Source organism: Bactrocera neohumeralis, chromosome 6 (assembly GCF_024586455.1).
Source record: "Bactrocera neohumeralis isolate Rockhampton chromosome 6, APGP_CSIRO_Bneo_wtdbg2-racon-allhic-juicebox.fasta_v2, whole genome shotgun sequence".
NCBI lineage: Eukaryota > Metazoa > Arthropoda > Insecta > Diptera > Tephritidae > Bactrocera > Bactrocera neohumeralis.
Genome location: NC_065923.1, coordinates 54,213,302 through 54,272,945, shown reverse-complemented (window position 1 = coordinate 54,272,945; position 59,644 = coordinate 54,213,302). Strand labels below are relative to the sequence as shown.

Here is a 59,644-nt window from a genome sequence, read left to right as displayed (position 1 = left end):
ATATTCGCCTTGGCCAACGCGCAAAGGACCATAAATCTTTCACAAACTTTTCTCTCGAAAACTCGCAACGTCGACTCATCCGTTGTTGACATCGTCCCAGCCTCTGCACCATATAGCAGGACGGGAATTATGAGTGACTTATAGAGTTTGGTTTTTGTTTGTCGAGAGAGGACTTTGCTTCTCAATTGCCTACTCAGTCCGAAGTAGCACCTGTTGGCAAGAGTTATTCTGCGTTGGATTTCTAGGCTGACATTGTTGGTGGTGTTACGCTGGTTCCAAGATAGACGCAATTATCTTCAACTTCAAAGTTATGACTGTCAGCAGTGACGTGAGTGCCAAGTCGCGAGTGCGACGACTGTTTGTTTGATGACAGGAGATATTTCGTCTTGCCCTCGTTCACTGCCAGACCCATTTCTTTTGCTTCCTTGTCCAGCCTGGAGACAATCAAGCCAGCCTGGAGATATCAATATCATCGGCATACGCCAGGAGTTGTACACTCTTATAGAAGATGGGACCTTCTCTATTTAGTTCTGCAGCTCGAACTATTTTCTCCTGAAGCAGGTTGAAGAAAGTCGCCTTGTCTGAAACCTCGTTTGGTATCGAACGGCTCGGAGAGGTCCTTCCCGATTCTGACGGAGCTTTTGGTGTTGTTCAACGTCAGTTTACACAGCCGTATTAGTTTTGCGGGAATACCAAATTCAGACATCGCGGCATAAAGGCAACTCTTTTTCGTGCTATCGAAAGCAGCTTTGAAGTCGACGAAGAGCTGGTGTGTGTCGATTCTCCTTCCACGGGTCTTTTCCAAGATTTGGCGCATGGTGAATATCTGGTCGGTTGTTGATTTGCCAGGTCTAAAGCCACACTCATAAGGTCCAATCAGTTTGTTGACGGTGGGCTTTAATCTTTCACACAATACGCTCGATTGAACCTTATATGCGATGTTGAGGAGGCTAATCCCACGGTAGTTGGCGCAGATTGTGGAGTCTCCTTTTTTATGGATTGGGCATAGCACTCTTAAATTCCAATCGTTGGGCATGCTTTCGTCCGACCATATTTTACAAAGAAGCTGATGCATGCTCCTTATTTCTTCGCCGCCGTGTTTGAATAGCTCGGCCGGCAATCCATCGGCCCCTGCCGCTTTGTTGTTCTTCAGACGGGTAATTGCTATTCGAACTTCTTCATGATCGGGTAATGGAACGTCTGCTCTATCGTCATCGATTGGGGAATCGAGTTCGCCTTCTTCTGGTGTTGTGCGTTCACTGCCATTCAGCAGGCTGGAGAAGTGTTCCCTCCATAATCTAAGTATGCTCTGGGCATCGGTGACTAGATCACCTTTGGGGGTTCTACAAGAGTATGCACCGGTCTTGAAACCTTCTGTAAGCCGCCGCATTTTTTCGTAGAATTTTCGAGCATTACCCCTGTCGGCCAGCTTATCAAGCTCTTCATACTCACGCATTTCGGCCTCTTTCTTCTTCTGTCTGCAAATGCGTCTCGTTTCCCTCTTCAACTCTCGGTATCTATCCCATCCCGCTCGTGTTGTGGTCGATCGTAACGTTGCGAGGTAGACAGTCTGTTTTCTCTCCGCTGCGACACGGCACTCCTCTTCGTACCAGCTGTTCTTTTGCACTTTCCGAAAACCATTGGTTTCGGTTGCAGCTGTACGTAAGGAGTTTGAAATGCCGTCCCACAGTTCCCTTATACCGAGTTGTTGACGAGCGCTCTCAGAGAGCAGGAGTGCAAGTCGAGTAGAAAATCGTTCGGCTGTCTGTTGTGATTGCAGCTTCTCGACGTCGTACCTTCCTTGTGTTTGTTGACGTGCCTTTTTTGCTGCACAGAGGCGGGTGCGAATCTTAGCTGCAACAAGATAGTGGTCTGAGTCGATGTTAGGACCTCGGAGCGCACGCACATCTAAAACGCTGGAGACGTGTCTTCCGTCTATCACAACATGATCGATCTGGTTGGTAGTTTTTGGATCCGGAGACAGCCAGGTGGCTTGATGAATTTTTCTAAGCTGGAATCTACAGATAACCATATTTCGGGCACCTGCGAAGTCGATCCTCGCTTTGATGCGGATTGTGGCTAGACGTTCATTCACCGCAGTGAATGATAGTACTCGGCGACGGAGTCTCTCTCCCACCACGAATCTCATACCAAACTTGCGCTCCTTTATATGGCCACTGTAGTAAAAGCCACAAGGACCTACTCGTCTCAGGCCTTGTCCGGTCCATCGCATTTCTTGGACGGCGGTGATGTCAGCATTTATTTTTACGAGGACATCAACCATCTGGGCAGCGGCACCTTCCCAATCAAGGGACCGGACATTCCAGGTGCATGCCCTCAATTCGTAGTCCTTATTTCGTTTGCCATGGTCGTCATCAAAAGGGGGGTCTCTCATCCGAGGCTGTTGTTGCTTTTTCATTGGAGGTTTTTTTACGTGGCGGGCCCCAATCCCAGCGCACAACCCTATGCTTGAGTTTGCCTAGTTTTAAAATAGATTCAAGATTTTATAACTTATTGTGATTGGCTTTTAAAACAAAAAGCAGATCTAATAAATAAAGAAATATTGAGAAAAAACAAGAAAAAACGTTAACTTCGGCTGCACCGAAGCTAATATACCCTTCGCAGGTGCATTTCTTTTAGTAACTACGTGTTCAGTTTGTATGGAAGCTATAGTAATAATCCGATCTGCACAATTTCTTCGAATATTACATTGTTGCCTTAGAAAATAATCTATACCAAATTTCGTGAAGATACATTGTCAAATGCGAAAGTTTTCCATACAAGCCCTTGATTCGGATCGTTCGGTTTGTATGACAGCTATATGTTATAGCTTCTTGAAGAGAAAATGACGTACAGAAATTGACTCAGCTCAACATACTGATCATTTACTTATATACATAAGTATGTCGAAGCGGTAGTACTTGTATTTTGTGTGTCAGTGTACATGCGTATGTCGGAATGCTAATATTTTGTGGGCAACTGTATGTGCCACAGCGTCGTTTGAAGTAGGCGACGCATTGGCGGCATATATTACGGTACTATAGAATGTGAATGCGCAAATAAGCATAGTAACAGGACTAGCGAAACTGTTACTGAGTGAGGTCTGATCGTATTCTGCGAACAGAGTGAAGAGAGGCAGGAACCGTTAGCTACTTTTAGAGCAATGAAGTGGTGCGTATATATAATTAGGCGCTATGTCCTCGCAGAAACAGTTCAAGAAGGGATCTTGATAGGAGCAGAACTTGCTGTGCTAGTGTATTGAAAATAAAAAGTGAAGTTATAGTGCTGTAGTAAAGTGCTAAGTGTAAAGTGGTACAACGACATGGAATCATCAACAAGCAAATCCTCTACAGAATCATCAATAAACGAAATCCCCGACACATATGTATGTATATACTTTATAGGGTCTCCGACGCTTCCTTCTGGGTGTTACAAACTTCGTGACAAATAATTACTCTCTATTACTTATAATACGCTTTCTCATATTCAATTAAAAATTGCAGAAAATTTAACAGTGTTGGTGAACAGCTGGAAATGCTTCGATGTGTTTGCGCAATCTGTTACCTCCGTCTTGCAGTGATCTTTCTACGGCGGCTATTTGGTTGAAGCGGAGTGGTTGATGGGGATGTTTATGTGTTGGAGATGGGATCGGAAGAGGTACAACGCTAATGGAAGGTGTTGATGGAGAATGGAGAAAGGAGTCTGACACGGTGAAGGAGGTTATTGTAGAGGTAGAAGATGGTAAAGAAAATGCTCGTGGGAAGTAACTTGCTTTTTGGGCTATTCACAATGATGAAACTGGCCTAAAATATGGAAAGCAAAACTTGGTAACGTTGAATACAGGGGATACAAACTTGCTTCAATTTAATTCTATATCTTTGTTGTTGTTTCGACAAGAGAGCAGAAGCTATTGTCAAATGATCCTTCGATGTTTAAGAAAACGCTATATTGATGTCAGGTGTAATTTTCCACTAGCTCCTTCTTTCGGCAATTTCTTTTTCTCTTGGCTGAACGGTCCCCTTCGATACTGTGTTTGCTCCTCCGCTTTGAACCTGCAACAGGCCCAATTCACATCATTGCCCCTTTAACGCCTGGATAGTGTGAAACGCAGACGAAAAAGCGGGGCCGCCCTTAGGAGCATCAAGACGTCATTCCTTGATCAACGACATCGAACAAAATGCCGCCCGGACTACGGACACAACAAACTTCAGACACATACTGATCGCCATTCACGGTGTAGCCATCAACACCTTCACCGACTCCCTATCAGTGAATGGCGTATTTGGAGTCAAACCACCACCCAAAGCACACGAAGAGTTACAGTTGTGCTGAGAATCTAGAGTGACCCTTGTGCAACTTCGCTCTGTACAACCTGAAACAGGTTGAACTACTTACTACTTATCCAGAATTGACCCAGACATACCAAATATATGTGCCGAGTGCAATGAGCCCCCGAATGATTCTATCCTCTTTGCATGCCCAATGAATCCCACTCATTTGACACTCCTCTCGCTATTCCAGGACCTCGTTGAAATAGCACTCTGCCTGGACCTACCGTTAGATGATTTCAATAAAACAATACTTGAATCTTACCACCCAAGCGGTGATCAGTTAACCGCTATAACAACAACATTTAAAAAAAACAATATTTTCCTTGACTTCTACCAATTCACTTTATTTGTTTTGTATTTTATGCCATCCAAGTTAATCGTGATCATGTAGTATTTATAAATCAATTGGATCGAGTTTTATTTTACGGAATACACATATTTTTTTAAATTCAGATTCAAAGTTTATAATAGTCTTATTGAAATCATATTGAACGAGTTCTAATTAATATATTTGAACAATTTTTACATAATTTAATAATTCTGATGTATACATGATTTTGGTAACATTATTTTTCTTAGTTTTTTTTTTTTTTGAAAGGCCCTTTGAAGAAATCTAACTCGCCCGTCTTCTATGGGCATAATTCATCTATAGTTTTTATATAATGTGAATATTTTTTTAACAGTGGTCAATTTAATAAATGTAACACATTTATTGTTCACATTTTAATACATGTCAATTTTCCCGTTTGTGTGGTGGCACATACATTTGCCTCTCACCTCGAAAACGTTGAGTGCCCGCTCCACCGCGTTGATACGCACCCTGTTGGACTTGTTGAGATAAATGAATTGGAGCTATTGCATTGGATTTTCCTGGAAGTGATTGCTGATAAGGCAAAGAACTGTTATAATTATTCACAGGACAATGATTGCCATCGGTTATTGGCAGACAATCAGACTTTAAAACTTCTTCGTGGTTTCCATATCCAAGGTAAAATACTACACATGTTTTCTCGGACACCGCGGTTACTTCTGCTTCGTAATACTGCAAAATATAAATTTAATAATATTAAAATAAATAAATATTTTGATATATGTGAATTAATATCCATATAGAGTGATTCGTTTTTATAAATATTAACGAAAAATGTATGCATAAAGATTCATATTTTCTAAATAGTTATCGACGCTTTTATTAATATTGTTGTAGATGTATGTAATAATGAGCCCTATTATGGTTATTATGGATGCATTTTGGTTGAACTATTGGAAATTAAAACAAATTTTAATCAAATCTTCAAAAAAAAAATCAGTGGGAGTGTTGTCAAACCTCAACTATTTTATTATGATTTTCAACTCTGTGGTCTACGGTAATGAATTGAAGAGGATACTGATATGCCATTAAATTAAATAGCTGCATATAAACCTCACTATGTGGATGCTATTAATACTTCAAGATACAGTAGTGGTGATAAGACACCATCCTGCAGAACACTAATGCTCAGATCTTTTTAATTTAGAGCTTTCACCTTGTCACAATACTGATGACTGCTGGCCGCTTGAATAATACGGGGTGTGTTCAAAAAGTATCGCGAATTTTGTGTTTTTTCAAAAATTATTTATTTATTCATGAATATCTATTTTGTCCCCTTTAAAGTAATCCCCATGAGATATTATACACTTGTGCCAACGGTTTTTCCAATCTTCGAAGCACTTCAAAAAATCATTTTTTTTATCTTCTTCAGCTCCTCCTTCGATGCCGTCTTTATCTCGTCAAGAGAAGCGTAACGTCGTCCTTTCATGGGCCTCTTCAGTTTAGGGAACAAGAAAAAGTCACAGGGGGCCAGATCTGGGGAATACGGTAGCTGCGGCATCATTAGTGTGTTGTTGTTGTTTGGCCAAAAAGTCGCGCACAAGCAACGATGTGTGAGCAGGGGCGTTATCGTGGAGCAAAAGCCAATTTTTGTTCTTCCACAAATCCGGGCGTTTCTGGCGGATTGCTTCGCACAAATTGCGCATAACTTGCAGGTAATATTCCTTATTGACCGTTCTTCCCTGTGGCAAGAACTCATGATGCACCACGCCCTTGCAATCGAAGAAAACTGTCAGCAAACTGTCGCCATACTTTTTGAACACACCTCGTATGTAGGCTACATCCTTCGCTTTGGAGATAGCATAGATTTAGAAATGTCGTCTAGAGGCGTTGTGTGCTTTTGACACGTCTAACGCTACTACTTGGATCGACATCTCCCATGGTGATTTTTAATTTAGGTCACGAACTATTTTGGTGTTTATGACTGTACACTTTCCTAAAGTAAAGATTTAACGGTTAAGTCATACACCAGTAAGTCCATTTATGGAAATTTACCAGTGGTGGAATCTCCGAACTGAGACCTCTGATGCTAGGATTACTGGTAACTGCGCACGGATAGGGCGCCAAAGAAGTTTACTGTAATTGTTTTAATTTCGACCCAGATAGATTTTTAACATTGACTCGGACCACTGTCTTGTTACAGCCGAGATACGCTCCTTACGCACAGCTGCAACCGAAACCATTGGTTTTTGGAAAAGCCAAAAAAAAAAACAGCTGCTACGATGAGGAGTGATGTGTAGCAGTGGAGAGAAAACAGACTGCCTTCCTTGCTATGCTAAAATCGACCACAACATGTGTGGGATGGAATAGATACCGAGAGTTGAAAAGGGAAGCGAGACGGATTTGCAAACAAAAACAGAGAGGTCGAAATGCGAGAATCGCAGAGCTTGATATGCTGGCCGACAGGAGTATTGCTCGAAAATTCTACGAAAAGATGCTGCGACTAAAATAAGGTTTCAAGACCGAAGCATACTCTTGTAGAACACTCAGAGGTGCTCTAGTGACTGATGCCAGAGCATACTAAATTATGGAGGGAACACTTCTCCAGCCTGCTGAATGGCAGTGAAAGCAGAACACGAGGAGATGGTGAACCCGATACCCCAATCGATGACGAATTGAAGAAGTTCGAATAGCAATTACCCGTCTGAAGAACAACAAAGCGGCGGGGGCCAATGGATTGCCGGTCAGCTTCTATGTACAATATGGTCGACAGGCAAAAGCATGCTCTACGGTTGGAATTTAAATGCGCTCTGCCCAATCCACAAAAAGGGTGACCCCACAATCTGCGCAAACTACCGAATATGAAGTTCTATCCAGCGAACAGTGTGAAAGGTTAAAGCCCACCATCAACAAACTAATTGGACCTTCGATCAACAAACTGGATTCGACGCAGTACCTGCCGGGGGAAGCAAAGGAAGAGGAAGACCTTCACTTCGTTGGAAGGACCTGGCGTCGCTTGGAATCTCCAACTAGCACTACATTGCGAAAAGGAGAAACGAAGAAGAATTCACAGTACAATAGCCTTACTTGAATAATACCAAAAGAAACCGGATGATTCGGGTGAAATAAAGAATTGAGTGCTAATTGATTATAGAAAACTCAACGAAATAACCATACCTAACCATCCTAGGATGGAGTCATGTGAGGAAAGTTCTCTGATCGCCATTCGATTCTTTTACATATGACTTCCGGTATTTGACCAAGTATCCTCTGGGTAGCCTAAGAACATCCGTTCGAAGGCGAGCTAAAGTGAGAAAGCGAAACATCCCCTACATAGTGTTGTGCGCTGGGTTTGGGACCCGCCACATAAAAAAACAATATACCAATCAAAAACTACCAACAGCCTCGGATGAGAAACCCCCCTTTTGATGCTACTTCGGACTGAGTAGGCAATTGAGAAGCAAAGTCCTCTCTCGACAAACAAAAACCAAACTCTATAAGTCACTCATAATTCCCGTCCGCTATATGGTGCAGAGGCTTGGACGATGTCAACAACTGATGAGTCGACGTTGCGAGTTTTCGAGAGAAAAGTTCTGCGAAAGATTTACGGTCCTTTGCGCGTTGGCCACGGCGAATATCGCATTCGATGGAACGATGAACTGTATGAGATATATGATGACATTGACATAGTTCAGCGAATTAAAAGACAGCGGCTACGCTGGCTTGGTCATGGTGTCCGAGTGGATGAAAACACTCCAGCTCTGAAAGCATTCGACGCTGTACCCGCCGGGGGAAGCAGAGGAAGAGGAAGACCTCCATTCCGTTGGAAGGACCAGGTGGAGAAGGACCTGGCTACGCTTGGAATATCCAATTGGCGCCACGTGGCGAAAAGAAGAAACGACTGGCGCGCTGTTGTTAACTCGGCTATAATCGCGTAAGCGGTGCCTACGCCAATTAAGAAGAAGGAGAACATATCACTTACCAAGCATGGGCGAAATAATTGTTAAAAAGGATGCCGGTATTTTACAACAAAGGCTTTCAACAAATGGACGCACAGTCGATACCCAAAACTGCATTCTATACCGAAAACGGTCATTACGAATACATTTGTACATTGTGACCAAAAAGTACTCGAAATTGTAAATAAAATGCAAAAGATTTAATGATATAATACACTTATCCCAACGATTTTTCCACTACTCGAAACACTTTTCACGGGTTCCACAGAGCGGCAATTTCAGTTTGAGTACAAGAAAAAATTACACGGAGCCAAATCTGGTGCATACGGTAGTTGATCGATGGAATTCATTGCGTTTTTCGCTTTAAATTCGGTCACAATCGTGGTTAGATGCGATGGTGCACTATTATTCATAAATCCATGAATTGTTCTTCCAAATTTCCGGCCGTTTTTGGCGGATGTTCTCACGCAAACGCGGGACTCTTTCGAGTACTCTTTAATGACCGTGTGTCGCTCCGGAAGAAATTCGTGACCACATATACATATTTCGAAAAAATTACAATGAGCATCAACTTAATTATGAGCGGCTTTGGCGTGGTTTGTTTTTGTTTTCAGTTCGTTTTTCTCTCCATTCTGATGATTGTTAACTTGTTTGCATGTAAAACTATAAATCCATGACTCATCGGAAGACCTGTTACGGTACTCTTTCTGAAAAAAAACTCAGCCTTATCGGAACGAGTCGAGCAAGAACGCGTTTTATACCCAAAATATACACCAAAATCATTCGAACGGACTCGCGAGAGATGTCGAGCTCTCTTGCCACCTCTCCAACACTTCTTTGACCATTTTCAAGTACCTTATCCTTCACACTTTTAATAGTTTCATCAGTTGAAGAGGCCGAAGGTCGTCCAGAACGAGGCGATCTCTCGACCGTTTTTGAAAGCTTGGTACTACTCGTAGGCTTGTGTTTTTGATAAAAATCACAACGCATTACTGAGGTGTACCGACTGCTGTAAACAAACTGGTTGACAGATCGCGCTCATATTTGGCACAGTAATTAAGGACAGTTTTACCAACTTAGCAAAATACATTTTTTTGAAATATCATTTACCCGGGCAATTTAATTTCAATTTCCGGGTGCTTTTTTCAAAATGTATGTCATTTGGTCTTAGAAACGCACCTTCCACATTCCAACGATGCATGAGTAATATTGTTTGATCATTGCTCCATAAACATTGTTTTGCTTAAGGTGTTTTCCACATCTCACGCTGAACACTTAAATTCATTACAACTTCTTTTTAAAAAATTGTCTGAAGCAAATTTAAAATGACAATTAGACAAATGAGAATCCCTGAAAAAGGAAGCTAACTTTCATAGTCATATTGTAACTCCCGATAGAATCAAACCAAATCCTCTCATAGTAAAAGATATTAGAGCATTTCTTTGGATTAAACGTTATCGTATTTTATTCGAAATTACGCTAAAATAGCAAAACCAATGACAAATTGCTTAAGGAAATGGGCTAAAATAGAAGTAAAAAACATGATTATGTAGAGGCTTACGAGAAGCTTAAAGACTTGATAAGTGAACCAATTTTGCAACTTCATAATTTCTTAAAAAAATTTGTTCTGATTACAGACGCTAGTAATTTTTCTCCCGGGGCCGTACTTTCTCAAAATGGTCGTCTTATCCTTTGTCATAGTTGGCTACTAAAACGTTCCGCCATTACTTACCTTACTTAACGACAATTTGTTTATAACAAATAAACGCTACTAAAATCGATTATAAATTTACTTAATGAGTCAATGAATTTGTAAAATTATAGTACGTTTTCTAATTATAATACAAAAATATTTTTCTTGGCTTATTTTCTGTTATCACAACATTTTTGAGTACCATCAATCAATGCGAATATTATTTAAAGTGTGTATTTTACTTTTGTATTGTATGATTATTAGTAAAAGCACGCTCAGTTTGCCTTAAACTAAAAAAAAAAAATAAAAATTGATCGATCCGGTACTGACTGTTACTATAGGAGCTATAAGGTATAATCGTACGATGTGCCCAATTATTTAATAATATATTTATCATATTTTATAGATTTTCGGTGAAAATTTTGAAACGATATCACATCTTAAGGTATTTAAGGTCCGAGGCTCCCATAAAGGCGCAACCGCTGTGCAATGGTTCGGAGGAAAATATTATTTACAAATGTTTGTCAATGGAAAATATAATGAATTTTCGATTTGGTTTCGATTTGATATCCCTTTTTTGAAATTTGAACTTATGTTGAAGCTTACAAATATAGTATGTATGTATATTTTTTTATTTATGAAGTGCTTTGCTTTTAACATAATTGGGATATAATCTATCCCATATTTTAAGTTGAATCAAACTAGATGCAGTGTGCTAAATTTTACTAAAATAAATTAGTTGAAAAATTAAAAAAAAACACGCTTTTAAAGCACTTCAAAAAATAATTCTTAATATACTACAAACTGATAATAATAATATTGACTGAAAATACATGTATTATTGCATGATTTAATCTTCCATGAATTTTCTGTCTACATTTTGATAATTATGTGTTATTTACATTAATCAATTATATAAGGTTGTGTCGATACGAAGCTCTTCGTCTCACGAAAGAAGTGTTTATATCCATAATCACTTTTGTTTTTTATTTTTCGTTTGATGGTTTTGTGTTATATACAATCTATTCGAATTCAGTTATAGTTATCATACTAAAACGCATTCTGATTGCTTGAAATTTTAGAAAAATTTATTTATTTTAAATTTATCATAAAAACAAAACAATACAAAAGAAGACATCATTTTGACTTCATGGGTACAATTACTTTTGACAAGTTGTTGTTTTTGGGTTATATACAAAACCATATATAATTGAATCATGTATTATTGAGAGAAAAGTGTGATATGATCGATATACTACGAACAATATGGTACAAACACCCCACGCTTTTCACAAAACAATACAAGTATTTTTCAGTCAATATTACTGTTGTTACCAAATTACAGTTCGGTATCTTAATTTAGTGCTTACAACCATACATACATGCGAATCTAATAAAATGCAACATGTGGCCAGAGTACAGTTATAAAACTTACCCGTCCATCATCCCAGTATTTGGCAAAACAGAGATCTCCAATTTTCCACACACACACACACACACACACACACACACACACACACACACACACACACACACACACACACACACACACACACACACACACACACACACACACACACACACACACACACACACACCACACACACACACACACCACACACACACACACACACACACACACACACACACACACACACACACACACACACACACACACACACACACACACACACCCCCCCCCCCCCCCCCCCCCCACACACACACACACACACACACACACACACACACACACACACACACACACACACACACACACACACACACACACACACACACACACACACACACACACACACACACACACACACACACACACACACACACACACACACACACACACACACACACACACACACACACACACACACACACACACACACACACACACACACACACACACACACACACACACACACACACACACACACACACACACACACACACACACACACACACACACACACACACACACACACACCACACACACACACACACACACACACACACACACACACACACACACACACACACACACACACACACACACACACACACACACACACACACACACACACACACACACACACACACACACACACACACACACACACACACACACACACACACACACACACACACACACACACACACACACACACACACACACACACACACACACACACACACACACACACACACACACACACACACACACACACACACACACACACACATGCCAGCCATCACCTTGTACCATTCCAAAATGACTTGGAATTGGTGCTGCAGTTGATTCTGTCGGTGGGGTGGGTAGCGAATAGTCACTTGTAGGAGAAACATACGAATTCATTTGAAACGGTGCTTGTAAACGGGACGACGAAGGTTGCTGTTGCAGTTGAGCATATAAAGCTGACTTTGATGAAACTAGGCCTTGGCTCTTTAACAAGGTCATAGCAAATTCATTAGTTTTTTTGTTTTGAAAACCAATAATTTTACTTGTGTCGTAAGAATAACCGTCATTAGCTTGCGCAGAGCTTTCTATTTGATTAGTTTGCTGACTCGGTCCGATATTTAGGGGAGTGTTCGGTGATATTTGCAAGTTAGAGCAAGCTTCCCCAGTTGTGCTACCGGGACTACGACCGAGATCAGAGATTTTCAATTTGGAGGTGTCTTCAATTAATTTATTTATTTGGCTGGTATTACTGCTGTTCGAATTTACTCTGGCAGTACTTTTAGTTGCACTACTATTTTTACTATCAGTATTATTATTTTGATGTTGATTGCTATTTTCACGTTTATTGGCAAATCGGCTTCTGTTTTCATTGTTTCCGCCAATATATTCTGCTCCTCCATGATTTCTCTGCTGTTGTTGTTTTTCGTTTCCTCGCTTGTTTGCATAATTACTAATTTCAGTTTCTGGTAAATCTCCATTTGAAGTATTAGAATTTTTTCCTCGTTCATACGATACCCGGTTATTACGACCTTGGTTTGTATTTATATTTGAGAGGCAACCAGAAGAACGAATATTCTCGTTATTACGATCATTTCCAGATTCTTTAAAAGGATTAAAAGTCGGGGTATTCTTCAATCTTTCATTAAAACTACGTCCTCCCCTAGTATTGATATTACCGCGATCAGTTCTCTGACGTACATTTACTTGTCCAGTCGAGCGGTTAGCGGCAAAACTGCTAGACATCGTATTTTCAAACCTTGCATGCAATGTGTTAGAATTAGTCTGAACATTGCTTTCAGTTATTTTCTTTTCAGTACCACTAGGTTTGGGTGCTTCTTTCTTATTTTTTTCAAATTTATTTGACTTTGTTGGCTCGTCAGGGATATTTGTAGTAAATGTTGAATTGGCTGGATTGCTATTCGATCCAGTATCTACTGGTAATTTATCAGTCAAAAAATCAAAGAGGGATACATTTCCGGCTGGTTTCGCTACGTTAGCATCCTCTTTTGCTAATGGCCCTCCTCGTTTTCCAGGTCCCATTTCTCGTGTTGGGACTCCTCGATTATTCTTCGATGATATAAATGTACCAGCTTGCGAATTTCTGAAATTTCCACTTTCATTCCCATTTTCTTCCGCTCTTTTGACTTCTCCTCGACGTTTTAAGTTATAAAGGGCACGTTCCAAATTATTATTAGTGGTACGCAAAACCTGTTTCGCATCTTCTTCACTAAAACCTTTTTCAAGTATTTTTTTAACATTATGATCCAGCATTTGTTGTCCGCCCCCGCCAAAGATCTAGAAAATGTATTAAAAAATTTAGTACGAACATACCGTATACATATGCATTTGCTTAGAAAATATTATTTTAAATTAATTTTTCGAGTTTTTTTTTAAGAATGTAATATATACCTTTTTCGATCCCGTTTTACTTGCTTCTGCTATTGCTTCGTTACGCATGGCATTAAACTCCTCGTTCTCTTTTGTTTCTTTCCCATCTGATCCTGCAGCTTGTAAACTTTTAAAGTTACGCTCATTTGATAGTGAATTTTCTAGTTTTTTTCCAAACGGTATCCATGGTGGTGGACCATTAGCTCCGCTCATTCTACGTCCGCTTTTGGCATATTTTAACATAGTACGTGCCAGTTCCCATTTTTCCACCAGTGCCTCAACACGACCACCTAAAACCTGTAGTTCTGAAGAACGTAGGATTAAAAAATTTTGCATTAAGTTAAGTCGTTCGGAACGAAAATAAATTTTTGTTCCCGGTGGTAAGTTCATATTCAATGTCGAAATATTTTCTAGTTCTAAGGCATGAATTGTGGTTTGACCATCAGTCAGTTCCAATTGTAAAAATCTTGGAGAGGTTTTGGATTCTTCGTTTGATTTTGGCGCAGATATATTTCTTGTTTTTTGCAATTGGAGAACAATTCGACCAGGAATACTGTTGTCTTTTTTTATTGGAAGAGCGCCGCCACCGATTTCTCGTAAATCCATCTGTCAGACACAAAACGTTACTCTGATCAATAACCATATCTTTCATATTTAGATAACAGCCCCTTACATTCATTATGACAGAAATTACTTTTCGAACATCATTGACTTCCGTACCATCTCCATTGGAGGCTGCAGCAATAACTTTTTTAATCCCTTCATCAGTTATGTACCTATATTTCAAACATTTACAAAATATTTTGGATTTCAACGTTTAGCATATTTACCAGCCCTGCTCCAATAACTTTTTACCCAACTCCATTTTTTAGCAATGAAAATCTGCAAATCCTTAAAAGTTGTTGAAAATACACACTAAAGAAATACAACCGAAAATGTAATGGTGTAATAATAGATTTCACACCATTTACAAGTGTTGAATAAAAGCGGCAACTCTTTATTACAGTGTCGTACTTATATATTAGTTTAGTTCTTTTGAATTGGTTCTTCAACTCAATGAACACAATCAAAATTAAACTCAATGGGCGGAATCAGAATGGCTAAGCTTAATTTGATGCTTCTGATTGGCAAAGAAGAAAAAAGCTTGCAGTTATGTGGAGAAATCCATGAATTATTTTGTTTTTACAACTAAACAATAAAATATGTGATGGAATATATTTGTTGAATAAATTTTTTTTACAACTAAGCAATAAAAATATGTGATGGCATATATTTCTTTTCATTTAAAAATTGATATGGTAACCCAGATCCTTTTTTTTTCAACTGTCAAAGTTCCAATTGTTTGTACTGAGTAATTTTTAACATAATTTAATAGATTTTTGTATTAGTTCTATCAATTAATCTATAAAATTTTAAACACAGTACTATAAAATTAGTATAAAAAAAATCAATACTTGATGTTCGTCAGCTTGTTGATTTTAAATATGGCAATATCAACGAATGAGGGAATTTGAAAGAAGTCGCCTTCCAAATGTCAATTTTTGTTTGAGCGGTCACAAATCAAACAAACCTTTTGTTATCAAGAAATGTCATGTTCAGTTAATATTTTCCACAAAATTTTATTTATAAGCAAAATGTGATTTATTGTTTACAAAACTAACGAATTGAAAACTTTGCTGATTAAACTTAACGTAAATTCATTAAAATACGGGGGAAAATAGTGTGAGAAGCGCGAAGTACCAAATAAAAGTGAAATTAAGTGAGAAAAAAGTATAGTGTAAAGATGGAACAGGTCGATTCTGCTGAACTGCATCTAGGCAGGATACGAGATGTAAAAGACCTGGGTGTTCTTAATGACGAAGCGCGCGATGTTGTGAAGGAAGAGGTGATTTTGGAAAGTTCTGGTCACCAGGTAATTATAATAAACTGGTGTTAGGGCTGGCGGCGTGGCGTTCTGAGCACAAGTTTGCGCGCAGCCCCTTCCCGCGCTCACAGCTTTTACACCCCTTTCCCTTGCGTACAACCTTCTGTCTTCAACAGCGCAATTGATGTGTACACAATTTTTTCTTTTTTTCTCGTTTGCTTCTGCATTTATAACTATACGTTTTAACAATTGGAAAAATTAAAAGCTGGATACTAAAGTGCGAATGGTGACCTCTAATGAGAATAGCGGCGGCAGTGGAGGTGTGGTCTCTGTACCGGTGTCCCTGCCAATAGGCTCTATGATCACAGGAGCATCATTTAATGTGATCACACCGGACCAATTACCGCATTTTAAGCAAATGCTTTGTGTCGATAACGGTTATATATCGAGCAGCCCTGTCGTAGGCAGTATGGGGGGAGATTTGAAGACAATTGTCATCCAGCAAACGACCGGAGGCGGTGGTGGAGTGGGAATCAATCACGACGGTTCTGGCAGTAATAACAGTCATGATAGTACAGCAACCAGTGAACACCCTGCTCAGGGTGCTGGTTCAGGCTGTGGGTCAGGGACAGGAGTGAATTGGGCTGAAACAACCCATATGGAAGTTTTTCCAATTCGTTGCAAGACAACCAGCGCTGATTTGTACCGTAGTAAGTTAGGATCTGGAGGTCGTGGACGTTGTGTCAAATATAAGGATAAATGGTATACGCCCAGCGAATTTGAAAATGTTTGTGGACGTGGGTCGAGTAAAGATTGGAAGAGATCCATTAAATATGGTGGAAAATCTCTGCAATCCTTAATAGACGATGGAATTTTGACACCACACGCTACAAACTGCAGCTGCACCGTTTGTTGCGATGATGAAGCTGGTGAGTAAACAACTATAAAATTAAATTTAAATCATTAATATAGGGCCGCTTTCTCAATGTTTGATTAGCAGCCAACTGTCAGTTAAGTTCTGGTTAATGTAAACAAGACACCTTCTTTCGGGAAAGAACTTAGCTGACAGATGGCTGCTGACCAGACATTGAGAAAACGTTCCTATACTTCTATAATGTTTTATTTACCTTATAACAAATAATTTAGCGTTTGTGTCATATCATGTTTATACAAGTTTAATTATATAACAGAAATAGAAATTTATATTATTTTCTTAAAAGCAGCAAGTTAATAAATCCAAAACATTTTATTATAATAATTGTATATATATATAACTCCAGCAAACAAAAAATAAATGTTAATTTATATTTAGTTTTAAAATATTGCAAACTTTGTTTCGAAACTAAAATAAACATATGTAAAGTGATCCATCCATATATAATTTATATATAGTATACACAGTGGTGGACTTATAATTAGAAACGATGTGTTAAAAGAAATCAAAACGCTGCATACTTTTTATAAGACTCGCACTGTAAATTATATTTACCGTTATTCATAATGTATGCGTTGGACGGCGTTACTAAATAAGCACGTGCCTATTTGCTGATTGATTATTAAAAATTAAAATTATGCCCCGGTGTGTGTTTCTTGGCTGGCTACGTAATTTGAACGCTGAAGCTTTTCTTTATATTCTAGGATTTCCTTAAAATTGAGCCGCTTGTTTCAAGACCGATGCCCACTCCCAGCTGCACCTCTGGTGAACAGACGCTGCAATTAGAATTCAGTAAACCAAATATGTCGGAGTTGCTCCGCTAAAGCTTCCGCTTATAGCCGTTACTTGACGGGTTAAGAATTGGTTATAGCCCTACGACTGTAACTGCTTACCCAGAAGCATGACTATAGTTATACCCCAATGCATTAATTATAAGAATGGGAACAAAGTAATGCACTCCAAAAATGAGGGAGAAATTGTCAATGTCGGCTATCGCACAAATGTTCGCCGTGCACACGTGAAATAAATGCTGAAGTTGGACATCAAATTAATAAAGAAATGTCAGCTCGGATGATAGGGAGGCGCTTATAAGATGTGGGTGATGCTCCCAACCCAATTGAAGACTTATGCGTAATTGTAAAACGAGATTTTAGGGTCCAAAAACCCCGGAATAGAGACAAGTTGTTTCAAATGTTTCAAAAAAGTTGGAACAGCGAATCAGAGCAAACCTGCCAATATTTAATTCAAAGTTTGCCGCGAAGGTTGGACAATGGTTAAAAATAAGGATTGTCCAACAAAACATTAAAAAATTAATCCATATTGTTCAATTTGAATTTGTGTTTTTGTGTTTAGCTCATTTCCTTAAAAATATAATTAATGTTGTTTTTTTTATGTAAAATTCAAATAAAAGGTGTTACATCGTTTATCCCAAGTAATAGTTTTAATGTGGCAATATTATTTTTTAATGAATTAAGAAAATTATATACTGCAAAGTCGTTTCTAATTAAAAGACCAACACCGCCATAGAATCAAAAATTGTTTTTACTTACAACAAAATTTTACCAATGTACAACAGGAGTAAACAATTAAAACACCTGAAAAGTAGTGATGATTTTTATTACTAAGCAATCACCAATTCTTTGTCGTTTGATTGTAATATATAAAATTATTCATTGAATATCTTTCTTTCTAAGCATACATACATAGTTCAGATATACTAATATTATATATATTTTTGTAGCATCTGGTCCTGTTCGTTTATTTACTCCTTATAAACGTCGGAAGCGAAACCAAACCGATCTTGATGTTGATGCAGTACCGAAGCGAAAGCGCAATAACAACCCGAATAACAGTAATAATAACGTCGAACCGCCACCGACTGCAACTGTGGTTGATGAAAATATCTTCTTAACTGCTGAAGATAATATCACATCAAAAGACGAACCCTGGCCTACATTAAATGACAGCCTTGATACATCGACCGAACTGGTTGATCAAACTCAAATTAATCCCTATGATCGTGAGACATACGTAGTCAATATAAATGACACTAGTTCCATTGCTTTGTTGGATAATAGTCAAGCAATGAAAAATCTGGAGAATGTCTATTGCACAATGGTGAAGGCCACAAATGATTTCAAACGTATTCTGACCGATTTAAAGAATTCATATGATCGAAAGATTGAAATTCTTCAAAAGGAGCGGGATGCAGCGGTGGCCGCCATGCGAAACCTTGAAGATCCAAATATTTCTGGTTCATTGCATGGAAATGAAATAATATCGGCAAAGAAGGTAATTGTTTTTGTACCGAGCATACTAGTAAATCAATTTAAATTTGATTTAGTAATGTACATATACGTTTAATCCAAAACACAACTAACAACAATACAAGTTAAACTAAAATATGTTGGGTTTGTTCGTTTCACTAATATATGTATTCAACTATTACGACATAAATACATACAAAGTAGATATGCATACTCTGATCCTGCCTATATATTTGCAAACAAGACGTTCTATAATCTGTTATGACATATTTCAAGAATTACAATGTTAAAATTTAAGATGCTGAGTAATATTGATATGCCTCTCAATAAAGAAAAAAAAAAAAAAAAATGGGTGAACGTTATTGCAAAGGCAAAAGAAGATTTCTACTTTGAAAAATTGCTTGTGCACCAATTATGTGAAAGTATTTTTTCTCCGTTTAGACCAATTTTGTCTTTATAAAAATCGTTATCGATCGCAAATAATTTTGAAAATTCTTTTTCACTCCATTGTCGAAGACACACTATGAATGTTTACTTTTCACAATCAATTATTGAAAGAAGAAAAAGTAGTTTTATGAATCACATTTGAAATTAATTTTTTTTTGTAATAAAAAGACGCTTTTCTCCACATCTGGCGAAAACTCAAACATATTTGTGGAATAATTTTTGATATAATTTTCAGAATTCTTGTAAAAAATGTTTTATTTTTTCCTCATTTCTTATTCAATCGACATCAGTTGAATCAGTTAAAAATTATTGTTTGCCACAAATGAAAACCTTGGTTCAATATCAAATAAACCGTTCATATCATGTTTCTGAATAATGAATTTTCGTAACTTTTTTCTTTTTATTTTAAAATTATATTTACGTTTACTATTAATTTACAATATTATATACCAAAATATGTTTTTGAATAATATACTAACTAAACGTAAATTTTATAATTTAGTGTGCTAATTGCAACAGAGAAGCTTTAGCCGAGTGCTCGCTTTGTCGAAAGACTCCATATTGCTCTGAATTCTGTCAACGAAAAGATTGGAACGCTCATCAAGTGGAATGTACAAGGAATCCTGCTCAGACAACAACTCAACAAATTATGCTGCTGGTGGATGAGCAGTCCTAAGCGAATTGTACATAATAAAGTATACATATTTTAATTCTTTATACATCTGAAAATGATAAAAGAATTTAATAACTGAAAACCGGATAATGCAAAAGCTAATTAAATACAAACAAAATAAGAAATTTATTTAAACTACAACACGAAGTAATGTGAAAGCCAACATCCAAAAAGGGGAAAATACAACAAAAACAAACAATTAAAACAAAAAAAAATTGCATAATACATATTCGTCTATGTATACATTTTCATTAGTTTTTAAGCACATAGTTAAACTTTTAACATTTTATTATTTTATGGATAAAACTGCCGTTACAACATCTAATAAAGATTTCAAAATCAAATTCGTAAACATAAGTGTAGTGAAAAAACAAAAACAAAATAATAATAATGTGTTTTGTTCATGGCACTTGAAATCTTTAAATTTGGGTGTGTAATGGTTAAAATGATTAAATTGGAAATAAATACCCTAGACGCGATTTTGTATTATAAATTTTTGGGTATAAGTACATAGATACCGGTAAGTAGTAAATAATGCTGAAAGTTTTGTATATAGCTAGCATATTGACATTTGAATTTTTACTTGCCACTTTGAAACACCCTTTATTACTTGAAAACAATTTCTAAAAGGTACGTACATTTGTATATGCTTATAAATGGTCGAAGAAGTAATTCGTATATCAACTCTTGTTTCAGGTTAAAAAGTATTGCAAGAGAAAGATGTCGAATGTGCCAACCAATTTTAACGACAATACCGTTAACAAAATAGAAAATGGGATTTTCACAATGTAAAGTTAAAATTTTACGCGAAGAATTGTCCAGATTCATGAATTTTTTCAAATTTTTGCTGTATGTATATAATTAAGAAAATACTAATTTTGAAAAAATTGTGTTCATTATTGAAATATCAAATATTTTACGATAGCATATAACAAATACATGCCACAGAAATTTTTCCTCAACATCTCATTATTTTTATTTATAACTATAAATATCGGTTATTTAAAAAATTGTATTTGTTTACAGAGATTTATCAAAAAGTTCATTGTATCAAAATCAATGTACATCTAAAAAAAAGTTATAGAGTGTTTATCAAGAAATTAACTAGACGTAATTTTGATTCGAAACTGAAAACTCGTTTTTCTCGAAATTTCTTTCAAAAATTTATGATTTCTGAAATTAAGATATACATTTGCGCAGAAAAATGTAGATTTTGAACAAATTTATGTGCTATGTGGTTAAATTTGAGAATTCTGACGTTGATTATTAGATTTATCGCACTTGTAGCTTCAACATAATTATTGTATGAAAACTAAGAATAATCCGAAAGTTGCAAAACACTCACACTTTTTTACCACCATAAACTCACTTTTCGATCTTGAATTCCGTCTGATATCAATTTTTCCATTCAGTTAAGGGGGTACTCCACTTTTTTACCACTTTTTAGGAAAATTTTTTTTATGCGACAACAAAATTCAATCATTTTAATTTTTTAATATATTTTTATTTTTATTTTGAAATGTACAAAAAAAAAAATTTCGTTATTTACATTTTTGTTATATTTTTTTTTTTAAATCAAAGTAGTCCCCACAAAAAAAATAGTTCACTGGTCATGGTGATAGCGGCTGTTCATGTTGTCTGAAATAAATAAATGGATTATTATTCAGTAGTTCTGCGGCTATCGTCCCTACCAAATATAATCAATTTCATTAAAAAAAAAAAATGAACTTCAAAAAAAAGTAACGAAAATCTTGTCTTTTTCGTTAAAAATCGTTAAAAAAAAATGAAAATATTTTCGATAATAAACAGTTCTGGAAGGGACAACTATAAATGAGTAGAAGAACATATGTAAATTTTAAAGCAATCGGTTGAATACTTTTTTTTAAGACCATGACAGTTTCAGAAAATGATGATTCGAGAAAAATGCGTTTAGAAACGTAGCAGCTGCAGACTTGTCATGGTGCCTGGTAGACAGTCGCTTACGACACGTCGTCGACTATGAGCTGTAACTTATCAAATACTATGAATTTCGGTCTGAATTTTTCACAGCATGTTTTCAATAGGTTTTACTGTCAAAACATAAAAAAATCGATTTTTCGAAGTGTTTACATGAGAATACCCCCTTAAGACAATTGATCACATACATATGTATGTATGTAGTTTTGCAAACAAATGACATATCAAAAAATATATGTGTAAATCTAACTTTTTCTGTTACTATTTCTAATAGCCCAAAAAACAACAATTTGTTCAAGTAATTCGAGCCATAATATCAAAATTAGCCGTTTCCTTTTGTATTGTTTTGCTTTTATGATTCAAAAATAAATGACAATTAATACATTTTTTAAATAACTAGAGAAACCAATTACAGATATACAAGTACTTCTCATATATTTGTTTCAAGCGCATTACTTCTTTCCAAGTAACACTTTCTTTTTTAACAAATAATTCTATAAAACAATTTATTAAACTGCAATTTTTAAATATTTCACTCTAATAGAGGTAGATAGATATATATTTATATATATTTCTTAATTCATTAATGCTTAACTTGCTCAGGATAAAACTTGTTTACGGTGTGATAATCGGCGAATTGCAGTTAATACCCTGACATTTTTATATTACATTGAGAAATGGGAGAAATCAGACTACAATCACGCTATATGAATATTTTACGTGGAATGAGATTCTTCCACTTCGAGGTTCCATACTTTTTAAAGAAAAAACGCAGACATCAAATTTAATGGGAACTGTTTATTATCATTCGAAGGAATATTCTTTGGCATTTATTTTTTGAAGACTATCTCTTTCAAATGACGGAGACGTGTCAGATGATCCATACGTTGAGTCAAATTTTCGATGACTCGTTCGAGCATTTCGACTGGTAATGGGCGAATGACATACAGATGTTTTGCTTCAAGACCTGAATCGAAGTGGGATTGTCAGCATAGACTTTAGACCTTAAATATCCCCACAGGAAAAAGTCTAACACACGATCTTGGTGGCAAATCGACCGGCCCAAAATGAGAAACTATCTGCTCGCCAAAGTGTTCTCTCAATAAATCTATTCAACGGTCGCCATTGACGGTTACGTTCTCGCTGGCATCATTTTTGAAGAAATATGGAGCGATGATTCCACCGGCGCACAAACCACACCAAACGTTGTTTTTTCTGGATGAAATGGCAGTTAAAGTTGAATGATTTATAAACATAGTTTAGGCTTAAGTCTTTCCATGATGAGATGCCAAACAATACTAAACAAAAGTAACATAACAACTTGCCATGACTGACGCCTGATCTGTCAAAAAAAGTTATTGAAATAGAGCCTCTACTTGGAGTACCCGTTAAATCAAAACTTAAAAAGTACCATAAAGGTAAGTCAACTCATCTTCAAAAATTGTGTAAATTGCACCATAATTTTCAAGCTCTCAAATACCTCTCAGGAGCTCTGATAAGCGTCAGATATAAGGTACTTCTAATCTAAAATACCGTGTTTCCATTAACGTTACATACACGTATTCATAATTGCTGGATTATGAGGGTGCATTGTCACTTCCTCCTACAGGTACGGACATTCCTTCGGTTTTCTCCAGACGTAGTTGGAAGTTCTCGTTTGGCTTCTGCTGATCCTCAGATGTTGAGGTAGCTCGAGAAAAACTCGGCGTCGAGGAAAACTGGCGCTGCCGGACTCAATGGGTTTGTGGCCACAATCCTTTTCAAATGACATTCCTGGTGTATGTTTAGCCGACAGCGGAAATCTGCGCAACATTTTCTTCTCGATTTACTACCTTACATGTGGTAGTATCTAATGTGGGTGTCAACTTGTGCGGAAATATTAAATTCTTTAAGAGTATTGTATCTCGAACTTGGATGCCAATATCTCACGCACTCCTGGCCTTATCGATCAACTGTGTCCCTTCGCTTTTTTCCGCATATTCTTATCTTTCTCTTCTGAGTCTGCCATTTCCCTTACCAAGTCCTGAGTTCAGGAAATTCTGCACTCTCTTATTACTCTGTTTAACATTTTTTTTGTCGGTGGAGCGCGTAGCATTGTATATTAAAACGAACTTCTAAATTTCATTCTTGTTGACTATGGACCTGTACATATTTTCTACTTCACGGTTAGCCTGTGGCCAGTATGGGGGCGTAGTCATTAGCCCAATGCCGTTGGTTGTTATTGCAAAAACTTTTAAACTCGACACTTATGAATTGCCTTCCATTGTCAGACATTAGTGTCTCTGGAAATCCCAATCTTGAAAATACCTCTTCCATTTCATTAATAATGGTTTTGGATGTTATCGATTTGATCACTTTGAACTCCATACATCTGGATTAGTAATCAATCAGTACCAATATATCATCCTCATTAGGTAAAGAACCTAAAATATCTATTGCTAAGAATTTCCAGTTTCCAGGGTCCATTCGGGAAAGGGTGTCTCTCCTTCGGAGCTGTTTTTGCGGGCATTGACACTATGAGGCAACCTTAACAACATCTTTGTCCACACAAGGACACCAAACTTTGGAGCGTAACCTCCGTTTCTTTGCACTTATTCCTGGATGTCCCTCATGTGCGAGGCAAAGAATTATTTTTCGCAACTTTCGTGGGATTACTAGTTTAGTTCCTCGTAATAGGATATCACCAACTATAAACAGCTCCAAACGAAATGGATAAAATAGGGGCTTCACATGTTCGCTTTCTACGGGTTCTGGCTTAGACACGTCATTGCGTCTTGTATCTCTTCGTCTAAGAGATCGGTAATCTGTGATATGGAGAGTGATTTCGGAATCAAAGTGGACACGACTCGAAAATTATGCTTCTCTCTGGTCCAGTCATATAGATCACTCAGAAACGATATGATTGTAACCTTAACAACCATGTTTCGATACTCGCCGGGGGTCGTGAGGTTGGCTTAAACATGGTTTCAAGTGGCTTGTGATCGGTTATTAATATTAAAATTTGTCCACAGCCAAGGTCGGACTTTCCTTTCGGTTTGTGAATATCTCTTTTCCACCGGTGAGAGACTCTTACTGGCAAGTGAAATGATCCGAGAAGTATTTGGCTTATCAAATTGCACTAGTACGGCACCCAGGGCCATCGGACTAGCATCTGCAATTAAACACGTTTCGTCCTGTGGGTTAAAGTATGAGAGTTTCAATACCGCGGCAATTTTCGGCTTTATTCATGGAAAGTCTCGTCTTGCTAATAGCCCCAAATAAATTTCTCCTTGCATCTCATTAGTTTCCTTAGAGGCTCGGTGCTGTCTGCCAAGTCAACTACAAACTTACCCACAATGTAGCTAAGCCAAGAAAACTACGTAATTCTTCCTTATTTTTCGACGCTTTAAATGCTGTGATCACTTTTACTTTTTCTTCATCAACTTCAATCCCCTCATATGATAGGATGTGTCCCAAAACTTTCAGCCTTTAACCTCTTGTTGTCTGACGGTACTCTCCAGTACCACTTCGAATTTTTCTGTTTTAAACAGAATCGCTGAACTTCTTGCTGCAAGCAGACCAACGGTACTTTAAATCACAAAATAAAACATATCGCCATCATCTTTAAAGGCAATCACCTCCGGCGATATCCAGGCACTTGGGCCAGTTACTGGTTCGATGATGTCCAACTTTAAAGTCTCTCCCAGTTTCTCAGTTATTTTGCCCTCCACCGCCGTCGGTACACGTCTCATGGGTTTTTGCACGAGAACTACAGATTCGTTAATAGACAGCTTGACAGAAACATTCCACCATTTGGCAAACGGTTCAGCTTCCTCAACTCTACGCATGTCCAAACCTATTTTTAGAAGGTTGAGTTGAATAGCTGTGTCCCATTCTAACAGAGATTGTTTTCTATTTCCAATTACATAAAATTTATTAATCAGTTCCGGACCGTTTTGTATTGAAATTGGAGCCTCAAAAACTAATATCTTGAGTAGTGAGTTAAACATAACAGCATTTTGCTCGCATAATCGTTTCCAATCTGATTGGCTAATCAGGTTCAATTTAGAACCCGAATCGGTGATCATAGTAATTCTGTAACCTCCTATTTTACAAGGGACCTCTCCCTCTTGTGACGACTCATTCTCCATTCTGAATAGCGCAGTTCCTTTCGAACCGTCGAGTACATTTCTAATTTCGCTACTTACATATATTCTGTACCTCTGTTATGGTCTGTATCTCTTCGCCGCCAGTGTTTCCTCAGGTTCATCTACTTTAAAATGGACTTCCGTAACCTTGTCCGACATTTCCGATAAAAATATCCAACTCTATCGTATTTCCTGCATTTCATATTTCTGCCGGGACACTTCAAACTATTTTCACGATGCCGCTTTTACCGAATCTTCCACACTCGCTGTCTATACTTCAGTGTACAATTTTGTTGATGCCGCTTGGATTACCAAGTGATCCAGTATGAAGTCAAGGTTAGTGTGTGTTTAGGCGCGTGTTCTTTTAGGAATTCAGTTAAGGCTGCTTTAACGATAACAAAGAAGAATTGGCAACATCTGCAGGACCTAAAAGCTTTGATTCCAGCAGACGGTCATTACTTTTATGATAATATATCTTATCTATTTGTCTCATTCCATTTGGAATAGACTCTTATTTTTATAGTTTTACAACCAATTTGCTACATAGTTTATAAACTTGGTAAGATATAAAAATCTAATTTGAGACATCTTGGATGAAACTTGGGGGGTTTTTAAGATAAAAAATTTTGAAAGATAGTGGGCGTAATTTGGGACCCGCCCTCTAATAAGTTTAATGTACATATCTTCTAAACCAATAAAGCTACAAAAACCAAACTCGTCCAGCTCAAATATTATAAGAACTCCAGTTTGAAAATGGATGAAATCGGAAGATAACTCCGCTCCCTCCCCATATAACGGTACTGTTAAAAACTACTAAAAGCGCGATAAATCAATAGCTAAATACGCCAGAGACATTAAATTTTACCTACGAGATGGTATGGGAGAGCTTTACGGAAGCCGGTGTAAAAATTGGGCAATGGGCGTGGCACTGCCCACATTTTGGTGAAATCTCATATCTCGGGACCCGTCTAACCGATTTCGACTTTTCGTATGTGGCATTCTTTTTATATTATTATGTCACAGAGCGAAAATGGGCGAAATCGGAGTACATTCACGTCTACTTCCCATATAACACAATTTCAAATTCCACTTGATTGTTTCACTTTTCAGTACACAAATCAAGAAGCAATTAATATAACGTGATGAAACTATGCACGAATAATGCTTTTAGTGTATGTCATTTTAGGAGCAAAAATTGTTAAAATTCAACCAAAAATGTTCAAGCCCCTAGATACCGATTAGTTCGACCCCAGTACCTATAGTTGACTTTTGATTAAAATATTGGTTAATGTGTGAGATATATAATTGAAAATCAGGGATAATCTTTCTCTTACAATGGTATGTCTGTATGTTAAAAATGGGTTGAATCGGGGAAAGCCCCCACACACCTAATATAAAGATTTTAAAACTTCCGGGAGACTTTGTACCGCATATATCGGCCAATATGTGAGTTATCTTAATGAAAATTAGAGAGCGTGTTTTACGCATAACAGTGTATCTTTGTGTCTAAAATAAATAAATTTGAGCGAAAATTTGATATATGATTGGTTTTTTAGTATGCGACTGGTTAATAATATGTGGCATTGGAAAAATAGATAAAATCGGGTTGATACGAGTACTATCCCAAATTCCATAAAATACATATAATTATTTTCGTTTTTCTAACCGTATGTGTCTGTCAGTATAGGAGTTATATATAGTATATGTATGTATATATAAAATTGATTGGATTTCGATCCTCTGGTTAACGGCTACTTTATTAGATTATTGGCGAAGGAGGCAATTGCATTTATAACAAACCAAACGTGACATCTATTATAAAAAATAGCTGTGTTGATAAAAAGGTATACATATTATAATTTGAAGTAAACAGTAATATTTTCGAAGCATTTCACAGAGCAGTGCAATATTTAAACGGAAACGATGAAGTATATGCGCACAAATTCAAACTGGTCTTTATCCAAAAATTATATATGCAATTGATTTGGGATATTGGGAATGGTAGAAATGAACTGCAATCAACTAAGCAGTGCAATGGATCATAACTGGCTCAGTAATCAGTTGATGAATTTTATACCTCGTGCATCCCAAAGGCCTTTTTCGTCTTTCCACTCTTGAGAACCGGTTCATCATGTGCAGTCCACTAGGCGAATAATAGAGCCATGTTTCTATTGTCACACTTCTTCTTATTAATTGGCGTAGACACCGCTTACGCGATTATAGCCGAGTTAACAACAGAGCGCCAGTCGTTTCTTCTTTTCGCCACGTGGCGCCAATTGGATATTCCAAGCGAAGCCAGGTCCTTCTTCTCTTGGTCCTTCCAACGGAGTGGAGGTCTTCCTCTTCCTCTGCTTCCCTCGACGGGTACTGCGTCGAATACTTTCAGAGCTGGAGTGTTTTCGTCCATCCGGACAACATGACCTAGCCAGCGTAGCCGCTGTCTTTTAATTCGCTGAACTATGTCAATGTCGTCGTATGTCTCGTGCAGCTCATCGTTCCATTGAATGCGATATTCGCCGAGGTCAATGCGCAAAGGACCATAAATCTTTCGCAGAACTTTCCTCTCGAAAACTCGTAACGTCGACTCATCGGTTGCTGTCATCGTCCAAGCCTCTGCACCATATAGCAGGACGGGAATTATGAGCGACTTATAGAGTTTAGCTTTTGTTCGTCGAGAGAGGACTTTACTTTTAATTGCCTACTCAGTCCGAAGTAGCACCTGTTGGCAAGAGCAATCCTGCGTTGGATTTCCAGGCTGACATTGTTGGTGGTGTTAATACTGGTTCCTAAATAGACGAAATTATCTACAACTTCAAAGTTATGACTGTCAACAGTGACGTGAGAGCCAAGTCGCGAGTGCGACGACTGTTTGTTTGATGACAGGAGATATTTCGTCTTGCCCTCCTTCACCGCCAGACCCATTTTCTGTGCTTCCTTGTCCTTCGTTTGCCATGGTCGTGATCAAAAGGGGGGTCTCTCATCCGAGGCTTGTTGCTTCCTTTCATTGGGGGTGTTTTTTTTTACGTGGCGGGTCCCAAACCCAGCGCACAACCCTATGTAGGGGATATTTCGCCTTTCACTTTAGCTCGCCTTCAAACGGATGTTCTTAGGCTACCCAGAGGATACTTGGTCAAAGACCGGAAGTCGTGAGCTGCTTGAGTCATATGTAAAAGAATCGTTTCTGGCCACTCCCAAGTGAATGGCGATCAGAGAACTTTCCTCACTTGCGTGAACTTCTACACATGACTCCATCCTCCTCTATTGTCACACACCGACGATTAAAGACAAACAAAACAAAGCAAGTCTCTTTTCAACGGTTGATTTCCATGTGCAGAACCCAAATTCTAAAGTACAAGCATTTTTCCCCGAAAAAGCAATGCTTTATTAACAGACGAAATGCTGTTTGACCCATTTTTTGTAAACTAACACAAATTACATCATCCAAAATGCTATATCTTATAAATGTAACTAATAGTTCTAATCTAACTAATAGAAATCATGTAGATGGTATTAGTAGTGCTATTTATGTATCAGCTACTGTAAAGCAGGGAAGGGTCCTCTAGTTATACTATATATAAAAATTAACGAAATAGCTTATGTACCCGCAGAAACGTCCCAACAACAGCACGGAAAGATGTGAAAATTTGCGCAGTTATTCGTTTTTTCCGAACGGGGGCCTTTTTTTGCAAAATCACCGTCGAGTTTGCAACTTATTTATATATATAAAAGAGAGCCGTGTAGGTTACTCAATTTTTAACTCAAGAAAGGCTGAACAGAAAAAAAATTCATACTCGTATACATATAAAAAATTATATTTCAAATCATAAGTATGCGTTCAATATTTGTTTTTTCTGCAACAAAACAAAGTAATATCACACAACTAATGCCAGGGAACAGTATTTCTTTTTACAAACGCATGTCATCTATTGGGTTAAGCCTGGTTTTACATGAGCCAGGTCTTTTCAGTGTGGGCTGCCTCTGGCTTGGGACTATCGAATGCCCAAAGGTTCGATATCTCTGCGGGCATATATGTACATATGTCTCATACTGTACAATTGGTACTATTGAGTATAAAAATACTCGACGCATGGTGACGTTTCATTTAAATCCGTTTATCTCGCCAAAAAGCCTCAACTTGACTGTCCAATAGAATCACGCTTTGCCCAGCTGAGCGGAATCATCTATACATATATGTACATAGTTACTATAAGTTGCCCAAGTTACCCATTTCATTTTCGTCAATTTCTGTGAAGTTATTCTTTATTCTGGAAAATAAAGTGCCCAATTTTGAGTATCTAAAATGGTAAGTATCGAGAAATTGAGGTCAGGTTTGTTTATTCAACAATAGTAGTAGCCAATTTCGCATTTAGAACCCGTGTTTTAACTTGCCCTCGTCCTCGGAACGCGGCGATTCCCGACGATAACGGCTGGTCCGGAAACGCCTGGAAATCAGGCACGGAAATTTTCCCGGCTCTGTCGGGAAATGGACCCGATTTTTATTCACATTTTGTAAAAAAAAAAATATTCGGCCGAATATGCTGTCATGACTCCGTGTTTCTCGCACAAACTCAACAACAGTATTTCAAAGTCAGTGAAAGTACAATTAATCGAAAACGTTGCCAGTGCCATACGAGAAGTCGACAAATTCTTCAAGAACTCATTTCCAAAACATGTGACTGTAATAGCAATGATACTTGGTGAAAAAATTGTCCAGTTGTGTGAAACAAGATGGGTAGAGAGGCACGATGCTGTCCTTCATTTTGTTGCGAAGTTACCGTTGATCATCGAAGGTCTGTCAAAAATCAGTGAGTGGAAGAACAGAGAAACAGCAGGCAAAGCAACAATTCTCATATCGGCTTTGTGCAAGTTCGAATTTATCGTCGGGCTCTTCTGTCTCAGCGACATTCTATCGCTCACCCATTCGCTCAGCGTAGTTCTTCAAAAGGAAGCAATTGATTTGGCGAAGGCATCAAAAATGATTGGGACGTTGCTTGCCACGTTGGAAAAAAAGAGGGAAAAAGTTGATGAAATATTCCGATTGATTTATTCAGAAGCCAAGAAAATGGCGGAAAAACTCGATGTTGACGAAGCGAAACCGAGAATATGTGGCCGACAAACGAAACGCGAAAATTACGACGTGAAAACTTGCGAAGATTACTACAGGGTCTCTGTCTACATACCTCTGCTGGATACCATCAAAGAAGATTTGGAAGCTCGTTTTTCACAAGAAGTTTTGGATGGTTACCAATTGAGTGTGTTGCTTCCAGAAAAAGCAAGTATTTTAAAAGAAAACGAAATCGATGATCTAATCGGATACTTGATAGAAAGATTCGGGAATTTTCTGGATGATGAAAAAAGCGTACAAAAATTTAAATTCAAAGGTGAATTAAGGTACTGGCAATGTCACTGGCAGCAGCAACAAAAAATTGAAGGCAGCGAAATTCCAACTTCTGCACTGGAAACATTAAGAAAATGTGATGTCGACATATTCCCAACAATCCACACCTATGTACCTCCGAGTATTCTGTACACTTCCGTAACAAACGCGAGCTCTGAAGGTTCTTTCTCTTATCTTCGCGGCATCAAAACATGGCTTAGGACGACCATGCTTCAAGAAAGACTAGTTGGATTAGCGTTGCTTCATATGCATCATGACATCGAAATCTCCGCAGAAGAAGTCATCGAAAGATTCGCAAAACTTGGCAGTCATCGTTTTGTGTTATGAAACACGCAATGTAAAAGGAATTTTCTGTTTGAATTTTTAATAAAATGAGCCACTTTGTAATGCATGCATATGGTTGACTTTTCGATTATAACCACTTTGTTTACCAAAAAATTGGAATTGATAATTTTTGTTGTAATTTGTACTGTATTTCTCTCGCAATAATAAGTTTGAAGCCCAAATCGAAGGATAAATTCAATTTCCCCCCAAGAATCGTCTCTGGATCCGCCACTGACAATGCGGTCATAAAAACGATTTGGATGTATGGCATTCAACTTTGGGTACGACCTGTGCAACTAATATTGATATATGCTACAAAGGTTCCAATCGAAAATGCTTAGAACAATCACGAGTTCATATACATAAAGACCTTGGTATTCCTATTATAATGAAAGAAATGTAAGACAGCAGAATTAAATAAATATCTAAACTCCGAGGTCACCCAAACACTTTGGCTAATGCTTACTAAATAGCAACGTATCACCAAAACAGCTCAATCACTCGCTTGTGCTTGTCTAGTTTTTAAATAGATTTAAGATTTTTTAACTTATTGTTAGGCTTAAAAAAAGCAGATCCAATGAATAAAATAATATTGAAAAAAAAATAACCTAAAAATTAAATTCGGGGAAGTTGGAAAAAAGTCACAGCTGTTCAAAAATGAGTGAAAATAATGAAGAAATTCGCTATATTTTGAAATTTTTGTGAAATTTACGGAGATGATGCTGCATCAGTTCATGTATCACAACAATGGTTCGCTCGCTTCCTTTCTGGAAATTTCGATTTACACTGATGGAATAATGTCTCTAGCGAAAAAATGGCAAAAAGTGGTCGACCAAAACGATACATATTTGTTTATTGATTTATTAGTATAAATACAAATAAAAATAAGTTGAAGTTTGATTAGTAATTCGAAAAGACTTTTTCGACTACCCAATATTCAGATAATTCATAGTAATTCCACACATGTACATACATATGTACAATCATTAAAATTTTAAGTACGTTTTTTGCTGCTTATGTTTTCTTCGAATTGTGTTTGAATTTGGAAAATAATCATTAGTTGGTAGTCGCTTTGATTAAGTCAAATTAAATAACGCAAAAAATTATTATATTAAAAAAGCTATTATAGTTTAAATTTGAATTTGTATACTTTTTTCATTTTGCAATCAGTTAATTGACAAACTGTATGTACAGTAATGAGTGATAAAATAAAGCCACGCATTCACTGAAGATGTTACATTATTTAAATTCTTTTGTGAACCTAAAATGTCATGAACTAATTGTAGTGTAATAATCACATCGCTTGTGAATAAATACAGTGTAATCCGGTTATAATGGACTCCACGGAACCTGTCAAATTGTCCATTATAACCGAGTGTCCATCTAATCAGAATGTAAAATTTTTAACTCAAAAAGTAAATTCAATGTGTTTTTTTATTAAAGCAATAAAGTTTATGAATAAAAATACAAAATTAAGAAAATAATAAATTTAATTAAGTCTTTTGAAAAGTCAGGGATTTTCTTTTGGGTGAATGCCTTATTGGCAAAATCTATTTGTAGTTTGATTTCGAGTTTATTGAGCAAATTGATTGCATCTGAACTATTCTCTTTTTGTCAAAAATATAGCTTCAGTTTCCTAGAATAATTCATAGCGTCTTCTATTTTTATTATAGTTTCGGGCTGGCTAAATCTTCATCACCGGAGTCTTCTTCAAGCTCATGCAGAAAGTCTTGAATTAAGTCATTGTCTGAGTGTTCTTCTGTGGCTATAATATTCTCGTCAATCCTTGAATATTCATCAAACTTGCTTAAAACCACTACGTTATTAATTTCGATAATTTTGCTTAAAGGTTCATCGTCCTACGGGTCGAAATCTAATCCATCAGGAATGTCTTTTACCAGACCAGCATGTCGGAAACAGTTTCTTATGGTTTCCTTAGAGACACTTTCCCATGCAACACTTAACATATTGACAGCATCTAAAAGATTCACAGCTTTTGTCGGGTTTGCTTCTTCAGGAAGGTCCATAATTTTCATCAGATGCTGCTTTCTATAAGATTGTTTCAAGCTATTAATGAGGCCTTGATCCATAGGCTGAAGAACCGATGTAGTATTAGGCGGAAGGAAATGTAGTTTAATGTTGTGAAGATGAACTTGAGGGTGAGCAGGGCAATTATCTACTAATAGCAAAATTTTAGTCTTGGCTTTTATAAGTTCACAATCCCATTTCTTTAAATAGTCAGTAAAGGTCTGAGAAGTCATCCAGGATTTGTTGTTAGCACAATAATCTACCGGCAACGTTTTAACGTTTTTAAAGCATCTGGGGTTGTTATATTTTCCTGAAAGCAGACATTGTTCAGAAACAGCGGATTGTATTAAATTGTATTTAAAACTCACCAATAACCAATAATTTCCGTTTTACCGTGCCCGATGCATTAGCACAAATCATGGCAGTTATTCTTTCTTTAGACATTTTTCCACCACTGCATGTTTCACCCTTCATCTTATGTGTTTTGTCAGGCAGCATCTTATAGAAAATTCCCGTTTCGTCCGCGTTAAAAATGTTGTCCATGGAATAATTGTTACTTATTGTAGGCCAGGTTTGTAATAGCCAGTCATTTGTAACACTTTGGTCCACAGAAGCCGATTCACCACAAATTTTGCCAAAGCAAATATTATGCCTCTTTTTAAATCTGTCTAGCCATCCGGAACTGCATTTAAAATTAGCACCGACAGCTTCTCCGAATTCATTGGCTTTCATCATTAGCATTGGACCACTTACTGGAAAATTATTGGCCCTTTTCTGCTGAAACCATTTAAACAGTAATTCATCAACTTGAGGATGTGTCGCAAATCTTATTTTTTTTCTCTTGTCGTTGACTTTCCTATCATTTTTAATTTTTTCCCGATTAATCCATATGTTCGAAACAGTCTGTTTTTTTTAGGTTTTTGTTCAAGCAAATGTCAGCTTGGGAAGTTCCTCCTTCAATTTCACATATTATAGTATATTTTTCATGCAATGTAAATGCTCGCTTTTTATTTTTTTCCGACATTTTTCATAAAATTAAAAACTCTCAATGAAAAGCCAACGAACGTCACTTTCAGCCCACCGCAGAAGTTGTTTGCCTTCTTTGACTTATTTCCAAGAAAAAATGAACATTTTCTGCTGCAGAGACTGATTGTGTCTCTTGATCGAATTCGGGGAAGTACAACATTTTGCTTATTGCCAACTGATTGCCAAGTTTGTTTTGAAAGCTTGGATTATAATGGACAAAATCCGATTTTATTGTCTATTATAACCGGAGTCCATTATAACCGAGTTTTTTACATATGTTTGAACTGGGACTTGACAAAGAGGTACATAATAACAGAGTTTCCATCTTAAGCGAGTCCATTATAATTGGATTACACTGTATGCAGAAATAACTGTCTGCATTCAATTGTGTGTTCGGTTTTTGCAAATCAGTGAAATTGTGCTATTGACTATGAAACGACGTGTGCGTTAAAATAGTACCAAACGATAAAAATAATCATTTTGCGAAGTGAAACAATAGAGATGCAGAACCCAAAATTAGAGCGATTTTGCAAAAGCTAATCCTGCATCAATTGAAAAAAGATTCGTTTGTGATCTCTTCTATTTTTTAAAAAACAGTATTCTTTGGATATGAATGCTTCGACCGCTCGAAAATCAGAAACAATTTGAAAGCTAAAGTTGTTCAATTTAAGGAATACAAAAAAAACCTTTAAATTTTGCCGAAATCGTGCTGATTGGTTAGCTAGTAAGTGGCGAAATAATCTTTGGTCAGATGAAACCAGATTTATTCAACTCTAAACGGGACAGTCTCTCTTTGCAAAGAGCAGCTAATACCGAATTTCTCCGAAAACACACTATAAAAACGATAAAACATGGCGGCGGGAGGATACTAGTTTGAGGGTGCTACTCGTATTATGGAACAGATCTGCTATTTCGTATCGAGAATACAATGGATGCCTTAAAATACACCTGAAATTTAAGTGAAACCACTTTACCTTACGCGGAGTTTAATGTGTCCCTTCGACGGATGTTTCGACAAGATAATGACCCAAAGCGAGCAAAGAAATGTTTTAGGCAAAATGGCATTGAAGTTTTAAGCTGGCCCCGCAATCGCCAGATTTCAATCCGCATGGGATAAAATTCCAAACGTTATATGTCAGAATTAATAGAATCTATGACCAGATGTTGCTCGGCAGTTATAAAAAACAATGGATGCTGCACTAAATACCAACGTAACATGTACTCGTATGCCAGACAAGCCCTACCCTTGGGGCTACAAATTGTTCTTAATGTGCGATAATTTAGGCTTTTACTACAATTTGAAATTTACTCGGGGACCGAAGACTATCCATTTAAAAACGAACCGAATATAGGGCGTCATGTAATGCTGTAGTTCGTTTGAGCCGGATTGTGCCACGTTTCGTCAATTATTGTATATTTTTCGACAACTACTACACCATTTGAGTTATTTGCGCACTCAAGGAATTTAAGTATTGGTGACAGTTCGACGAAACAGAATTCCTAGCTGTAAACCATATCTGCATCAGTTCCCGCAAAATGGACCAGCCGATTAATGTATCATATGTTTGATATGGTAATGATTAATTCGTGAATTCATATGCGAAGTTGCCGAAGTCTTGATGAGAAATAGAACCACGTTACAAAGAAAACGAGCCGGAAGTAACATTGAAAATAAGATTTCTGCGAAACGATCTCGGCCTAACCGTGCCTCGGTACCGCCGCGTAATACAAGATTAGATACTTTCGACAGGTACTGACCGCCATTCACAGCGGCGCCATCAACACCTTCACCGACTCCCTTCCCGTGAATGGCGTTCTTAGAGTCAAACCACCACCCATCGCAGACGAAGAGCCCCAGCTGCCGAGAGAAACGCGTGTGACCCTTGCGCAACTTCGTTCTGGATACTGTTGCAGGTTAAACTCCTACTTATCCAGAATTGACCCTAACATACCCAATGTATGTCCTGCATGCAACGAGTCTCCGCATGACACTGACCACTTCTTTGCATACCCTACAAACCCCACCCATCTAACACCTTCCTTCCTTTGGTCAGACCCCGTCGAAACAGCACGTTTCCCGGGCCTACCGTTAGATGACATCGACGACAACACAAATGACATTTACCATCCCAACGGGGATTAGATTTCTGTTAAAATAACAACAACAAGGTTAGATAATATTGGACATTTTGCTAAGTTTATAAATAATAGAAAACCAAGATGGAAACAGCATAAAATGTGGTATATCTCTTAGTTCATCGTCACAGCAAAATTGTTTTCTGGATTTCTATACAAACTAATGTATCTTTTATCAGTTTAGTAATAATTTTCATGAAATTTCAATAAAATATGGATTTTTGTAAAAATATGCCCTTAAAATGTATTTCTCTAATGAGCACCTAGTGGCCTTTAAAGGACCAGCCACTCAAAACACCCTGTAAAATCTAAAAGAATGATTTTTAAGAAAAATTGTAGAACAGATGTTGTTTGTAACTGACAATTATAATAAATATCAAAATTTTGAATGAATCGGAGTTATCAGGCTTTTAAGGGTTAAAATTACGGTATTTTAAATTCCGTTGTACTCTTTAAATATCGGAGGACATGTGGATTGTACACATACAGTACTTTTCTGAATGTACTATGTTTTCGGATGAATAATCCCATTCCCAAGTCGGTCGAGTCTACGTTACCAGAAAGGACCCGGATTTTTTATCCGACCAAGGAGTGTCAACCAACAACAACAACACGAATAATCCTGCAAGGAGTGTGTGCAGAGGTATTTTTGCCCCTGCAGGTCCAAATACAAGCTAAAGCAGCCGGAGTTAAAGGTGTAGTACGAAGGCGTACTGTCTCGAAAGTCCAGCATTATTAGACAATACTGTCTGGGCGTGGTGCCGTAGCTTTAACGGAGCTACTATTTCGCATTGACAGTACCTTTGGATCAATCATTTCGACCAAATTTATTTATTTTTATACCCTGAACAAGGTATATTAAGTGTGCCACGAAGTTTGCAACACCCAGAAGGAAGCGTCGCAGACCCAATAAAGTATATATTTAAATGGTCAGTATGTTGAGCTGAGTCGATTTAGCCATGTACGTCTGTCCGTCTGTCTGTATATATACGAACTAGTCCCTCAGTTTTTAAGATATCATTATAAAATTTTGCAAACGTCATTTTTTTTTCTCTTCAAGAAGCTGCTATTTTCGGAACTGCCGATATCGGACCACTATAACATATAGCTGCCATACAAACTGAACGATCGGAATCAAATGCTTGCATGGGAAACTTTTGCATTTGACAGGATATATTCACGAAATTATTAGATTATTTTCTAAGGCAACAATGTAATCTCCGAAGAAATTGTTCAGATCGGTTAACTATAGCATATAGCTTCCATACAAACTGTATAATCGAAATCAAATGCTTCCAAGGGAAACTTTCTCATTTGACGATACAACTTCACGAAATTTGGTATGAGTTAATTGTTAATGTTTCTAGCAAACAACCTGGCTAAAAAGAACTAGTAAAATGTTTTCCTTTGGATGAAAACCACTGGCCGGTTACGTTTTTAGAATTACTTAAGCACATAGTAACTAAAAGAAATGCACCTGTGAAGAGTATATTAGCTTCGGTGCAGCCGAAGTTAACGTTAAATATACATAAGTTTATAAAATAAGATATGATCTGCCAAAAAAAATGTTTCGCTATCCGTAAACGTGTATACATATGTATATATTTTAATAATAAGAATCCTAAGTCCTTTCTAAAAACAATAGGAATATATGTACAATTTCATAATGATCTTTATGTGGTTTCGGCGTGAAAGCGTAACAAACAAACGTATTCATAATATTGGTATTGATTGTTATGTAAATTAGAACGATTTTTCTTGACGACGACACAGAGATCAGAGAAAATGTTTCTTTAAATTGCATAATAACGACTCAATTAACTTTTTAAGTTAACGAAATGGAGCAGTTCATGAACAAATCGGAGGATTTGCTTGGATTTGATACAGGATAGGGCCCTGGTTGGGTAGCAGCTATCAAGAAGAAGAAAGTTTTCGAAGTCGGACAATGACTCTCAAAGAGGAAGAATAATTAAAGGATTCTCACAAAATTCATTCATTAAGGTCAAGATGAAAAGTTAAAAGAAAATACTTTAAGGCTTGTATTTTGCAAATTCACATTCATCTTATATTGCGTTATTTTTGTTATCATATTTCTATCGTTTATTTCTATGCATTACCAAAAATAATTTAAAATTTTTCGCAGACAATAAGTCCATTTCTTAACATTTTTATACGTAACATCTAGCAAATAAGCGAAAATTAAACATTATTTTATATTAAGTATTATGCAGTGCATAGCATATTATTTTATCAGTTAATACACATATTAATATTTTTAGAATTATTAATAAAAAAAGTCAAATATATTTTTGTTAGTAATATTCTTCAACAATTATGAATATTGCGCACTAATTTGTGAAGGTTTTTGTTTACTAAGCCCATATGAATGAATTTAGAATCAAAATTATGTATATGTTTGTATTGAAAACAAAAAAAAATCTATGATAAAAGAGAGCAAATCGTGATCTAAAATACAAGATAATACATTCTCATAAGATTACAAGAGAAGGAAACTAGTCTTATTTGAAATGTTTATAACTTGGTTATATCTGAAAGCTAAAGTTTAAAATTTTGTACATATACATATGTAATATGCAGTGAAAGGTAACCAATAAAAAAAAATTACCTAGTACTTATGGATCCTTATTATTGCATTTTAGACGATATATACCTTTCAAAGACATGTTTTAAACAAGACTTACAATATAATTTGAAATAATCATCACAAACTGTCCACTACACTAACACTTATTAGTTGGAAATAATTATTATGTATGAATAAAATTAATTATTTATGCACACTGGTCTAATTAAACTCAATAAATACAATTTTCGATATTAAATCATTGAATCAAATTTAATAAATTATATCTACGTAGCAGTGCTCATACAGCAACTTCATTCCAAATTTCGTACTTCAAAGCGCTTAAATGTGTAGTTAATGAACACCCAATCCTTGGCTATTTCGCTGCCTTGAGGTATAGGGGCAGATGCTGTAAATACGTAATATGATTTGTTAATGTTGAATGAATATGCGGGTAAAAAAATATTAAACCTACGTATTTCGAGTGAAACATCAGGGAACTCGTCAAAATTGGACGTATCGTCGATAGAACGCACATCAACGGGTATAGCTGCAGGACGCTCTCTAATATGTTCCCAATCAACTCCTCTGAAAAACGACACAGATTTTAAATCGTCAAGACCACGCTGTGAGCCTAGACGGCGGTCAGCTTCGCAGCAGAATTTGACAATGGTATCTTTTGCTTCCTCGGATATTGGTATTTCCGGTGGAAATATTAACGTTTCCCGCCAGTTCATCACTTTGCGATATGTATCTTGGGGATTATCAGAGCAAAATGGTGGATAACCCATTAGCATTTCATACATTATTACGCCTAATGACCACCAGTCACAAGCCGGTCCGTAACCAGTCTGTAAGAATACTTCAGGAGCGATGTAGTCAGGTGTACCAACAGTGCTGTATGCCAAAGCTCTACGATTCCGTTTCCACGATTCTGCTCTCCTTTTTGAATCCATTGGACTAAAATTTCAAAATTCAGTAAAATTCAAATATCTATAACCAAAAAGAAGACAATAAAATAAAATTACCTGGCGCATGTTCCAATAAAATCGGATGGTTTAGCTTGTGAAAGGTCCCGGTAAAAGTCGGTGCGATGTGATTTTTTCAATCCCGTACACAGTCCGAAATCAGAAAGCTGCATTAGTGTTAAACATTGTAAAGTTCAAAGCAAAAATTATTAATACTTAACTAACCTTTAGGTGTCCACGTGCATCGAGAAGCAAATTATCCGGCTTTATATCTCTATGAATAAATCCCAATTTATGTATTGAGTCAATTGCTAATGCCGTTTCACTAATGTAGAATTGCGTGCATTCTTCTGAGAGAGTATCTTTTTTCATTAGGAGGGTCATCATATCTCCACCCGGTAAGAACTCCATAATTAAATACAAATTAACAGGATCCTTTTTGGTGTAATGAAAAAAAATTATCAAAAATCATCAATACTTTTCCTTTAGTCAAAATACGAATTCATTTTCTTTAAAAATTGAACTTCGTTAATCTTATTATTAGAAAATTTTACATGGCGTACGATTTAATACATACATATGTATTTCAAATCTTTCGACTATGTGCTGCGTTAGGGATATTTACTATTTATTTAAGGTATTAGAACTCACCTGAAAACTGTAGTACATTTTAACTACCCATTGGTGGTCTGCTTCAACAAGAACATCGCGTTCGGCGCGGACATGAGCCACTTGTTCCTTTTCCAGCATATCAGCTTTACGCAGCACTTTCATAGCATACACATGCCCTGTGTCTTTCTTCTGTACTAGTCGCACTTCCCCAAACGCTCCTCTTCCAATAACTTTCAATGCTTCGAAATCCTCAACTCCTAACCGCAGTCTTTTCAGACGTAAAAATTCTGTTTCTTTTTGGGCATGTTGTAACCTTTTCTCCTGTCTTTGAGATTCCGTTAGACTTTCATCCTTCAGCTGAGCCTCTAATTTAGCTAGGCGTTGTTTGCGTTCTCCGTATTGAGTTACTAAGTTGCTGTAATAATTTTCCAATGTTACTTTAGCTTTTGTTGCTTTGTCCAATGTGTGGTCGCTGAAGCGTATGGAAGAACCGTCCGCACTCATAATTGTAGGATCTTTGATACACACAACAGTTAGCACAATGTTGCAAAATTAAATGATTAAGAGAACCTTAAAAATAGCATATAAAAATATAAATGTATATAGACATATTCGTGCAATAGCAACGCTTACAAAGCGATAGTACAAGCAAAATCGTAAAGTATTTTACTGTTCATCAGGGCCAAAATTATAATATTCAAAATCAGACTGAAATATTTCCAAACATATTAAATAATGAAAATTAAACAAATAAATAGACCATGAAAATATTTAACTGGTAAATTCGTTATCTGTTCGGGGAAATATAAGCGAGTCCAATGTTTTCGCTCGGATTGAGAGTGCAATGAAAATAAACATTGCATTGTACAATAAAAAAGACTATTCAAAACAGACTCAGGATTGATCAAGATATTTTTGTTTCGTAGCCCGAAAATATTACTTAGTGATCTCAGACATTTTAAAATTTTACATATTTTTATATTCTCTGTTAATCAATAGCTACCAAAATTTTAGTTTTTTACTTTTGGCCAATAATTTTAATTTAAATACAGAAAGAAGTGTTTTATTTTGGACGCCTTATTTAATGTGAATAATATATACAATATTATGTTAATACTAATGCAAAGAATACATATGATTTAAATCACACGAGTATGTTCGACTTCGGAAGAAAACATGTATGTTCAAATATTACTTTCATGGCATTCAATACTTATAGTTTTCAATGGCCCTGATCACACACGTTTGCATCAGAATCAAAGAAAACAAAGCATACATCAACTATACCTACTTCACAGAGCTTGTAAGATTGGATATAACGCTAGCGGTTGAATCAGTTTTCTGAGTATTTACACTTTTTTGACCTTATTTCATTGCTCCACAATTTATAAATATCATCATCAAATAGTAAAGTTTGTGTATTTTCCTACAATTTCTTAATACGATAGAAATAAGAGATTTCCCGATAAAATACTTGTGGTCGGAATAAAAATGAAAATATTGACTGAAATACGAAAGCATTGCCAGACGGAATTATTTATTCATTTACATACATATATGAACTACAGACACTAAAAATGGAACATATTACTAGAATGTTTTCGTTTTGGCAGATTTAGTTTAATAAAATTAATGTATTTTTACTTTACAAATAATTATAATATAAAATAAGACCTATATTTTGCAATGTTGACAAATCAGTAAAAAAGTGTTTGAATGCCTTCCAAGTTATTTTGCGGTCTGACAGCATATTAAAAAATAGCTTAAGTAATATTTATGTATCTTATTTAAGGAATTATTAAAAAAATAAAAAAAACTTTTTAGTCAAGCATATATAACAGAGAACTCCCTTAGTTATTGGTAAGGGAGTAAATTTGACATTGATGCATACAGATAAAGGTGAAATTTTTACGTTTTTCGTAGTGAATCCGGATGTTATAATTTTACCTAGCTCTTGATGTAAATAAAATTTTAATAACTTACAAATTTGAATACAGATATGCAGTCAGAAATAAATGAATTAAAAACAACAGCTGTATACAATAGCAAGCATATGTTAATACATATATGTGCTTTATTTACGTTATTATTTATTTCATTCCTAAACAAAAGCTTTAGCGACACGTTATCGCCGACGCGGCATCCCTAAATAAAGCGGCAACTCATTGTCAAAAATCTCATTAAATTCTAAAATTAATACAAAAAAAAATAAACTCCAAAACGAATCATTTTTATTATCAATTCATTTGTACAAGCATTAAACATCGCGCGTCAGGAAATTAAAAAAAATGCATGCCAAAATCAAATATTTCAAACTTCTGTGTTGTCGCACAGTTTATTTAGGCAAGCGCCATACTAAATTTATGGGCATGAGGAATTTTTGACAGTATTTTGCCGCTACCGCTTTTATTTAGGGGAGCCAGCGAGAAAAGTTCATGACTACTTTTAAATTTTTATTATTTAGCCGAAATATTGCAAACGTAATTTTAGTTAGATGAAAGAATTAAGTAAAAATATAATTTTTGTAGTTGATTAAGAGATCTTAATGAACATGCATTTATGTTTATATGAAGATGAAAATGTTCAAAAGACCTAATCTGTGTACGCCAAATTAATGTCAAATTATTGCTTGCGTTATATTGCGTTCAAATGGAGACTCTTTTGTCGCTCATTATCGGCAAATTATCTTCTAGTGCCCCTCAATATGTTCAATGGTTCGAAATGTTTGTGCAGTTCGCTTATGCGACACTTAAGGCAAATACACGTAGAACTTTTGGTTCGCTTTGCGTCAAACGTTTGTATTGGCAGAAACGTTCGATGAACTATATTGTATGTGTACGTTCAAATAAATATTTTCGACGCGAAGCTAAGCAAAATTTTGGGCAACTTTCATCTTTTTACGCTTTGCCAAGCAACAGTCGCCATTGGAGAGAAACACGGAAAGCAAAGTGTTTATTGTGGTACCCTTTGTTTACTGCGCTTCGTTCTTTCTGTACAAATTACTTTTGAATGAATAGAATAATATTTAGAATACCCGCTATTAATATTTTATTTTAATTAAAATTAATTTTTATTTATTATTACATTTAATACTGCTAAATGGTATTGTAAATATTTCCTTTTTTACATTTTTTCAAAATATTTCTATTATACTATGCATATGACATACGAAAAATATGTAGATAACGAAATTCAAAATTATTATTATATCACGTTTCTACCAGAAATAAAGAGATGCCCAACTCTCCTGTCACTGGATATGTGAAAACCGCTCACATACCAAACTTTGACAGTTGACTGGATCTGGTAGGTTTTGACATTTTGCAATTGGAATGATTGGAACGGCAAGATTATATACCAAAATTTGTTGCCGTCGTTCAAAATCGCTAATAAAAAGTGGAAACAATGAAAATCAAAGAAAATACGAAAGTTAAATATATTTCATGGAACGTTTTGCAATGTGATGCATATAGCAGAATTAAATTTCAATTACCAATGATTAAAAACATTTAATAATTGAGAACTAACGGACTTAATTCACCTTATTAAGTATTGAAAGATCACAAGTGAGTTGTTTTAATATACCATAAAATCATAAAAAAGGATTTAAGTAGTTTCGTCATATATTAAAAGTCCAATATTTAATAATTTGCAATCGTAAAATATGTTGGGTGTTTTAATTTAAATGCCCAAAAATCATTATTTTGCCCGATCTGGCTACAATAGAAAATGATATCAAATGATATGGTTTTAACGGGGCATCTCGACAGGATAAAATCTATGTCTTGCGAACTGTATTGCCGTGCCTATTGCCTGTGGAGACTCCACATTGCTTATATCTTACAATATATCGCAAACTAATTCGTATGCCATATATCGTAAGCTATAAGCTGTCACTTCAGCAGTTTGACAGCGCAGTTTTAATTTCTATGAAATTTTCGAAGATGCAACATATCCCATTTGCACATATGCCGACGGCATTTTCATTTCGGTAATATGAAAATTAGAAGAGCGAGTATTGAGACGGTTGTGTTATATTATAAAAATAAAGTACATTTTTAAAATAATATTTTTTCAAAAAATTATTATTTAGTTTAATCTTGTTAATTTACAGAAAAATTATGCAAATTGGTTTGGGAATAAGCGAAATCTTAAATTTAATAAACTTATACTAGCGAAAATCAAAATAGCATTGCTCATTTTAAATTTATTGTTTTAATTGGTATATAAAATGTATGCCTCAATTATGACATAGTAGTCCAAAAATATGAATTCTTATTTGTCCCAGAAATACGTTTGTAAAAAAATGATCTTTTCCTTATTATCTTATTTTTCCCAGAAATATACATTTGTAAAAAAAGGATCTTTATCCTTTGTTATTATTTCATTTTTCCCAGAAATACATTTGTAAACAAAAGGATCTTTATCCTTTTTTTATTTTCCACATAAAAGATTTAAACAGTTCAAGGGCTCAAAACATGGGCTACATCAGCTACCTACCCAAATGCTACCTTCGCAAATGATAAAATAAATTTTTCAAGAGCTCAAAGCATGCGCTACATCAGCTCGAACCTACCTACCCTACGCCTTTGCGCAAATGATTATCTTATGATAACAAATCCCAATACAGATTTGGCAATGGCCATAGCAATAGATTTGACAGTTCGCAAGACATAGATTTTATCCTGTCGAGATGCCCCGTAAGGCGCTCTCAAACTGAAATAAGTTGGGCATCCCTTTACCCCTGTTTTCTACAGTGCAAATTTAACATTGAAGTATCAACATTGCTCAAATGTGATCAATAGAGAGCAACAACAACTACAGTAACTGACTGAATAATAAGTCTATTTGACGAATTAACAGAAGGTGTTTAGGTTTTTGTTTACAATTTACGTGCTCGTTCTTCTCAACTCAAAAGAACTACGTTACAATATGGCGGCATAGTGCAATTTGAATTTGTAACAATTGTTACAGCCTAAACCGAAAAAGTAACATTAAATTCTGGTCGTAATCTTGTAATCTACCATTATTGTCAAAACATTTAAATTTTTTTTGTAACAAACTCTTAATTTTCAAGCTGGCAAGACTACAGGTAGAGAACATAAATCATATAGCAGAGAACGTATATCATACAGAAGGTTCACGATGCAGAGAACGTAAGAATGTTTCACAACAGGGTATTCGAAAATATCAGAATTGTGCAGTTTTAGTGTTAAATGAGAAATATAATGTTAATTCCAATGTTAAGAACTGTACATTAACAGATTCGCTATTTGAGTAAGTATATGCAGCCTTAGCATCTCTCAAATTTGTAATAGATCCACTTATTAACTATTTCTAATATTGTAACTACTTAACTACTTTCATCTGGTAACACCGTATTCAGCAAACTAAAATTTTTACCGTGCGATTCTGTATTGTGATACAGTCTCAAGTCTCTAAATTTGAGATTTTAAGTTAGAGACAATTTTTGAGACTAGAGACGGTTTTGCTATTCTGTAGGCGACAGTCACAGAATCTATTACATTTCATTATTCAGAGATGTTTTTACACTTGAATGAAAATAAATATGTCGATAACAAATATTAAATTTTCTATAACATAGTCAAAAAACATAATTATCAATGAAAATAAAAATATATGTTGACTTTGTTTCATAATATTTACGAAATTTATGTAAAATTTATTTATTTTTAACCTTTTCGTGTTTGAGTTGCTTACAAAATATAAAGAAACGACAATCGATTAATATCTATGATGATCTCTATTCAGTATATTCAAAATGGCAGACAAGAGTTCTTTTTAGTTTTGTGACCTGTTAACTACCAGGTCTCAATATTTTGAGATTAACGCTAGAGACTGTTTAGTGAATAGTAACTAGTCTCAAATTGAGACTTTGCCTCAAAATGTCTCAAATAGAGACTAGAGACTGGTTACAGAATCCCGCTAGTAATCTAATCTTTTAAATTGTCGGTCTGAGCATGGTATAAAGCGCTTAACAGAAAACATTTATATTCGTATGTAAAATATAAGGGTCAAACCATTTCAAGTGGGCTATGAAAAATTCAAAAAAAGTCCGATTTTCAAAATTAGCAATTCATTAGGAATGGGACCAGACGCATTCTCCGTGATATAAATATTTCGTCAAAATTAATTTTTTTGTTCAAGTTATTAAAGGTTGAAATTTAGAAAAATTGGAAAAATGGTAAAATTATTTTCTCATGAACTACTGAAGGTAAATCGATGAAATTTTGTGAACTCAAAGAAAAATGTCCGTGCTATATTATAAATATTTTTTCACAGTCAATTTGTTTAAAATTTATATTTATTTTTTTTAATTTTTAAATTTAAATATTTATTTAAATTAAATAATAGTATTAACCATAATTTTTTGTTCAAAAATTAAAATTTTTAATGTGTTCTTCACGCTAAAAAAACTGTAAAGTATGTGACACAACGCGGAAAATATTCACCTTTAATAATCTGCAAAAAGTTTTTGTTCATTCATACCATTCCAAAGATATTGAATTTTTTGTCCCCCTACCTCTATTAAAACGTATGGCACATCCATCGTTGCGCAGCTCATGATCGTACGCCATCACAACTCCTGCGCCATCTTAAAGCTTTTGTTCCAGGCGTCGACGAAGATGTACTTAAGACTAAATGGTGTCCCGCTTTACCGAAGGACACTCGCGCCACGTTAGCATTGCAAACAAATACAACGTTGGAAAATTTAGGGGCTAGTGTAGACAGACTCCACGAGATTATACAAAGCATGCACGTTTCATCAGTCTCCAAAAATACTAAAACACTAATTGTGCAGACTTCGCACAACAAATGTCAGACTTAACCAAACAGTTAGCAGCACTATCAGCCGTTAGTAACAAATGGGAATCCAGGTCAAACTCAAGACAGCATAACAAACCGAGGTCACGTAGCCAGTCCCAACAACATAAGCTGAGCTCTAACGGGGTTTGTTACTACCACTCGAAATACGGTAAAAACGCGATTCGGTGCAAACCAGGCTGCACATTTTCGGGAAACGCTCTAGAGAGTCGATAATGACGGGTAGTGATGCTCTGCAAAATTCTCCCTGTCTTTACATTCGAGATCGAACCTCTGGTACCAATACCTGGTGGAAACAGGTTCCGATTTATCGGGTTTCCCAACAGAATGGTCGAAAAATGCAACACCAACTACAAGCAGCAAACGGATCCATCATCCAAACATACGGAAAACGGTAATTGTCTCTTAATCTAGGTATTCGCCGTGATTTTTTGTAGTAATTTATCATCGCCGGCTGACTTCTTGAGTCACTTTGACTTGTTAGTCGATCTCAAGTGAAGATGTCTACTCGACGGACGCACTAGATTAACATCATCCGCTCTAATTGCTCCAATAACGAATACGATTTCCATCCGAGCAATCAAAGAAGATACAATGTACCATAAATTACTACGAAATTTTCCTCAGATTACAAATCCAGACGGCGAAACAAGAGGGAAGAAACACAATACTTTCCTCCACATGCGAACTTCAAACAGACCACCAGTAACTAGCAAAGCACGTCGTTTACCACCGGATAAACTGTAAGCTGTACGTCACGAGTTTGATAACATGATCAAACTGGGAATCGCTCGACCTTCGACAGTTCATGGTCATCGCCACTGCACTTAACAACAAAAAGCACTAGAGGATGGCGACAATGTGGAGACTACCGCAGTCTAAATGCTTGCACAATTCCCGATAAATACCACGTACGCTGTCTTGAGGACTTTACCGCAACATTACATGGTAAAAACATTTTTTCAACTATAGATTTGATTCGTGCTTTTAACCAAATCCCGGTCACCAGAAGACATTTCTAAAACGGCCATTATAACGCCTTTTGGACTACTTGAGTTTCCTTATATGACCTTTGGTCAAAGAAACGCCGCTCAAACGTTTCAAAGGTTCATCGATGAAGTAACCCGAGATCTTCCATTCTTATTCGTATATATCGACGATATCCTGGTTGCTTCTGCCAACGAGCGCGAACATTTGCAACATCTTGAAATTTTATTTAAACGCCTTCAAGGTTATGGATTAGTCATTAATCCCACAAAATCTAATTTTGGTTTAACCGAGGTAAAATTCTTGAGTCACACCGTCAACAAAAATGGCATAACACCATTAAAAGATAAGGTTAACGCTATCCTAATTATTGGATTTCTTACTACTATCAAAAGTTTAAGAAGATTTCTTGGTACAATAAATTTTTACAGGAAATTCATCAAACAAGAGGCCGAAATTCTCGCTCCGCTCAACTCATTGCTGGAAGGACCAAACGTCAAAAATTCGCAAAGAATAGAATGCACCAAAGAACTTCAGTCATCGTCCAACTGAGCAAAACAAGCACTTGCTCAAACAACATTATTAGTACATCCAAATACAAACACTCAACGACACGTATCAACGAACACAATCGAACACAATGTTTAACTATAATTGATCGTTTTACGCGTTTTCCGGAATCAATAACTTTGGAAAACGGTACAGCAGACCCTATAGCACGAGCACTACTCGCCCACTGGATCGCTCGGTACGGTGTGCCAAAACGATTATCATCCGATCAAGGACGACAATTTGAGTCAAAGCTTCGCATCAAACATCTCCATATCATCCGCAATCAAATGGCTTAGTCGAACGTTTTCATCGCCAACTTAAATCTGCACTCCTTTGCCATCGAGAAACTTGGTTAGACGCTCTACCGGTTGTACTACTTGGTCTTCGAACAGCATGGAAAGAAGACATGGCCACAACGCCAGCCGAACTCGTTTATGGAGAACCAATACGTTTGCCTGGAGAATTCATCGCTCTTTCAAACAATCAAACAACCACTGCCGAACTATTTCACTTAAATCAACATTTCAAAAATCTAGCACCAGCAGAAACGTCAAGACACGGAAAGAGATCATTTTTTGGAACGAAGTTCCTTACGGCATGCTTGGAGAAGATATGGATTTTGCTGCGGGACCTAACGGAAAAAAAGTGATAGTAAACCCGTAAGAAATAACCCGTAAGAAAAAGACTGTAAGATCGCTAGTTATAGCCTACCTTTAGGTTTTGCAAAATAATTAGGCTTGAAAATCTGTAACATTATTCAGCCTTATCGTGAATTTTCATTTCGTGTGGAATGATTCACATTTCGCCTATGCCGTTCACCTATGCTATTTTGAATATTCACCATGCGAAACAGTTCGCTTCGAATTATTTCCACCCTATCGTGAACGGCATCAACGGCGAAATAATTGTCAAATTATTGGTGAAATTTTTCGTTAAAATTTTGTGCGCGAAATATATTTGAATCATGTAAGTATCAATAAAAATTAGATAAAAATTCCTATTTTTATATAATTTAAAAACAATTATTTTAAGGTCAAAATCGATTAATAAAACGCAATCTGAAATTTTGCTCAGTAAAATGGCAGAAAATCCTGATTTAGCGGCTGGCTTCTCTAAACAAGGAAAAGACAGACAAGAAGCGTTATGGAAGGAAACGGCCGCGGATTTGAACAGTGCTGGGCCTCCGACTAAAACGGTGTCTGAGTGGAAAAGGGTAATTTTCATATTAGCACTGGCTAGTAAAATTTTAAAATAATTATTACAAAAATCTGTTAAAGGTTTGGAATGACCAAAAGCGTTACGTACGCAAAAAGTTGACGTTTAATGCGGAACAAATTAGAGGCACTGGTGGGGGACCAAACCTGCATCATAAACTGTCAACATCGGAGGAAACTATTGTAGCAATCACTGGCATGACAAATAGCGTTGAGGGATTGGAAGGAATAGTGTCACACGGATTTCAGCCGCTAAGCACAACTGAGAGTGAATTGGACGCAGAAACAATTGTGAACAAAAGTCCACAGCAAACTCCAAAAAGGAACCCCTTTCTTAAAGATGCGCCGTCATCCTCTAAAAGAAAGGGCACATCTGTGATATTAGAAGAAGAAATAGAAGTGCAAAAAGAAATCTTAAAACGGATAAGGAGAATTGAAGACAATACAAGGGCGTTGAATAAAAATTTCACAATTTTAAACAATTTAAAAGAAGAAGAATTAAAAGAACTAAAAAATCAAACGATAGAAAATAAGCGGCATAATATTGAAATAGAAAATTTGAGAAAAAGAGAAATTAAAGCAAAGTTAGAAAAAACAAGAAGGTTAATAGAAATTGAAGAAATGAAGCTTTCAATGATGAAAAGATAACTTATTCAGAATTACATTTTATTAATTTTTTATTTTATTTGAAATACATTTTATGTTCATTGAATTAGGATTATAAGAAATGAAGAAATAGTTTTTTCGTTACAGAAAAATGGAGTTAGTTTTGTTTTTTCTACAAACGATATTGAAAGAAGTAATAATGCTTTAAGGGAGTGAGTGAGCTATTTGGTTCCTAATTCTTTGCGCTTCGCTCATTCTTTGCATTCCGAAATCTATGTTGTCCTCCTCCATAGTCACTAGAGATTCCTCTTCGTCACAATCAGGTATCTCAACGATATCAGCAAATTGATCTTTGAAATGAATGCATAAATTATGTAACATTACGCACACATTGAATATTTTAGCTGCTTTCTGTGGGCTGTAATAAAGTTCTCTAGCACCAAGCAAACATCTCCATCGGCTTTTAAGCAACCCAATTGCACGTTCTATAATATTTCGGCACCGAGAATGAGCTAAATTAAATTTTGCTTCTACACTTCCCTCTTCAGGTGTCCTATAAGGTGTTAATAAGAAGGATTCCAGAGGATATCCTGCGTCGCCTATTCATAAAATATGTTTTTATGGTTACAAATAAAATTTGTTTAAACTAATTTACCTAACATCCAAAAGTTGCTGCGATTATTGCAAATATGTCTCTTTAGTTCCGAAACGTTCCACACTAAAGAGTCGTGACAAGCTCCTGGATGCGACGCATCAATAAATCGAAACCTCATTTTTTGGTCACAAACCTATAAGTGTTGAAGCATTTATACACCTACAGTATGTACATATAATTTAACAAAAGTACTTACAACAAGAGCATTTAAACTAAAGTATCCTTTTCGATTATAAAATGAGTGCTTATTGTGTTTTGGTCCCACAATTTTTATATGGGTACCATCAATACACCCCATAACACTCGGAATTTTATACTTTTCATAAAATTTAAGAGCAGCACTTCTCATTTCTTCGTTACTCATCCATTTTATCCACAAACGACATAAATTCACTTCGAACACGTCAAGCATCTCTTCTAGTGTGGCACTAAAGGCAGACTGTGACAATCCCACATCGTATTCCCTACCGACACCCTTTTGGTAGCCTCCTTCTGCAAAGAAACGCAGCGAAGCCGCCAACTTCACTATTGGGGGTATTCCAAAAGATTTCATCGGGTTTGAAGCTTTGTTTGTTGTAATGTCTAGTAGATATTTAAACGCTGTTTTGTTGGTCCTATAACATTTCTGAAACCTAGAGGAACAATAGCAAATAGTTGGTATACTATTTGCATCACAAATTATTTACAAATTATACACAAATTTACAATTGATCCTGCAATTCAAGCGGATTTGAAGCATCCCTAATCTTTCTACGAGCGACTCTTTGATCTTGCACATTTTCATCTGCTAACAGCAGTCTCCTTAAATTTATATTAATCATTTTAAATTTTTCACTAAAGTAAAATGCGTTCAATTTGGTTTCTTTGTTAATATTTTATTTGACGTTTTGACAGCTGTCATCTCACATTCGAAATTTCGATGTGAAATGCTGTTCACCCGAAATCTTTCTGCGTTCATGGTAAGGTGAACGATTTCGGGTGAACGAAATATTTCGCTGGTGAACTATTCCACGCGAATATTCATGATAAGGCTGATTGTGTATGCAAATTAGTTTTGGGTGAGAATTGTGCTTGCACTAAGTACGTTTATGGGAAGTTGAATTGTTGCATATTTTTTGGCGCAGGTTGGTTAATGGTTTGAGTTTTTTTATTATAATGCCCAAAATGTAGTATTTAACTTTTATTTTAGCGAAGAATTATTGGCAGTTCCTTACGGCAGACTTGGAGGAGATAGGGATTTTGCTGCGGGACCTAACTGAAAAAAGTGAGAGTAAATCCGTTATCTGTACTTAAATAAAAACTAATCAGCGAAATTTGAGAGAAAAATCAAGACAACCTACATAAAATTAAGCACAATTTTTTTTGCAAATTGTATCGATTCTACATTATCCGAAGGAACTTCGTTCCTACCTGGTGTCCCACGACACCACATTTCTTTTTTTATTTTAAAGACCTAAACACCTGTTCTCATATTTTGGTACGAAATGATCATATAGAAATTTCAATCTCATCGCCCTACGAAAGACCGTTCAAAGTTATCGCTCGTCACAACAAATATTTTGTCATAGACTACCGGGGCAACCCAACCTCCATTTCAGTGAATAGACTTATAGCGGGATTCTGTAACCAGTCTCTAGTCTCTATTTGAGACATTTTGAGGCAAAGTCTCAATTTGAGACTAGTTACTATTCACTAAACAGTCTCTAGCGTTAGTCTCAAAATATTGAGACCTGGTAGTTAGCAGGTCACAAAACTAAAAAGAACTCTTGTCTGCCATTTTGAATATACTGAATAGAGATCATCATAGATATTAATCGATTGTCGTTTCTTTATATTTTGTAAGCAACTCAAACACGAAAAGGTTAAAAATAAATCAATTTTACATAAATTTCGTAAATATTATGAAACAAAGTCAACATATATTTTTATTTTCATTGATAATTATGTTTTTTGACTATGTTATAGAAAATTTAATATTTGTTATCGACATATTTATTTTCATTCAAGTGTAAAAACATCTCTGAATAATGAAATGTAATAGATTTTGTGACTGTCACTTACAGAATAGCAATATCATCTCAAGTCTCAAAAATTGTCTCTAACTTAAAATCTCAAATTTAGAGACTTGAGACTGTCTCAAGTTGCAGAATCGCACGGTTAAACCAGTATACGTAGTCGACAGCGACGTAAACGAACTAGAATTCTTCACAGCAGCCGAGAAAACTCATCGTAGTACTTCTTTTGGAGTTAGATTTAGTAATAAGAACGCCTATATTCCAAATTAATGTATAAAAATTAAAATTCTTCCTAAAAACTTTAATTTGTTTTTGAGGGGGAGTATTGTAGCGTTTAGCATCTCTTCAAATTGTTATAGATCCACTTATTAACTATTTCTAATATTGTAACTTTCATCTGGTAAGACTGTATTCAGCAAACTAAAATATTTAATGCCGTCAATATTGATCAACACACATTAGCTTCTCTAATTCGTCCTATTCCTTTATCTATCCTATTCCTTTTGATCATCGGACAAGGTCACACGTGTTCTATTGCGCTTAACTGAAAACATTTATATTCGTATGCAAAATATAATTCTATGTCGGATTTACTTGTAAGTAAATAAAGATAATTAAATTAAGTAGCTGGTTAAATAGTGTTTGGTAAATGTTCAGGAGAGCACTCAAAGGCCCGGAATATTGTAGAGCGGACAATTGGTGTACTCAAGAGTAGATTTCGATGTCTTTTATCTGTACGAGGTTTACATTACACTCCCGAAAAGGCTACGCAAATTGTGAATGCTTGTTGCGCATTGCACAATATTTGCCAACACTTTCAAGTGGAATCTCCGGAAGAAATACCATCTACTTCAAATACTACAATGACCAATGATGTTTTGGACATAGAAAGGGAAGAAGAGGATACGGCTCGAATAATTCGCAATAATATTATGACTTCCCCATAAATAATTAAAATACTAAATTTCATTTATTATTTCTAATGCACTATTTATTCAGGCATATATACAAATTTTATTTAAATAAATTCATTAAATAACAATATCACTTCATTTTTTAATATAAACTTAAACTATGGTACAAAAATATAAAATATCACTTCATTCCAGAATAATTAAAAATAAAATAAAAAAATATTACTTCGTATGTTAAATAACCAAAAAAAATTAAAATCTTTGCGAAGAATTTAATTTAGCAATTTTTAGGCGCTGCACCTCAATTTTAAGTGCGTGGAGTTCATGCGCCTCGTTTGCTTTTCTTTCTCCATTTTCCTTTTTTTACATCTAAAGCTTCTTTTTGGAGAGTATAAGACTTATGTACAGTTTTCTCCAACTGTCAATTTTTTTTTTTAATTTGCTGTTGCGTTTCAGCCTGGGTTGAAAGGAGTTGCAGCCTTTCCGACTCCATACAATTGTTTGCCCTCCTTGACTGAACTCTCCTGGAAGGAGTCGGGCGTTCCTGCACAACTGGAGTGGACAATGACCAGCGTTCAAGGGGCACATCGGCGACAGTAGGAGGTATATTCTCCACACCAAATGCTAGCCCACTTGGTGCAACTGCTTCCCTTAATTGAATAAGCTGGACCACGCTCTACTCCACTGGGCTCAGCGGTCCACCACCAGTCGCAAGGTAGTTATTCCTGTTGTTGGCAAGTTTTTTCTTTAGATTTGCCTTATAGTGAATCCACACCTAACAAACAAATTTTATTTTTAGTTAGTATTTTTAATGTCATAACCATAACTTACTCGTCCCCATTCGTAGGCAGTTCTGCTTGGTGGCTCTAAACAATTTAACTGCAGTGCCACACCCTCCCACAATTCTTTGGTTTTGAATTTATTGTTCCCAAATTGCTTTCCTCTTCCTACTTCTGGAAACTTCTCCATTAATTCCACCAATTTTTCGAATTGCTTTTTTGTTGTAACTTTATTTTTTCTAAAAATTTATAAAAAATATTAATTAAAATTAATTTAACATTAATTAAAATAGTTATTTTACCCGTCCTCCATTTTTCTTTAATATTTTTTTGTATTTCACTGCACGAATGTTGAAATTTATTTACTAGTCAATCCCACTTGTACAGAGTTGAAAACCGCAATACCAAAAAAAGTTGAAGTTCGACCATACTTCAACCGCAATTTTTCTTAACGGATTGAGTTGAAATTGGCAATACTGAATTTTTAAACTTCGACTGAAATGCAGTTGGGTTGAAAACCGCAATAGGGGTAATAATTTCCCTACAGTTTCAAAAATTCCATGGATTCTTTCACCATGACTAGAAAATCTACGCTTAAAAATAAATCGGCTAAATACCCTGGAAAATGCGACTCTTTTCGCCTGTACCGTGGTATATTTGCACGAACTTCACGCCATATCCTTTCTATGTTTTGTGTGTGTGCACCACTGTCGGGGCCTACAAAATTGTACGAGATTTACGGTTAAATAACGAAAACCCTTGTCATTAAGACAATCGTATCCCTTCCAACAATCGGAAGTGATGGTGGTTCCGGGTAAAATTTTTTGTCTGATTATTTTAAGCAGTGAATTTTTTGAACGACTTTAAACAGCTGCTAAAAAAAATTGTTTACTACCGCGTTCAAAACCGCCAAAAACCCACTGTCCTTCAACCATTCTACCTCGGTTGTATTTTCGCTTTCCCATTTTGGCCTCGTCGATTTCTACAATTGTATTTCCCCCCCTAATTTTTCGGAACTGTTGTTGAGCACTCATTCGATCAACACTTCCCTAACAAAAGAACTCCAGTCTACCAATGTCGCATTCCCAAAATGCAACACGTTCGACAAAAATGTATTTCTAGGTGAATTTGTCGTTATAAAAAAAAACTATAAAGTCACATACATATGTATGTCGCGAGTTGACAATTTTGTTTTGTCAGAGAACGTATTCTTATATAAACTTTGCTTAAATGAGCAGCGTCTGACTTTGTATATTCTGTTTGCCATTTGAAACTTTTTTCTGCGTTGGCAACGCCAAAAAGAATCGGGACTTAACGTGCACGTCTCGTTGCATGTTGGGCATATTTTTTTGGCCAAAACTATGTTGTGTTCGGACAGAAAATTCCGCAACTCTTCATCACTGTATTTGATGATGCTCCGCAAGTCGACGTCACCCCAGAACAACTGCTAATGGGCATGTCAGACATGTTCTGTTTATAAAAAAGTAAACTTAATATAATATTAGAATATACTAAATCGTTTTATTTTGACGCAAAGATGAGTATTTCGTGAATGGAAAGTAAATTGATTTTTACAAAAAATTAACACACTTTGCACATGTTCTTTGTGTTGAACTCCTTTGTGTGTTGGCGGCTTCGGCCAACCGACCGGTCGGTCCGACCAGGGTTATTTTTTTGAAGCGCGGCCTAATGCTGCCAACACACAACGGGGATCTACGCCAAAAAAAAAACCTGGTACATACCGGTGTTGGACCATTTAGGGTTATTTTTTTAAATTTAATAATGTGTGCAAAGTGTGTTGAAATTCCACTCATCATTTCATTTACGCGTTCTCCTTCGTTGGGGGACCTAAATTATATATTTACCTTAATTTTTATAAAATAGCTCCATGCTAATCCAAACTTAAACACGCAAGCGACGAATGAAAATTTTCCTGTAACGCATATACATGAATAACATTGAACGTTTTCCTGTCCTCCTTCGTTGCCAGACCTAAATTATATATTTACCTTAATTTTTATAAAATATCTCAATGTCATATACAGCGAATCCAAATTGATATATGTATGTAGATAACAGTAAATTTAAGATTTTATACTCAAGCGAATAATATACACAGTTTTTTTTAAACGTAATTCTCATTTATGCCCCTATTGCGGTTTTCAACCCAACTGCATTTCAGTCGAAGTTTAAAAATTCAGCATTGCGAACTTCAACTCAATCCGTCAAAAAAAATTGCGGTTAAAGTATGATCGAACTTCAACTTTTTTTGGTATTGCGGTTTTCAACACTGTACAAGTGGGGTTGACTAGTATATAAATAAGTTTCAACTGCTTAATAGGAGTTGAAGTTCAACATTCGTGCAGTGAAATACAAAAAAATATTAAAGAAAAATGGAGGACGGGTAAAATAACTATTTTAATTAATGTTAAATTAATTTTAATTAATAGTTTTTATAAATTTTTAGAAAAAATAAAGTTACAACAAAAAAGCAATTCGAAAAATTGGTGGAATTAATGGAGAAGTTTCCAGAAGTAGGAAGAGGAAAGCCACAATTTGGAAACAAATTCAAATTGAAGTGCAGCGCCTCAAAATTGCTAAATTAAAACCTTTGCAAAGATTTTATTTTTTATTTTTGGTTATTTAACACACAAAGTAATATATTTTTTATTTTATTTTTAATTATTCTGGAATGAAGTGATATTTTATATTTTTGTTTTTGTTAAGTTTACATTAAAAAATGAAGTGATATTGTTATTTAATGAATTTATTTAAATAAAAAAAATACATGCCTGAATAAATAGCACATTAGAAATATTAGAAATAATAAATAAAATTTAGTATTTTAATTATTTATAGGGAAGTCATAATATTATTGCGAATTATTCGAGCCGTATCCTTCTTCCCTTTCTATGTCCAAAACATCATTGGTCATTGTAGTATTTGAAGTAGATGGTATTTCTTCCGGAGATTCCACTTGAAAGTGTTGGCAAATATTTTGCAATGCGCAACAAGCATTCACAATTTGCGTAGCCTTTTCGGGAGTGTAATGTAAACCTCGTACAGATAAAAGACATTGAAATCTACTCTTGAGTACACCAATTGTCCGCCCTACAATAATCCGGGCCTTTGAGTGTACTGTATTGTAGCGTGCTTGGGGTGAAGAAGCTTCCGCCAAGCGATAAGGCGTCATTAAAAATTTGTGCAGAGGATAGCCAGCGTCGCCTAAGAAATTACATTACTCCAATTATTTAGCAGTAAATACGATAAAGTCTTACCCAAGATCCAAGTGTTATTCTGTAAATGCACTTTCAAATCGCTAACATTGAAAACAAAAGAGTCATGATTTGCGCCTGCATGCCTAGCATCCACGTACCGAATAGACATTTTATAATCACAAAGCTAAAAATTTTAAGAAATTATACCATTTCGTTTCTATAATAATTCAGATTTTATACATACAATCATCACGTTTAAACTGTAGTAGCCCTTTCTGTTAAGATAAAGATGTTGCACTTCTTTTCTTGGTGAAATTATGCGAACACGAGTCCCGTCGATGCAACCAACTACTCCCGGGAAA

General features: G+C 36.0%; 6 protein-coding genes across 8 annotated transcripts; 2 read left to right on the top strand and 4 right to left on the bottom strand.

Annotated features, from left to right (window-relative positions):
- Positions 1-4,648: 4,648 nt before the first annotated feature.
- On the bottom strand, positions 4,649-15,261 carry LOC126762388 (tudor domain-containing protein 3). Its single transcript, XM_050479114.1, has 6 exons — positions 14,983-15,261; positions 14,826-14,928; positions 14,174-14,758; positions 12,548-14,059; positions 11,729-11,776; positions 4,649-5,373 (listed from the first exon to the last, which is right to left on the bottom strand). The coding sequence occupies exons 1-6, from the start codon at positions 15,015-15,017 to the stop codon at positions 5,065-5,067; spliced, it is 2,592 nt and encodes an 863-aa protein (XP_050335071.1). The 5' UTR covers positions 15,018-15,261; the 3' UTR covers positions 4,649-5,064.
- A 442-nt stretch (positions 15,262-15,703) lies between these two features.
- Positions 15,704-20,816, top strand: LOC126762320 (deformed epidermal autoregulatory factor 1). The gene is made up of 4 exons (XM_050479013.1): positions 15,704-16,064; positions 16,282-16,945; positions 18,692-19,242; positions 20,167-20,816. The coding sequence occupies exons 1-4, from the start codon at positions 15,936-15,938 to the stop codon at positions 20,338-20,340; spliced, it is 1,518 nt and encodes a 505-aa protein (XP_050334970.1). The 5' UTR covers positions 15,704-15,935; the 3' UTR covers positions 20,341-20,816.
- Positions 20,817-33,659: 12,843 nt separating this feature from the next.
- Positions 33,660-35,234, bottom strand: LOC126762356 (tigger transposable element-derived protein 4-like). Its single transcript, XM_050479069.1, has 2 exons — positions 34,539-35,234; positions 33,660-34,480 (listed from the first exon to the last, which is right to left on the bottom strand). The coding sequence occupies exons 1-2, from the start codon at positions 34,909-34,911 to the stop codon at positions 34,002-34,004; spliced, it is 852 nt and encodes a 283-aa protein (XP_050335026.1). The 5' UTR covers positions 34,912-35,234; the 3' UTR covers positions 33,660-34,001.
- A 4,135-nt stretch (positions 35,235-39,369) lies between these two features.
- On the bottom strand, positions 39,370-43,003 carry LOC126762328 (serine/threonine-protein kinase tricornered). 3 transcript variants are annotated; one of them, XM_050479024.1, is made up of 6 exons: positions 42,784-43,003; positions 41,536-42,066; positions 41,110-41,319; positions 40,945-41,051; positions 40,392-40,876; positions 39,370-40,325 (listed from the first exon to the last, which is right to left on the bottom strand). In XM_050479024.1, the coding sequence occupies exons 2-6, from the start codon at positions 41,998-42,000 to the stop codon at positions 40,231-40,233; spliced, it is 1,362 nt and encodes a 453-aa protein (XP_050334981.1). In that variant the 5' UTR covers positions 42,001-42,066; positions 42,784-43,003; the 3' UTR covers positions 39,370-40,230. The 3 variants fall into 3 exon arrangements, with proteins under 3 accessions (XP_050334981.1, XP_050334982.1, XP_050334980.1); XM_050479025.1 differs by having other exon boundaries at positions 41,536-42,011; positions 42,788-43,003; XM_050479023.1 differs by having other exon boundaries at positions 42,788-43,002.
- A 7,633-nt stretch (positions 43,004-50,636) lies between these two features.
- LOC126762800 (uncharacterized) lies at positions 50,637-51,743 on the top strand. The gene is made up of 2 exons (XM_050479844.1): positions 50,637-51,094; positions 51,159-51,743. Exons 1-2 carry the CDS (start codon positions 50,960-50,962, stop codon positions 51,741-51,743), a joined length of 720 nt encoding a protein of 239 aa, XP_050335801.1. The 5' UTR covers positions 50,637-50,959.
- A 64-nt stretch (positions 51,744-51,807) lies between these two features.
- LOC126762354 (putative nuclease HARBI1) lies at positions 51,808-53,390 on the bottom strand. The gene is made up of 3 exons (XM_050479067.1): positions 52,553-53,390; positions 52,357-52,489; positions 51,808-52,300 (listed from the first exon to the last, which is right to left on the bottom strand). The coding sequence occupies exons 1-3, from the start codon at positions 52,907-52,909 to the stop codon at positions 51,906-51,908; spliced, it is 885 nt and encodes a 294-aa protein (XP_050335024.1). The 5' UTR covers positions 52,910-53,390; the 3' UTR covers positions 51,808-51,905.
- Positions 53,391-59,644: the final 6,254 nt, after the last annotated feature.

Excerpts from the sequence above, each read along its gene's own strand:
- LOC126762388 (XM_050479114.1), bottom strand. The coding sequence starts at position 15,017 with ATGGAGTTGGGTAAAAAGTTATTGGAGCAGGGCTG. Across the intron at positions 14,929-14,982 it reads AAGTTATTGGAGCAGGGCTG|GTACATAACTGATGAAGGGA; the intron begins GTAAATATGCTA and ends TTTGAAATATAG. Across the intron at positions 14,759-14,825 it reads TAATTTCTGTCATAATGAAT|ATGGATTTACGAGAAATCGG; the intron begins GTAAGGGGCTGT and ends TGTGTCTGACAG.
- LOC126762320 (XM_050479013.1), top strand. The coding sequence starts at position 15,936 with ATGGAACAGGTCGATTCTGCTGAACTGCATCTAGGCAGGATACGAGAT. Across the intron at positions 16,065-16,281 it reads TGGAAAGTTCTGGTCACCAG|CTGGATACTAAAGTGCGAAT; the intron begins GTAATTATAATA and ends AAAAATTAAAAG. Across the intron at positions 19,243-20,166 it reads AAATAATATCGGCAAAGAAG|TGTGCTAATTGCAACAGAGA; the intron begins GTAATTGTTTTT and ends TTTATAATTTAG.
- LOC126762356 (XM_050479069.1), bottom strand. The coding sequence starts at position 34,911 with ATGCTAATGATGAAAGCCAATGAATTCGGAGAAGCTGTCGGTGCTAAT. Across the intron at positions 34,481-34,538 it reads ACGGAAATTATTGGTTATTG|GAAAATATAACAACCCCAGA; the intron begins GTGAGTTTTAAA and ends GTCTGCTTTCAG.
- LOC126762328 (XM_050479024.1), bottom strand. The coding sequence starts at position 42,000 with ATGAGTGCGGACGGTTCTTCCATACGCTTCAGCGACCACACATTGGAC. Across the intron at positions 41,052-41,109 it reads ATGCACGTGGACACCTAAAG|CTTTCTGATTTCGGACTGTG; the intron begins GTTAGTTAAGTA and ends ACACTAATGCAG. Across the intron at positions 40,326-40,391 it reads TGATGTTTCACTCGAAATAC|CATCTGCCCCTATACCTCAA; the intron begins GTAGGTTTAATA and ends ACGTATTTACAG.
- LOC126762800 (XM_050479844.1), top strand. The coding sequence starts at position 50,960 with ATGGCAGAAAATCCTGATTTAGCGGCTGGCTTCTCTAAACAAGGAAAA. Across the intron at positions 51,095-51,158 it reads CGGTGTCTGAGTGGAAAAGG|GTTTGGAATGACCAAAAGCG; the intron begins GTAATTTTCATA and ends AATCTGTTAAAG.
- LOC126762354 (XM_050479067.1), bottom strand. The coding sequence starts at position 52,909 with ATGAAATCTTTTGGAATACCCCCAATAGTGAAGTTGGCGGCTTCGCTG. Across the intron at positions 52,490-52,552 it reads TTAGTTTAAATGCTCTTGTT|GTTTGTGACCAAAAAATGAG; the intron begins GTAAGTACTTTT and ends CAACACTTATAG. Across the intron at positions 52,301-52,356 it reads CAGCAACTTTTGGATGTTAG|GCGACGCAGGATATCCTCTG; the intron begins GTAAATTAGTTT and ends TTTTATGAATAG.